At 49.1% G+C, this 67,849-nt stretch overlaps 5 protein-coding genes and 1 long non-coding RNA gene across 22 annotated transcripts in view; 5 read left to right on the top strand and 1 right to left on the bottom strand.

The window, feature by feature from the left end:
- Positions 1-8,354, top strand: part of PORCN (porcupine O-acyltransferase) — a 10,912-nt gene extending 2,558 nt beyond the window's left edge. The window contains exons 4-16 of one of the 6 annotated variants that reach the window (XR_013959807.1): positions 322-365; positions 755-936; positions 1,017-1,147; positions 1,261-1,278; positions 2,509-2,523; positions 2,621-2,746; positions 2,905-3,005; positions 4,353-4,429; positions 4,523-4,586; positions 4,696-4,781; positions 5,793-5,903; positions 7,903-8,201; positions 8,288-8,346. Coding sequence is in view for 4 of the 6 variants with exons in the window: in XM_080653630.1 (XP_080509756.1) it covers positions 322-365; positions 755-936; positions 1,017-1,147; positions 1,261-1,278; positions 2,509-2,523; positions 2,621-2,746; positions 2,905-3,005; positions 4,353-4,429; positions 4,523-4,586; positions 4,696-4,781; positions 5,793-5,903; positions 7,903-8,004 (1,057 nt within the window). In the remaining 2 variants the exon portion in view is untranslated. Of the gene's footprint in view, positions 1-321; positions 366-754; positions 937-1,016; positions 1,148-1,260; positions 1,279-2,508; positions 2,524-2,620; positions 2,747-2,904; positions 3,006-4,352; positions 4,430-4,522; positions 4,587-4,695; positions 4,782-5,792; positions 5,904-7,902 lie in introns of all 6 variants that reach the window. The other 5 variants (XM_080653630.1, XR_013959806.1, XM_080653631.1 and 2 more) reach the window with 5 other exon arrangements.
- The window catches only part of LOC308240524, a 14,424-nt gene extending 3,717 nt beyond the window's left edge, over positions 1-10,707 (bottom strand). The window contains exons 1-3 of the long non-coding RNA XR_013959808.1: positions 10,306-10,707; positions 4,497-4,604; positions 1-102 (exon numbers count right to left, since the gene is read on the bottom strand). The exon at positions 1-102 is cut by the window's left edge and continues 181 nt beyond it. This is a non-coding gene — a long non-coding RNA (uncharacterized lncRNA). The remainder of the gene's footprint in view (positions 103-4,496; positions 4,605-10,305) is intronic.
- Positions 10,024-15,928, top strand: EBP (EBP cholestenol delta-isomerase). 7 transcript variants are annotated; one of them, XM_080653635.1, is made up of 6 exons: positions 10,037-10,148; positions 10,457-10,516; positions 11,056-11,418; positions 14,315-14,351; positions 14,480-14,610; positions 15,429-15,928. In XM_080653635.1, the coding sequence occupies exons 3-6, from the start codon at positions 11,118-11,120 to the stop codon at positions 15,650-15,652; spliced, it is 693 nt and encodes a 230-aa protein (XP_080509761.1). In that variant the 5' UTR covers positions 10,037-10,148; positions 10,457-10,516; positions 11,056-11,117; the 3' UTR covers positions 15,653-15,928. The 7 variants fall into 7 exon arrangements, with proteins under 7 accessions (XP_080509760.1, XP_080509763.1, XP_080509761.1 ...); XM_080653640.1 differs by having other exon boundaries at positions 10,048-10,148; positions 11,100-11,418; XM_080653639.1 differs by having other exon boundaries at positions 10,048-10,148; positions 10,457-10,528.
- A 6,378-nt stretch (positions 15,929-22,306) lies between these two features.
- Positions 22,307-41,739, top strand: TBC1D25 (TBC1 domain family member 25). Of its 3 annotated transcripts, XM_080652569.1 has the most exons (7): positions 22,330-22,526; positions 24,965-25,074; positions 26,247-26,401; positions 39,419-39,546; positions 39,681-39,869; positions 40,153-40,773; positions 41,155-41,739. In XM_080652569.1, exons 1-7 carry the CDS (start codon positions 22,407-22,409, stop codon positions 41,512-41,514), a joined length of 1,683 nt encoding a protein of 560 aa, XP_080508695.1. In that variant the 5' UTR covers positions 22,330-22,406; the 3' UTR covers positions 41,515-41,739. The 3 variants fall into 3 exon arrangements, with proteins under 3 accessions (XP_080508694.1, XP_080508695.1, XP_080508696.1); XM_080652568.1 differs by having other exon boundaries at positions 22,307-22,508; positions 40,153-41,739; XM_080652570.1 differs by having other exon boundaries at positions 40,153-41,739.
- Positions 41,740-46,593: 4,854 nt separating this feature from the next.
- Positions 46,594-50,204, top strand: RBM3 (RNA binding motif protein 3). Of its 2 annotated transcripts, none has more exons than XM_080653682.1 (7): positions 46,594-46,911; positions 47,522-47,641; positions 47,863-47,969; positions 48,616-48,712; positions 48,811-48,904; positions 49,348-49,434; positions 49,601-50,204. In XM_080653682.1, the coding sequence occupies exons 2-6, from the start codon at positions 47,539-47,541 to the stop codon at positions 49,406-49,408; spliced, it is 462 nt and encodes a 153-aa protein (XP_080509808.1). In that variant the 5' UTR covers positions 46,594-46,911; positions 47,522-47,538; the 3' UTR covers positions 49,409-49,434; positions 49,601-50,204. The 2 variants fall into 2 exon arrangements, with proteins under 2 accessions (XP_080509808.1, XP_080509809.1); XM_080653683.1 differs by having other exon boundaries at positions 46,802-46,911; positions 49,351-49,434.
- Positions 50,205-66,185: 15,981 nt separating this feature from the next.
- The window catches only part of WDR13 (WD repeat domain 13), a 9,883-nt gene continuing 8,219 nt past the window's right edge, over positions 66,186-67,849 (top strand). Inside the window, exons 1-3 of one of the 3 annotated variants that reach the window (XM_080652056.1) lie at positions 66,186-66,370; positions 66,707-66,786; positions 67,485-67,725. In XM_080652056.1, coding sequence (XP_080508182.1) covers positions 66,746-66,786; positions 67,485-67,725 — 282 coding nt within the window. In that variant the 5' untranslated portion in view covers positions 66,186-66,370; positions 66,707-66,745. Of the gene's footprint in view, positions 66,597-66,706; positions 66,787-67,484; positions 67,726-67,849 lie in introns of all 3 variants that reach the window. The other 2 variants (XM_080652055.1, XM_080652054.1) reach the window with 2 other exon arrangements.

Here is a 67,849-nt window from a genome sequence, read left to right as displayed (position 1 = left end):
ATGGGTGTGAGCCCTCATCCCCACACTGTTGGCAGAAGGGTGGGTGGGTCCCCTGGCTGCTCCTCAGGAGGTTGTGCAGGACAGGAAGAGCACCGGGTGTTCCTGGAGGAGGGAATGTGGGAGACGAGTTATTTCTAAAGGCTGTACAGGACAAGGCTGGGCTTGGGCTCCCCCTGGAGGAGGGAGTCCTGGAGAATTATTCCTCCAGGAGGTTGTGCTGGACAGGGGTATAAGCCTCTCTGAACCTTGATCCCCACCTCCCTCTGTGGTCTCTGAGGCCATGGGAGTCATGGGCCCAAGACCACCACCTTCTTTCCTCAGTGAGATGCACATGGTGGACACTGTGACGTGGCATAAGATGCGAGGTAGGAAGCCCTGGCTCTCTCACCTGCCCCAGCCCCCTGCCCCACTCTACATATCCTAACTCCCCCAACCCTGTCCTTCCTTCCCCGCTTTTGTCCCTCATCTGTCCACCCCACTGGACATGCAGGCCTCAGATGCCCTTTACATGTGTCTCTCGCTACTAGGCCTCCCCCCGCCCCCATCTGCCTTTTCCATCTCATGTATGTGCCTGACTCTTGAGAAAGGGCATCTGCCAGTCCTGGGCCTCCCTGCTCATCGGCCTATCAGACTGTGTGCCCACTTGTCCACCCTTGAACTTCTCTTTTCCTACCACCCCTCACCTGGTGCTCCCCCTCCCCCCCATGCTGAGCTGCTCTGCACCCATTCACTTGATTATGGGTACCACACATAGGGGCCCAGATGATCGTGGCCATGAAGGCGGTGTCCCTGGGCTTCGACCTGGACCGGGGCGAGGTGGGTGCGGTGCCCTCACCCGTGGAGTTCATGGGCTACCTCTACTTCGTGGGCACCATCGTCTTTGGGCCCTGGATATCCTTCCAAAGCTACCTACAGGCTGTCCAAGGTCGTCCTCTGGTGAGGTCCTGGGTGGATAGGTGGGCAGGGACTGTGGGAGCCCCCACAGGGCAGTCTTCATGGAGCCTTGATCCCCACAGAGCCGCCGGTGGCTGCAGAAGGTGACCCGGAGTCTGGCGCTGGCCCTGCTGTGCCTTGTGCTGTCCACCTGTGTGGGCCCTTACCTCTTCCCGTACTTCATCCCCCTTGATGGTGACCGCCTCCTTCGAAAGTGAGCACGGCCTTCGAGGCCTCTGCCCTGCAGAGGGGGTTGGGTAGGGACCTGGGGTCTCCCCAGCTCTGAGCCTGTCTCTTAATGCTTCTGTCTATCTTCTGTTACTACAGCAAGAAACCCAAAGCCAGGTAAATGAGGGCAGGTGCTGAGGGCGAGTGGGCTAACTGGGGGGTGGGGGCATGGTCTGTGACCGCTTGGTTCTGTTACGTCTGAGACTATCTGACCATGTACCCCATGACTGGACCGAGATTGAATGTCTTTCTGTGGCCGTTGTTTGGCCAAGATCGGCTCTGTAACTCCATGCCTGACTGACACCCTGACACACACTCTGTCTGAATGTCCATCTGTTCCGCTGTTCCACCTTTAGAAGCCAATTACATGACTGTAACAGGGAGTGACAAGTATGGGTTGGCTGGTGATGCTGACCTGTCTGAGACTCTGGCTAGGCGTGTGTATGGGTTGTTTGTCTCTCAGCCGCTGACTCCCGATGTGGGACTGGAGTTCTGGCTGTGCCATTGTCAATGACGGGGTGTGTGGCTGTCGTTGGGTAAGTCTGGCTTGTCTGTAACTCTGGCTGGGAATGGGTCTGACTGTAGCATGTTATGTGCCTCTCTGATGGGCCTGCCTGTGGGTCTGCCTTCTCTGGCTGCATGGTGTTGTCTAGCTGAGGGGGTGTGACCGACTGACCATCTGCCTCCGGTATAACTAGGATTTCATCCAGCTCTTTGATTGTATGGCCCCTCCCTCCCCCCTACTCACTGGCAGCTGATTGTGTCTAATGCTGAATGAGGCTCTGGAAGGTGGAGTGACTTGCTCAATGTCACCCAGTTAAGCAGCCAGGCATCAATCCCAGGCCTGATTCCAGAACCAGCCTTTTCCAATGCAGGACTCTGCCTGTGTCTATTGTATGACTGACAGGATGACTGTTGGGGGTAGACTTGCGTATGTGTGCCTAGCAGGGAGCTTGATGATCTCTGTGCCTAACTACAGGACTTTTGTATGTCTTATGGTCACTGAGTCAGGGTAGAGAGCTGCGAGGCTGGGAGTCTGATACTATGTGTGTCTGGCCACGTGGCTGTGTCACGGTGTAGGGCTATTAGGATGGGCCTCTGACAGAAGCTGGGTCTGGATGTCTGGCCATGTGAGACTGCGGGACTATAGCATATTGTAGAGCAGCTCACACACCCATCTGAGCCCCATGAAACTGACAGTGTCTGCATGTGTGTGGCTATCACACTGCACCTATGTTTTTGCCACTATGTTTCTGTCTTGTCTAAGACCAACTCAGGCCAGCCTCCTGGGCCTCTGACTCTCTTTCCTTTCTTCTCTGCTGCCTTCCTGACCCCTGGGGGCCTTAGGGGCACCATGGTAAGGTGAGTCTACAGAGTGGGGCTGGGGATGATGGCACATGGCGGGGTGTCATGCCGGCCCCTGGGCATGATGCCTCTCCCTCTGCTCCTTTCTCCCCAGGTGGCTGCGAGCCTACGAGAGTGCTGTCTCCTTCCACTTCAGCAACTATTTTGTGGGCTTCCTGTCCGAGGCCACGACCACGTTGGCGGGAGCTGGCTTCACCGAGGAGAAGGATCACCTGAAATGGTGGGGAGGGCTGGGGGGCCATCCTCTCCCTCGGGGTGTTGCCTAGAGGAGCTGCAGGGAGGAAGGGGGTGCTCCCGTGGGAGGAAACAGCCAAGACAAAAGTGTGGCAGTCAGATGAGTGCAGATCCCAGATGAATTTGTATACCTTTTGCCCACAGGGACCTGACAGTGTCCAAGCCACTGAACGTGGAGCTGCCTCGGTCCATGGTGGAAGTTGTCACAAGCTGGAACCTGCCCATGTCTTATTGGCTAAATAACTGTGAGTCATCAAGCCACCAATCCAAGAGTGGGGAGTCCTGACCCCAGGCCCTTTTACATACTCATACAACATTCACTGAGAACCTATTGTATGCTAGGCTGAAGGTACTGCAGGGACCAAAAAAATGACAACAGCCCCAAATCCCTGCCCTTGTGGAGCTGGCATTTTTGTCGGGGGAGCACATAATAAGAGAAAAAATGGCCCAGCCGGTGTTGATCAGTGGTTGAGCAACGACCTATGAACCAGGAGGTCACAGTTCTATTCCAGGTCGGTCAGGGCACATGCCCGGGCCGCGGGCTTGATCCCCAGTAGAGGGTGTGCAGGAGGCAGCCGACCAATGATTCTCTCTCATCATTGGTGTTTCTATCTCTGTTTCCCTCGCCCTTCCTCTCTGAAATCAATAAAAAAGATTTTTTTTTAAAGAGAGGAAAATACAAAAGAATTCAGATGGTGATCAGTGCTATGGTGAAAAATAATAATAATAAAGCAGGAAAGGATGATCTGGAGTGTTGGCAGTGTGGGTGGGATGTCGCAATTTTAAATAAATTAACAGAGTAAGTCCCACGGAGGAGGTGACATTTGAGCGGAGATCTGAATAAGGCGAGAGAGCAAGCATTGTAAAATGTGGGGGGGGAGGGATGTGACAGATGGAGAGAACAGCCAGTGCAAAGGTCCTGAGACAGGAATGGGCCTGGCATGTTTGAGGAGACCAGTTTGGCAGAAGGAAAGAGAGCCAGAAGGCAGATGGCAGGAGGTGAGGTTGGAGAGGTGACAGGGGCCTGGTCCTGTGGGCCCTCACTGGCCACGGGGAGGACTTTGGCCTTTTCTCTGAGACAGCTGGAGCCACAACGGGTCTGAGCAGAGGAGGGCTTTGGGCTGACTTGGTTGGAACAGGACCCTCTGGCTGCTGTGAGGACAGATCGGGGGGAGGGAGCCAGGCGGAAGCAGTGAGGAGGCCAGGGCAGTAGTCCCAGGTGGTGGAGGCAGTGGACATGGCGAGGAGAGGTCATATTCCGGGTAAATTCTGATGGTGACACTGACAGGATTTGCTGAGTTTGGCTGTGGGAGTGAGGGCAGGGCAGATTAAGGGTGATTCTCAGGTTTTTGCCCTGAGGAACTGGAACGGTGGAGCTGATTGACATTGGCTGGGCTTGGACAGACTGTGGGAGAAACAGATTGGGAGGAAAGTTCAGGAGCTAAGTTTTGGACAGCGCAAGTGTGAGACCATTACACAGACTTTGTCCTGGAGCTTCCAACACATTGTGTGCATCCTCCCCCTGCTCAATGGCCACCCCCAGGGCAGGAGGGAATCTTGGGAGACTCTTGACCAGCATCTCCCTCTTCCAGATGTTTTCAAGAATGCTCTCCGCCTGGGCACCTTCTCAGCCGTGCTGGTCACCTATGCAGCCAGCGCCCTCCTGCACGTGAGCAGGGTGAAGGGGGATCAGGGTGGGAGCTGGGCGAGGGTGGCAGGGCCTCCTCTTCACTCACCTCATTGCCCCCTGGGGCCCCACCAGGGCTTCAGCTTCCATCTGGCTGCGGTGCTGCTGTCCCTGGCATTTATCACTTACGTGGAACACGGTGAGTTTGGAGCCCAGCCTAGGAGACAGGATGGGAGGTTGGTAGGGGGCTAGAACCACTGTCCCCGGAGGCTAACCTGACCCCCTTCCCTCCCACCAATCTACCCCAGTCCTCCGGAAGCGCCTGGCTCGGATCCTCAGTGCCTGCGTCTTGTCGAAACGGTGCCCACCAGACTGTTCACACCAGCATCGCTTGGTGAGGGTTCAGCCTGGGCACCCTCAAGCCCAATACTCCCCCTCAAAAATGTTGCTTCTGTCTCCATCTTATATGTCTCAGGGTGCCCAGCTTCCTGTTCTGGTGCCTGAGCCATCCCAGAACCTCACCTCTGTTCACTGCCATGCGTCTCTCTAACCAACATTTATCAAGCACCTGCTGTATGCACACCGGGCATTCATGTCCCCAGTGAACATTTATTGAACACCTGCTGGTATCAGGCACTATTTTAGATGCTGGAGACACAGTGGTGAACAACAGACTATAAAGTTCCAGCCCTCTGGGACAAACATTTTAACAGGGGCGTCAGTAAATAAAAAATCAGTCAGTGAGGTGGCGATTAGTGCCAAGGAGGAAATACACACGGGAAAGGAGGAGGGAATTATCGGGGGGGTGAATGGATTCCATTTTGAATAGGGAGGTGCCTTTTGAGTTCCTAAGCTGAGGGAGGGGAGGGACAGAAGCATTCCAGGCAAAGGGAAGAACCAGAGTAAAGTCCCCAAGACGGGAGAGGGCCTGGAGTATTTGAGGAACAGCAAGGAGGCCAGTGTGGCTTGAGCAAAGCGAGCGCGGGGGAGAACGATGGGTCCTGTAGGACATGCTAGGAATTTACTTTTGATTTTTGTTTTGTTTTTTTCCTTCCGTTTGCAATAAGAAGTATGGACAACCTCAGCTTTGTCTCCTATCAGACAACTGATGTTTCTTACCATAAATCCCCAAGTCAGAGCTCCACCATTCTGCCTCCTTTGCCTGAATACTCGCATCTCCCCCAACCTGGACGCCCTCAATGCGAACAGTACCCTGAGCCCTGGAGACCTTTTGGGCTCCCATAGGAGGATCTGAACCATCTCGTTCCTACCCGGGGGTACCATGGACATCCTCATTCCTGGAACCCACTGCACTTTGTGCATCTCCCTGGGCTCCCCTGCCCAGGTGGGACTGAGGGACAGTGAGTAGGTCCAGCTGCCAAGCAAATCCATCTGTCCCCCACAGGGCCTGGGGGTACGAGCCTTAAACCTGCTCTTTGGGGCCCTGGCCATCTTCCACCTGGCCTACCTGGGCTCCCTGTTTGATGTCGATGTGGATGATACCACAGAGGAGCAGGTGAGGTGGGGCCCTGGGCTGGGGGTACCCAGGGATGTGCCACCTGCTCATGGGAGCCATGAAGACAAAGGGGGGCGGGGAGGCTGAGACATGAGGACCTTGTGTGGTGTGTCTCTAGTTTGTGCAGCTCCTCGGTCCTTCCTTCCCGTTGTCCCTCTGGGCACTGCTGGGTCTTTTATTTGGGTGAAGTTTGCAAAATATATTTATTTTACTTATTTTATAGAGATGGAATGCAAAATCCAGGTTTTCCTTTTTTTCAATCAGTCATCTCATCATATTTTTGTTTAGGTCGAATCTGCAAGGTTTATTCTTACTTGATTTTTTTTAAAAAAAAATCTTCACTCAAGTTGATGATGCAAACTCTAGATTCAACTTTTAAAATGGATATTAAAATGGATAGGCTATTTTTATTCATGTGGAGTATGCACATTCCAGATTTTACTCCTTTTTAAATGAAAAACAATTTCTAAAATAATGTTTTCTCACATAGCTCTTGCAGGATCCAGGTTTTGCTTCTCTTTTACATTTTTGTTTTTACTTAAAAATAAAACTTTATATTCTTTTCATCATTAAAAACAGCTTTTAATTTTTAATCAGGTTGAGTGTGCAAAATCTGGGTTTTGCTTCTTTTTATTTTGGGGGTTCCTTTTTGTTGTTGCTTTTCAAAGAGAGTAGAAGGGAGGGAGGGAGGGATGGAGGGAGGGGGAGAGAGAGAGGGGGGAGAGAGAGAGAGAGAGAGAGAGAGAAACATTGATGTGAGAGAGACACATCAACTAGCTGCCTACCACACACACCCGGATCAGGGGGTGGGGAGTGAACCTGCAACTCAGGTATGTGCCCTTGACCAGGAATCAAACCCGAGACCCTTCGGTGTGTGGACCAATGTTCTAACCATTGTGCACACCGGCCAGGGCAGGGTTTTGCTTCTTTTTAAATAAAGTTTTTATCTTGTTTTAATCAAAACATTTAAAAATAGTTAATGTATATCACAAAGTTAAAAAAAAACAAACAGTAAGCTATTCAGGGGAAAGTCTTGCTCCTACGGTCTACTCACTGCCCTCTTACAGGTAACCCCTTTCCTTCATTTTATTAAAATATCTTTCAAAAATGTAAGCATAATAAGCGAATATAAAAGCATCTTTTCATTCCCTCCCCTGGTTTTTACCCTAAAGGTAACTCATGGATGACAGCGTGCACTACATGTTGCTTTTCTATATAATGATCCTTGAAAATCTTCCACTTCAGTACATAGAGTGTCCTCACTCACTTTTTCCCATTGTAAGGCGATGACACAGGGTAGCTGTCCCTTATCAGTGGACACCCAGGTGATTTCCAGTCCTTTCCTATTGCAAATCACATTGCAGCAAGTAATATCCTCATACCCGTGTAGATTTCACACAGCTGCAGACAGAACTGTAGGATCGATTTTTGGTAGTCGAAATGGAGAAGTTACCTTTTTGCTCTCCCACCAGCAGCGTGTGAACATGTCTGTCCCCCCCACCAACAGAGTGCCTCTCAGACTTTCTGGATGTGTTTGCCAGTTTGAGAGGAGGAAGATGATGAGTGAGGCCATACATTTAAGAGCTATTTGGTGTTTTTTCCTTTACTGAGAATGGTCTACTCACCTCCTTTGCCAATTTTTGTCTTTTTAAAATATTGATTTCTAGGAGCTCTTTACATATAAAGGAGAGTACAGGTCAGAGAGTGGGGTTATCTTGCCCTGCCTTTAAAATGATTTCTAAAGAAAGCATGAAAGAAAAAAAACCTAAATCTGCTTACCTTTTATATGCAGAGTACAGATCAGACAGTGGGGTTGAAGACGAAAACACAAAAGAAATAAAACTAAACCTGTTTATCTTTTATATCACCCAGTTTTTCCTCTGGGGCCTCACCTAAGGTCACCATGGAGTCACAGAAATGGCCTTGAGCAAAGGATGGGTTTTCCTGAGACCTTCTTTGTTCTTGCTGAGTGGGACCATCACCTCTTTCTCTCCCACAGGGTTATGGCATGGCATACACTGTCCACAAGTGGTCAGAGCTCAGCTGGGCCAGTCACTGGGTCACTTTTGGATGCTGGATCTTCTACCGTCTCATAGGCTGAGGCACATCTGTGGACCCTCCAACTTCCCTCAAGACTCAACCCCTCCTCAGGGTGCCAGCTCTGATGGAGGATGAGGGATGGCCCTCTAATTCTTGACCCCTCTCCATCATAGTCCCCCTAACACCCTTACACACACACACACACACACACACACACACACACACACACACACCATTTTCATGCCTGCTGATCTCCACGCCACCACAAGGCGGGAAGGGGGTGGTCCCTGCTGGGGCCATGGGATGGGGGATGCTTAGGGAAGCAGAGAGGGGGAGTTCCACAGCCTTCCCGCCTTCCCACTCCCTTTTTATATGCAGTTTGTTATTGTCAAATAAAAGTAGGAAATATACAAAAGACTCTTTCTTCACTGCTTAGTGGGGAATAGAAGTGAGTGAAGAAGGGGGCACAGCATGGATAAAGGTTTGGAAGCTGAAACCATGAAGAGGGAGCAGTTTGTGATTAGTTCATTGTTCATGATTGGATGATGAGACAGAAGATGGCACTGCCTGATATAAGTAGGGCTGGGACGAATTAGTTTCGTGTGTGGGAGGCCTGATACCAACTGGCAGGAAAACTGATTGGTTGCTCTAACTGGGACAGAGAAAAGAGAAAGCAAGACACAGTTGAGCCTGGCCAGCATGGCTCAGTGGTTGAGAATCAGCTTATGAACGAGGAGGTCACAGTTCGATTCTAGGTCAGGGCACATGCTCGGGTTGCAGCTCGATCCCCAGTGTGGGGCATGCAGGAGGCAGCTGATCAATGATTCTGTCTCATCATTGATGTTTCTAACTCTCCCTCTCTCTGATATATATCTACATATATAAAAGCCTAAGTGACCGGCCAACCGGCCAGTAGCTATGATGCACACTGACCACCAGGGGGCAGATGCTCAATGCAGGAGCTGCTGAGCTGCGGTCACTTGGCAGCAGCGGTTCTCAGGTAACACTTGGCAGCAGCGGTTCTCAGAGAGGAGGGAGCCCGGTTCTGGAGTGTGTCACCTGAGAACTGCCCTCTCGCAATCCAGGACCCCTCAGGGGATATCGTAGAGCTGGTTTCAGCCCGACCCCTACAGGCCAGGCCGAGGGACCCCATCGGAACACGAATCCGTGCACCGGGCCTCTAGTATATATATATTTATATACACAGTTGATGCTTACTTATTCTTAGGAGTGAGGGTTATGAGTTGTAATTGGACAGGAGGTTTGGGATGGGTCTGGATTCTGACTGTGCAGTCTGGGTGCTCACTGGCTTAGAATTGTGGAGTTCAATTTGGTTCTTTAGAGCTGGCACAGGGAGATTGAGTATCTCCATGCCAATTGGCTCTCAAGATGTTTTGATTGGTATTTCTGACCTGAAGTCGGGAGAAGTGAGGATGACCCCTAAGGAGTCCTGAGTACTGAGGTAGAGGATAGAGGTGTAGTTTACAGGATGTGATCGTAGTATTGTTTCCTTGTGCATTCGGGCAATAAGAATGAAGGCTTTTGGCCTTAGCCCGTTTCGCTCAGTGGATAGAGCCGTCAGCCTGTGGACTGAAGGGTCCCTGGTTCGATTCTGGTCAAGGGCACATGCCTGGGCTGCAGCTCAATCCCCAATAGGGGGCGTGCAGGAGGCAGCCAATGGATGATGTTTCTCATCGATGTTTCTATCTCTAACCCTCTCTCTCCCTCTCTAAAAATCAATAAGAACCTACTTTTTAAAAAAAAGAATGCAGGTTTTGTCTGGCAACGGATTAATTGGTCTGATTAGAAAACGAGAACAAAGAAGAGAGGACACAATGCAATGCTGATTCAACAGCAGACGATTGACTGATAAGAGGATAGGGAAACTGAAGCCAAGACTGCTTGCAAGTTGGTTTCAGTCGAAAACGCCCACCAACCGCGGCACTCCCTGCCTTCACCCACCTCCAGACTCTGGCTCAGCCAACAACGAAAGTGGCACCACGCCTGAGGGCGGGGCTGGTGGCGCATAGAGAGCTCTGATTGGTTGGGAGTGGCACTGGCCGCCTCCCAGCCCCTCCATTGGCCAACTCCATAAGACGAGGAACCTGTGAGGCAATGGTTCTGAACTAGGTTGTCACGGAGCCCGCAGGCCAGCTCAGCAGAGCCGGGACCCTGCTGGACAGGTCGTTGGGACAGCGCCGCTGGGTGAGTGCCCCCCCCCCCCGCGCCTGCCGCTCCATCCCGTCGCTCTCCGCTGCCAAACGGCCCGCCACAGGCGCGCCTGCGCGAGACCCTTTCCCCCCCCCATCCAACCCGCCACCACGCCACCCACGTCACGCGCCTGCGCGAGACCCCCTGGTACCGCGTGGTCGTCCGGGCTACAGAAGATCCTCCTTCTCATTGGGCAGCTGGACTAGAGGGTTCTAGTTCTGATTGGTGGTCTCTGCATTGAACCCTCCTTTTCCTCTAAGCGCCGCGGAGACCTGTGCCTTCCACTTTCCTATTTCTTGCAGGTTGCCGGCGGTGTACGCTGTTGCGGGAAGCGTTTGGCTTTCCACACGCTGAGCCTGAAGGTTGTCGTTCTCGTTAGTCTTCTCTCTTCTGTCCTGCAGTTTCCAGGACTACAGAGAGGGACTAGCTCTCCGCTGAACGATGCAAGACACTGACTCCAGCAATGGGACCCAACCTGTTGTCTGTTTCTCCCCCAGCAGCCTGTGACCCCTGAGGGCACGGACCGGGCTTGATTCCTGTGTCTAACCTTAGCAGGGCGTGACCAATGAGGGCTATGACCTAGTCAGATTCTTCTGTCTGCCCACCGGACTGTGACCAATGAGAGCAGGGACCAGTCCTGATTCCTGTCTTCCTCAGCTGACTCTGACCCTGAGGGCAGGGAGCTGGTCTGGTTTCTGTGTTTACCACATATGGGTCCCAGAGGGCTGGAACAGGTTTTCATTCTTTCTGTGGCCTTAAAGCAGCATATGATTAGATTTTGGTTTTGATCCCAGTTTTGTAAGTCCAGTAACTGATCAATTTAGTCCATTTGCATTTTTTGTGATAATAAAACGTTTGGATTTGATTTGATTATCTCATTCTGTGCTTTCTATTTGTTCAGGTTTTTCTCTTCCTTTTTTCTTCTTTCTACTTATCCACACACAGCCATCAGCCTACAAAGACATGGCCACCAATGCTAGCCCCTTGCACCCATACTGGCCTCGGCACCTGAGACTGGACAACTTTGTGCCTAATGACTACCCTGCCTGGCATATAATAGCTGGCCTCTTCTCCGTTACTGGGGTCGTAGTTGGGACCACATGGCTGTTGTCAGGACCTGTTGCCATCATCCCCCTGGGAACCTGGCGACGACTGTCACTGTGCTGGTTTGCAGTGTGTGGGTTCATTCACTTGGTGATTGAGGGCTGGTTCAGCCTCTACAGCAAGGAACTTCTTGGAGACCAAGCCTTCTTGTCCCAACTCTGTGAGTCCTGAGTTCTTTCATATGCTGTGGGAGGGAATTTTGGGGGCAGGGATTGGCTAACAACTTTTCTATTAATTTATTTTAAAATTGTATTTAACTGTTTGTCGCATATATATTCACATGGGTCAAAAAACAAACCATTTAAAGAGGTGTGCAGCCTGGCCAGTGTGGCTCAGTGGTTGAGCGCTGAGCTATGAATCAGGAGGTCACAGTTCGATTCCTGGTCAGGGCATGTGCCTGGGTTGTGGGCTCAATTCCCAGTGTGGGGCATGCAGGAGGCAGCCGATCAATGGTTCTCTCTCATCATTGATGTTTCTCTCTCTCTCTCCCTTCCTCTCTGAAATCAATAAAAATATATAACATAGCCGAAACCGGTTTGGCTCAGTGGGTGGAGCGTCAGCCTGAGGACTGAAGGGTCCCGGGTTCGATTCCGGTCAAGGGCATGTGCCTTGGTTGCGGGCACATCTCCATTGGGAGGTGTGCAGGAGGCAGCTGATCGATGTTTCTCTCTCATCGATGTTTCTAACTCTCTATCCCTCTCCCTTCCTCTCTGTAAAAAAAAATCAATAAAATATATTTAAAAAAAAAAAATATATATATATATAACATAAATAAATAAATAATAAAATAAAGAGGTATGCAGTGTGCCCTGACCAGCATGGTTCAGTGGTTAGAGCGTCGGCCTGTGCATCAAAGGGTTGAGGGTTCGGTTCCAGGTCAAGGGCACAAACCTGGGTTGCAGGTTCAATACCCCACCCTGGTTGGGGTGCGTGCAGGAGGCAACCAATTGATGTGTCTCTCTCACATTGATGTTTCTCTCTCTCTCTCTCTCCCATCTTCTTCCCTCCCTCCCATTCTCTCTGAAAAGCAATGGAAAATATATCCTCAGGTGACGTTTAACAAATAATAAAAAGAAGGATGCAGTGAAAATCTACCTTCTGCCCACCAAGTTTCCTCAATCATTAACTACTGTTAATAATTGCTTGTTTTCTTCCAGGGTTTATTTACACATAAATTATACACAGAAGTCTCAGTTTGCTTAATTTTAAAAGAGGGATAATAGTAATACCCAAATATATGTAAGGCATTTAGAACAATGTTTGGCAAGCCATATAACTGTTTATTATTATTATTTGGCAGACAACAGATGCTATATAACTGTTTATTATCATCATCATTTTTATTTTTCCCTTTTATATAAACAAATGGAAACATGCTATATATACTTCTGAACTTGGCTTTTTTTTTTTTAAATATATTTTATTGATATTTTTACAGAGAGGAAGGGAGAGGGATAGAGAGCTAGAAACATCGATGAGAGAGAAACATCGATCAGCTGCCTCCTGCACACCTCCCACTGGGGATGTGCCTGCAACCAAGGTACATGCCCTTGACCGGAATCGAACCCGGGACCCTTCAGTCTGCAGGCCGACGCTCTATCCACTGAGCCAAACCGGTTTTGGCTGAACTTGGCTTTTTTTAATCAGGTCACTCCTCATCAGCTCTTAAAGAGCTTTCAAAGCTTAAATGTTATATAATTATTTGACTTGTCTAGTATTTTTTAAATATATTTTTATTAATTTCAGAGAGGAAGGGAGAGAGAGAAAAACATCAATGATGTGAGCAAATCATGGATTGACTGCCTCCTGCACTGGGGATGGAGCCCACAACCCAGGCATGTGCCCTAACCAGGAATCGAACTGTGACCTTCTGGTTCATAGGTCCATGCTCAACCACTGAGCCACACAGGCCAGGCTTGACTTGTCTAGTATTAATGATCATTTCCCCCAGTATTTTGCTGTTATAAGTAATACTCCTTTTGGTCTCATGAATAAAACGCCTATGAACATGGTTATAAGAATCTTTGTGTGGGGCTCTGCTTTCATTTCCCTCGGGTAAAGATGGAGGAGTGGCTGGGTTGTATGGTAGATATGTGTCGAACTTTATGAAAAACTGCCAAACTGTTTTCAAAAACTGCTGCATCATTTATATTCCCACCAGCAGTATATGAGAGCTCTACATCCTCGCTGACACTTGGTATGGTCAGGTGTTTCTTAAATTGTAGACCTTCTAGTGGATGTGAGTGCTCTCTCATTGTGGGGTTTTAATTTGCTTTTACTTAATGATAAATGCAAGTTTGACCACCTTTCATTTGTGTATTGACCATTTGGAAATCCTCTTTAGTGAAGGACCTACTCCAGTCCCCTGCCTGTTTTTATGTCATGTGATCTGCCTTTTTCTTATTCTCTGCTTGCGTTTTCATTCATCCGTTCACTTTCTCTCTCTCAGTCCCTTCCTCCTTCCCTCCCTCCCTCTTTCCCTTTCTCTCTCTCTCTCTCTTTCTCTCTCTCTCTCTTCCTCTCCTCTCTTCTTCTTCTTCTTCCTCCTCCTCCTCCTCCTCCTCCTCCTCCTCCTTGTCCTCCTCCTCTTCTTCTTCTTCTTCTTCTCTCTCTCTGTCTCTCTTCCTCTCCTCTCCTCTCCTCCTGCTCCTCCTCTTCTTCTTCTTCTTCTTCCTCTCTCTCTCTCTCTCTCTCTCTCTCTCTCTCTCTCTCTCTCCCTCCCTCCCTCCCTCTCTCCCTCCCTCCCTCCCTCCCTCCCTCCCTCCCTCATTGGCTACATCATTCACTTCATCATCTATACCTGCCTCCATTATCCTATAGATATTTATTGAATGCCAGACAATCACAGCAGCACTTACTGTTCTCTGTCAGGTTTGCACACATATCTTGCATACATATGTTAACTCTCAAATCCAAACAGCCACCTCATTGCAGATGAGGCGTTGGAGGCATGGAGCGGTTGTGAAGCCTGCCTTATTACATGGGCCCTCCGCTCGCACAAGTGTGAGTTTCTTTTCCTGCCTTTATTCTTCATGTGTGTCTCTTGTCTTCTTCAGGGAAAGAATATGCCAAGGGAGACAGCCGTTACATCCTGTAAGTGTTTGCCTCCGTCAAGGGAGACCTGAATCGGTTTGGGAGGGTGGTGAGTCAGGGAGCACTAACGGGGTCCCCTGAGCTTAGAGCACAGTGATACCAGTGTCGCCTCACCCTTTCTCCCGCAGGAATGACAACTTCATGATATGCATGGAGACTATCACGGCTTTCCTGTGGGGACCACTCAGCATTTGGGTGGTGGTTGCCTTTCTTCGCCAGCATCCTGTCCGCTTTATCCTACAGCTCGTGATCTCTGTGGGTGAGAAAAGGGCCCACACTGATGCTGGAGGGATTATCAGGGATGCGCGGATATGGGGGCGTCCGTGTGGGTAGGATCTCTCAATTGTGCCCACCCAGGGCTGAGTCAGATTGAATGATAAATTCCCTGAAGTTCTAGAACAGCTATGCCCCTCTCAGCCTGTGTTCTCAAGTGGGAAGTGTTCATTTCTCTTCCTCCTCCATCACAAAGTCTCCTGTGAAGGAGGTCATGGTTTGATTCCTGGTCAGGGCACATACCCGGGTTGCGGGCTCGATCCCTAGTGTGGGTCGTGCAGGAGGCAGCCGATCAATGATTCTCTCTCATCATTGGTGTTTCTGTCTCTCTCTCCCTCTCCCTTCCTCTCTGAAATCAATAAAAATATATTTTTTAAAATATTTTTTAAAAAACAGTCTCCTGTGAAGGTTACATGAGGTGGCCCATGCTGGCAGGAAGTCCTTGGGTCCTGCAGGCTTAGGATTTCCAGCCTCTTTCATCTAAGATTCAGTGTTCTTACATTGTTAGCTTCCTTTAGTTCTAGAAATGTGGGTTACCTTTAGTCCTGGAATCCTCAGCTGTCTTGAATGAAAGGATTTTGAGCTTCCTTAAATTCTGGAGATATGAGCTCTCCTAGGTTCTGAAATTCTCAACTTCCAATTTCTGGAATTCTCACTTTTCTGATTTTTCAACTGTTTAGCTATGATTTCAGAATTTTTAGCTCTCTGAATGTGGGAATCCTAAGGACTGAGACCTCGAATGATGACTTGGAAAATGCCTCGCAATAGCTCCTCCTCCTCACATTTCCCTTCCACCCCCTACAGGTCAGATGTACGGGGATGTGCTTTACTTCCTGACAGAGTACCGTGATGGATTCAAGCACAGCGAGCTGGGCCACCCACTCTACTTCTGGTTTTACTTTGTCTTCCTGAATGCCCTGTGGATGGTGCTGCCTGGAATCCTTGTGCTCGATTCTGTGAAGCAGCTCATGCACGCCCAGAGCCTGCTGGATGTCAAAACCACAAAAATGAAGAGCAAGCAGAAATAATGAGTGATGGACTGGGCTTTAACACGGGCTGATGACGAACTCTCCATCTGCCAGAGGAGTCTGTTCCTTGCTCCCACAGGTTGAAAGGACAAAGTGAATTGATCTGTCAAATTCAGGCTGATGGGCGGATACCAAAAGGGCCAGCAATGGGGAAGAAAGGAGCTGTGTGGAGCTATTGCAAGGAGCTGTTGGGACAAAAGTCCAAGAGAACCTACAAGGTCCGCAGTGGTGGTAATTTTTAAAATAAGGAAATAAAAGGTCATGACCCTAACATTGAAAGATCTTTAATTACTGACCCCAAAGACACCTCTATCACTCACTCATTCCACAGACCACCATTATCTCAGCCATAGATTCCCATCCCCATCACATAGACCTTCAATCATGTAGACTTCACAAACCCTCATCACTAACTCCAGAAAGTCCCATAATGGCTGATTAGATTCATGAGTCACACACCTGCAATCTCTTTTAAGGAGAGAACACCACATCCTTGGTGTTCTCTCCAGAACACACTTGCTCATTTTTTGCAATAGGGATAAGCTGAGAATTTTCCAAATCTTCAAGTTCTTCAATTTACTCAGCCTCTTGTCTCCTGATTAAGCACCCCACAGATACCCCATCACTCAACTCACAGACCCCCCAGGTACTCCAAAAACCCCAACACTGACCCCACAGACTCAGCCATCACTACTCTAAAGATCCCCATCATTTACCCGTGACCCCACAAAACTCACCCCCACAGACCCTCCCATCACTTACCCTATATACCCCATGATTAACCCTTAAGACACCTATCACCCTCCCAACAGCCTTTCTTTTTTTTTAATATATTTCATTGATTTTTTACGGAGAGGAAGGGAGAAGGGTAGAAAGTTAGAAACCGATTAGAGAGAAACATCGATCAGCTGCCTCCTGCACACCCCCCCTACTGGGGATGTGCCCACAACCAAGGTACATGCCCTTGACCAGAATCGAACCTGGGACCCTTCAGTCCACAGGCCAACGCTCTATCCACTGAACCAAACCAGTCAGGGCCCCACAACAGCCTTTCATTTGCCCTATAGGCTGATCTCTATCACTCACAGACCTCTATCACACCATGGACCTATCACGTGCCCCAACAGACCTCCCACCATGTACCAAATAACCCCATGACTCACCCTATAGACCCCCCCCTATCATGTATCACACAGACCCCTATAATTTACCCTATCGGCCTTTCATCACTCACCCTACAGATGCCCCATCACCCACTCTTTAGAATCCCCATAACTGCCCTAGCTGGTTTGGCTCAGTGGAGAGAGCGTCGGCCTGCGGACTGAAGAGTCCTGGGTTCAATTCTGGCCAAGGACATATGCCTGGGTTGTGGGCTTGATCCCCAGTGTGGGGTGTGTAGGACGCTGCCAATCAATGATTCTCATCACTGATGTTTCTATCTCTCCCTCTCCCTTCTTCTCTGAAATCAATAAACATATATTAAATAACTAGAGGCCCAGTGCATGAAATTCATGAACTGGGGGTGGGGTGTCCCTCAGCCCAGCCTGCACCCTCTCTAATCTGGGATCCCTCTCACAATCCAGGACTGCTGGCTCCCAACCGCTCACCTGCCTGCCAGCCTGATTGCCCCCTAACCACTCCCCTGCCAGCCCGGTCACCCCCAACTGCCCTCCCCTGCCAACCCAGTCACCCCCAACTGCCCTCCTCTACCGGCCCAGTCACCCCCAACTGCCCTCCCCTGCAGGCCTGGTCACCCCTAACTGCCCTCCCTTGCAGGCCTGGTCCCTCCCAACTGCCCTCCCCTGCTGGCCTGATCGCTCACAGCTGCTGCCCTCCCCTGCTGGCCATCTTGTGGTGGCCATCTTATGTCCACATGGGAATGGCCATTTTTGACCACATGGGGGTGGCCATCTTGTGTGTTGGAGTGATAGTCAATTTGCATATTACCTCCTTATTAAATAGGATTTTAAAAATCCCCATAACTCACCTTGAAGAATTCATCATCATTCATCTCACAGTCTCTGTCATTAACCTCATAGACCTTCAATCAAAAAACAATGGGTACTTGCCCAAGCCAGTTTGGGTCAGTGGTAGAGCATCAGACTGCAGACTAAAGGATCTCTGGTTCAATTCTGGTCAAGGGCACATGCCCAGGTTGCAGGCTCAATCCCCAGTAGGGGGAATGCAGTTGGCAGCCAATCAATGATTCTCTCTCATCATTGATGTTTCTATATTTCCCTCTCCCTCTCTGAAATCAATATATATATATTTTTTAATTTAATAAATCTTTATTGTTCAGATTATTACAATTGTTCCTCTTTTCCCCCCATAGCTCCCCTCCACCCGGTTCCCACCCCACCCTCTGCCCTTACCCCCCCACACACTGTCCTCATCCATAGGTGTACAATTTTTGTTCAGTCTCTTCCCACACCCCCACACCCCTTTCCCCCCGAGAATTGTCAGTCCACTCCCTTTCTATGCCCCTGATTCTATTATATTCACCAGTTTATTCTGTTCATCAGATTTTTTTATTCACTTGATTTTTAGGTTCACTTGTTGATAGATATGTATTTGTTGTTCATAATTTTTATCTTTACCTTTTTCTTCTTCTTCCTCTTCTTAAAGAATACCTTTCAGCATTTCATATAATACTGGTTTGGTGGTGATGAATTCCTTTAGCTTTTTCATATCTGTGGAGCTCTTTATCTGCTCTTCAATTCTGAATGATAGCTTTGCTGGGTAGAATAATCTTGGTTGTAGGTTCTTGCTATTCATCACTTTGAATACTTCTTGCCACTCCCGTCTGGCCTGCCTAGTTTCTGTTGAGAAATCAGCTGACAGTCGTATGGGTGCTCCCTTGTAGGTAACTAACTGTTTTTCTCTTGCTGCTTTTAATATTCTCTCTTTGTCTTTTGCTCTTGGCATTTTAATTATGATGTGTCTTGGTGTGGTCCTCTTTGGATTCCTTGTGTTTGGGGTTTCCTGCGCTTCCTGGACTTGTAAGTCTATTTCTTTCACCAGGTGGGGGAAATTTTCGGTCACTATTTCTTCAAATAGGTTTCCAGTATCTTGCTCTCTCTCTTCTTCTGGCACCACCATAATTCTGATGTTGGTACGCTTGAAGTTGTCCCAGAGGCTCCTTACACTACCTTCATATTTTTGGATTCTTTTTGCTTTTTGCTTTTCTGGTTGGGTGTTTTTTGCTTCTTTGTATTTCAAATCTTTGACTTGATTCTTGCGATCCTCTAGTCTGCTGTTAGATTTCTGTATAATATTTTTTATTTCAGTCAGTGTATGCTTAATTTCTAGTTGGTCCTTTTTCATATCCTCGAGGGTCTCGCTAAATTTATTGGCCTTTTCTAGGAAATTCTTGAAAAACCTTATAACCGTGGTTTTGAACTCTATATCCAGTCCTTTGCTTTCCTCCATTTCTTTCATTTGTGATCTGTTTCTTTGTCTCTGCATTTTGGCTGCTTCCCTGAGTTGATAGAGTGGCTTTGTGTGCTAGGTGTCCTATAGGGCCCAGAGGCTCAGCCTCCCCAGTTACTTGAGGTGGACACTCTTGGTGCAACCCTTTGTGGGCTGTGTGCACAGTCTTTTGTAGTTAAATCTTGATTGTTGTTGGTATCACTGGGAGGAATTGTCCTCCAGGCTAATTGGCTGTGAGGATCAACTGTGTCTACGCTGGGAGAACTTCTGTGCTGGAGACACCCTTATGGGAGAAGACTTGCAAAAGCCTCTGTGCTCAGCTTGAATGGGGTGGAGTCTCAGGGTGGAGTAAACAGCATTGGCTTACCGGCAGCCCTGCCCTAATAGGCCCCTGTGTCTCAGTGTCCCGTGGTAATCACTGCAAGCACCTCTGAGAGAGAGCCGCCCTTGAGTTCCGCCCGCTGCCAGACAGTCCAGTTTCTCGCCGAATGAGTCTGGGTCCCCAGAGTCTCACCCGGAACTGGAGTTCAGAGCCGTTGGGAGCTTTTGTCTCCCTCCTGCTTGAGAAAGCCAGCCGTGTACTCAGTTGCCAGTCCTCTCCGCGCGTGCGCGCGTCTCAGTACCTCTGCCTTCTGCAGCTCCTCTGAGTCTCAGTGTGCTTTTCTCTTGCCTTCTAGTTGTAGAATTTCCACTCAGCCAGCCTTCCTGTGGTTCTGGATGATGTCCGTTTTGTCTTTTAGTTGTAGTTTTGAAATTGTGCGAGGCAGCAGTTTAGGTGTTTACCTATGCTGCCATCTTGGTTTTTCATATATATATATATATATATATATATATATATATATATATATGTGTGTATATATGTGTATATATGTGTATATATATACATATATGTATATATATGCACACACACATATATATATATGTTTTAATGGGAACTTGACAAATTTAGAGGGGGTGACATGAATAAAATTACAGATACCTGTAGACTGGTTCCAGGTGACCTGTGCAGAGCAGGACTTCAGTTCCAATCTTGGTTCTGCTTGAGCTTACAGTATAACTTTTGAGAAATGCCTCATTTTTAAGGTCAAAGCTGTGAGTTACTTCCTCACCTCATATTCATCACTTACCTCATTACTTAAGGCATCCTGGCCTTCTTGCTCTTCCTCAAACACGCCAGGCATAGCTCCACCTTCCATCCATTGCACTGTCTACTCTCCGTGTCACTATCCCTTTGACCTTGAGCATGTTTCTTCCTGACCTTCAATGCTCTCATCTGTAAAATGCTCGTAATAATAGTGACTAACTCATAGGGTTTTATGCAGATTAAATGAATCAATATATGTAGACTCTCTGGCATACAATTTCTGTTTGTTGAATGGAAGAATAAATCAATTAAAGAAAGAGTTCTCCCCAGGACCATGGTGAAGACCTCCTTTTGTATCTTGTTTCCATTATCTTTCCATCCAAGGCTCTCTCCACAACCAAGAGAGAGGCTTCTGACCACATCATACCCACATCTAAAACCTGTGCTCCAGTGCAGTGGTCGCCAACCTTTCAGACCTCACAGACCACCGGTGGTCCACGGACCGTCGGTTGGCAACTGCTGCTCCAAAGGTTTCCTTAAACCAGCGATCACCAACCTTTCGGACCTCACGGACCACTGGTTAGTGACCGCTGCTCTAGTGCACTCAGGATAAACTTCAGGCTCCAGGCTACTGTTTTGCTCATCCCATTCTGTGGTAATTTTAATGAAAAGCAGACTCTCAAGTTCCTTGTTTCCATAAAAAATCCAGCAGTGCCATAAGTATTTTGGACTCCAGCACCTGAGATAAGAGAAGTGTGCCAATAACCCTCTTCTGGCTTTCAAAAAAAATCATTATTTATACACTAAAGGCCCGGTGCACGGATTTGTGCACTGGTGGGGTCCTCGGCATAGCCTGCGGGGATCGGGCCAAAACCAGCAGTCCAACATCACCTGCCCTCCTGCCTGCCATCCTGCTCATCCCGGCCCCACTGCACCTGCTGCTGCACCGCTCAGTAGGCTCGCTGCTGCTCTGCTGCAGTCTCTGGGCAGTGGTGGCCAGCCATGAGCCCTGCATCTGGCGCCCGACGGTCAGCTGAGTGGTGCTCCCGCTGTGGGAGCACACTGATCACCAGGGGGCAGCCCCTGGTGGTCAGTGCACATCATAGCGACCGGTCGACCCATCGTTCAGTCGCTTAGGCTTTTATATAGATAGATTCCAGAAAACAGATGTCAATTTAATAGTAGTATCAAAGCAACAAATTATTTCAAAAGATACCAAAACAGAATTGCAGTCTTCTTTAAAAAGTTGATGTTAAGGGTAGCATCCATATAACACTGCAACAATAGCTGAAGTCCAGGCATCTTACAGGACTCCTTTGTTAGAAATTACATTTGAAGCAAAAGAAAAAAATACAAAATACCCCAAAAAATTACATTTGCAAGAGCAGTCTGTATTTTGTCCAAACCATATGGATATTGTGCAGTAAAGTACCAGTAAGGAGAATGTGTTTGTGCATTTTTCCATACATAAAGTTTCTCAGAGGAATCTAAGATATGTTCAATCATTCAGCCAATATTTAGTGGGCACACCATTTAATAACAGGACTGACCTCAACACATTGTCCTCAAGGATTAAATAAAACGAAGGCAAACTTTAAAAAGCTAGGATCTATGCGTGAAAATGGCTTTTCTTGTAAATTATTTAAGTATAACGTGAACAAAATCACAAACACTTAAAATGTATGGCTCCATTAACTTTCACAATGTGTAAACTATTTTTTTACAAGGTTCGAGAAAAGGGTTATTTTTCTGTTCAGCGGAATCATTTGAAGAGGGCCACAGCATCTGAAATAGATGACATCACCTGTAAGCTGAGGCACAAGGCCACTTGCAGCAGGCTGTGGGGGGCCCTGACGTCATCGCGCAGCAGCTTCCTTTCCCCGCCCACTCCCCTCGCTGGAATAGGTCAACACTTTAACACTAACTAGGTGAATCCGGAAGTAAACTATCCAAACAACCAAACCACGGACAAGAGGAGGTGGGACCTCAGTAGGCGCCTGCGCACTGGCTGAAGTGAAGCAAAACACCCGGCGTTGTGGGGCGGGGCTCCTGGCAATAGCACTCTGTGCGCACGCGCAGAAGCGACCTCCACTCTATCAGGTGTGGGGGTGCTAGGGTCGCGCAGCGCCCTCTGCGCCTGCGCCCGGGCGCAAGGTGGGGCTGCGGGCGCCCGCAATCTGGAGTGCGCGCCGGGGTAGGGGGGTAACCGTCACCCGTCACCCTCAGGCGGGTGGCGGCGGGATGGCGACGGCCACTGGGTCCTCGGATTTGGCCGGCTCTGGGGCGCCCCCGCCTGGTGGGGGAGTCCAAGCGGCGGCGGCTGAGGAGGAGGAGCGAGAAGTGGTACGGGTCCGAGTCAAGGTGAGGTCGGCTGCCGCTCAACCAGCCGGCCCGGGGTTCCCAGGGGAGGAGAAGGCGGTGACTGTCATAGGATGGAGGGCGGGACCTGAGATTTGGGGTGTCACCTGAGGGGCGAGGCTGGAGGGCCTGCCTGGTGATAGTGACAGGGGTGGAGTAGGCAGGACGTGGGAATGCGAGGCCAGGGCTGGAAGGCGGGGAGACGGAAAATGGCAGGGTGGGGATTATGGTGGAGAAGAGGGGCAGTAGGGATGGAGGAGGGGCCTTACTTGAGGAGTGGGTCCCTGAGGATGGGGGGGGGGTTGTTGTCTGAAAAGGAGGCGCCTAGGTCAGTTAACATATGTGTTGAGAGCGCACTTTTGTGCAGGTCCCCACCTGGTGAGGGAGACAAACAGCTAAACAAATGAGATGCTTCGGACACTGGTGAATGTCATGAGGAAATACTGAAAAAGGTTCTCAACTAGGGCGTTACTTTAGCCAAGGTTGTACAGGGAAATCCCCAGGAAGGTGTTGAAGGAGCAGAGAACCGAATTGAAAGGAGTCAGCCTGTGCCTTGTGGGGGTGGGGGGTGGGGATGAGTATTCTAGGCAGAGGGAACAGCAAGGGCAAAGGCTGGGAGGTGGGGATGAGCTTGGCCTGTGCCCTTAGGTTCCCATATTCCTGGAGCCCTGGAGAGAGGGAGGGGAAGAGTGGATGAAGGTGAATCAGAGGGGTGAGAGGGGCAGATGGTGAAGGGCTTTTGAAGTGTGCTCTGAGTAAGAAAGCTGTTGCACTAGTCCCAGCAAGCAGTGATGGTGGCTCAGACTAAGGTGGTGGCGCTGGTGGTGCTGAGAAGAGGGTAGGTTCTGGAGAGAAGTAAACTTACAGCAGTTTGGCAGTACGAGTGTAAAGTTCAAAAAAGCTGATGGGCCCTAGCCGGTTTGGCTCGATGGATAGCGTGTTGGCCTGCAGACCTGACCGAAGGGTCCCGGGTTCGATTCTGGTCTAGGACATGTTCCTCTGTTGGGTTGCAAGCTCCTCCCCAGCCCAGGCCCTGATCAAGGCACATGCAGGAGGCAACCAATCGAAGTGTTTCTCTCATAGTGATATTTCTCTCTTTCTTTCCCTCTCTCTTCCACTCCCTAAAAATCAATGGAAAATATCCTTGCGTGAGGATTGAAAAAAAAACACACAAAATAGCTGATGGGCCCTAACTGGTTTAGCTCAGTGGCTAGAGCGTCGGCCTGCGGACTCAAGGGTCCCAGGTTCGATTCTGGTCAAGGGCATGTACCTTGATTGCGGGCACATCCCCAGTGGGAGGTGTGCAGGAGGCAGCTGATTAATGTGTCTCTCTCATCGATGTTTCTAACTCTCTATCCCTCTCCCTTCCTCTCTGTAAAAAAATCAATAAAATATATTTTAAAAAATCAATAAAATGTATTTTAAAAAATAGCTGATGGGAGAGAGGCTGGCTGGGGTCCTATAGGCCCACCTGTTGGGACCCTTTATTTTTATTTATTTATATATATATATATATATATATATATATATATATATATATATATTATTGATTTTTTACAGAGAGGAAGGGAGAGGGATAGAGAGTTAGAAACATCAATGAGAGAGAAACATCAGTCAGCTGCCTCCTGCACACCCCCCACTGGGGATGTGCCCACAACCAAGGTACATGCCCTTGACCGGGATTAAACCCGGGACCCTTGAGTCCGCAGGCCGACGCTCCATCCACTGAGCCAAACCGGTCAGGGCCTGTTGGGACCCTTTAAAGATATTTAAGCCCTAGCCAGTTTGAATCAGTGGATAGAGTGTTGGCCTGTGGACTGAAGGGTCCTGGGTTTGATTCTGGTCAAGGAAGGGCACATGCCGGGTTTGTGGGCTCGATCCCCAGTAGGGGGTGTGCAGGAGGCAACTGATCAAATGCTTCTCTCTCATTATTGATGTTTCTATCTCTCCTTCCCTCTCCTTTGCTCTCTGAAATCAATAAAAATATTTTTTTAAAAAAATATTTAAGCAGGGGAGTGTTGTCGCTTGATGTGCTACATTGGTCACAGCATGGAGGACGAATTTAGTAGCGGCCAGACTGGACATGGTGATCCTGACAACCATCGCTGAGGGAATATAGAAGAAAGATTGGGTGTCTGGACCATTGCAGTAGCCTCCTCTTCAGTCGACTGCTGCTTTCTCCTTTGCACCCCACAGTCTGTCCCAAGCAGAGAAGCCAGAAGGATCCTGTAAATCTTAAGTCAGACCACATTCTTCCTCTGCTCAGAACCCTCCCAATGCTACTGCCTCACTCAGAGCAAAACCCAAAGTCTTCACCATCGTCCAGAATGCCCACCTTGATCTGGCCCCCACCACTCCTCTGACCTTGCCTCCTACTGCTCCCTCTGCTTCAGCGTGGTGACATAACCCCTGATGGCCTCCCCTGGGTCTTCTCTCCCCAGAAATGTGAGAGCTTCTTGCCACCTGAGTTCCGCTCTTTTGCTGTTGACCCCCAGATCACCTCACTCGATGTGTTGCAGCACATCCTCATCCGAGCATTTGACTTGAATGGGTGAGTAAGGGGATGCTGGTGACTGACCAGTGAGCTACCCACCTCAACAGTGACTGATTGGCCTTTTCATTGTCGTTGTTTGATAGGTTATTTATTTGTTTTATTATAAATAACCCCACAGTGAACAGCCACCTAGCACTGGTGTTGCTGGATTAAAGGGTGTCTGCTTTTTAAATTTTCAATGGGTGGTTCCAAAATGCTCTCCGGACAGATTTTACCAATTTATAGTCTCACCAGCAGCATACACTGAGTAGCCAGATTATTATGATCTCTGAACTCTGAACGCATAATAATCTGGCCACTCAGGTTAGGTATATATATTAGAGGCCCGGTGCATGAATTCGTGCATGGGTGGGGTCCAGCCAGCCTGGCCAGGGGGAGGGGACATGGCCTGCCTGCTGGTTGAACTCCTGGTCGAGGGGACAATTTGCATATTAGCCTTTTATTCTATAGGATATACACTGCGTGGACAGATTATTAGGCATTCAGAGATCATAATCATCTGGCCACTCAGTGTATAAAATGCCTATTTCCCTCACACCCTCACAAACATGGGTTACTTTAAAATACTGGAAAATTTTCCAACCTGATAGATGAAAAGTGGGGTCTCTTGGGGGCAGGTGTGATGGTCCTTTTGTTTTGGTGGCTATTTTGGAGGAATACAAGCACATGGTAACAAACTCAAAGTACCAAAGTAATGGGTGTTTAGGATGTTGTCATGGTTACAGTAGTCGGCACACAACATACTTCTTTGCATAGTTACACAAATGTATCTGAGAACAAATTCCTAGTTGTTATTTGACTTTTTTTTCGTAAACATCTTTTGTTGTGAAAAATGACAATCATACAGATTGCTTTTTTTATGCAGTAAGAAGGCTGCTTTCTTTCCACTTCTACCCTTCAACTACCCTGTTACCCTCCCTAGAGGGTACCAACATTTTACCAGTTTCCAGTGTGTCCTCCAGATACAAGCAGGTGTGTGTGTGTGTGTGTTTCTGTGTTAGTGTAACAAAGTAGAGATGAGGGATCTGCCCTCAATCCTTAGCACAATATTTAGCACATAGTAGAAAGTTGTCGTCAACACCATTTACCTTCCCCTGGTTCTTTTGGAAACTGTCCCTGAGCCTCCAGGGCACCGGGGCACTGAGAGCTGCCGCACCTCCCATGTCCAGGAAGAAGAACTTTGGCATCAGCTACCTGGGCCGGGATCGGCTGGGGCAGGAAGCTTACCTCTCACTCCTGTCTGACTGGGACCTCAGCACAGCCTTCGCCACTGCCTCCAAACCTTACCTGCAGCTGCGTGTAGATATTCGGCCCACTGAGGACAGTGAGTACCCAGTGTCCTGGGGGGCACTGCTCTGGAACCTACCCTGTCCCTGTAGGATAATGCCACCCTTGCAATACACTCCCTCACAGTGGGCTAGGGAGCAAGGTACCCTCATTCCAAGTTCTGGGTTGGCCACTGGGCCTCAATTTCTTTACCTGTCGAAATAATGGTATCTTAGGGCTATTGAGAGGATTAAACAGGGAAATTCATGTAAAATGCCTGTAACGGTGCATTGCTACATAGTAAATGCTCAAAAAGTACTAGCTCTAGTAACAATAATTATATTTATTATTGTAGCATATAATCTAGTAATATATAATTATACAATGCAATATAACAATAGAGCTATAGATAGGTTTCAATTATAATGATATGTAAATGTAGCAATGTGATTATAATAATGGCAGTTGTATTTTTTTTTTATTTTTTTTTATTGATTTCAGAGAGGAAGGGAGAGGGAGAGATAGAAGCATTAGTGATGAGAGAGAATCGTTGATCGACTGTCTCCTGCATACCCCCTACTGAGGATCAAGCCCACAACCTCGAATTGGCCTGACCAGGAATTGAACCATGACCTCCTGGTTCATTTGTCTGTAGATTCTCTCTCATCATTGATATTTCTATCTCTCTCTCCCTATCTTTCCTCTCTTAAATCAATAAAAATATATTTTAAAAGAAAAATCTTCTTTCAATTAGATGAATTGCAAATGTTTTTCCCCAGCTTACCTTTTGTTTAATGGTTTTGTTTATGGTATCTTTTTGTCCTATCAAAAATTAAGCCCGGCTGGTATGGCTTAGTGGTTGAGCATCCACCTATGAACCAGGAGGTCACAGTTCGATTCCCAGTCAGGGCACATGCTCGGGTTTTGGGCTTGATCCCCAGTAGGGGGCATGCAGGAGGTGAACAATCAATGATTCTGTCTCATCATTGATGTTTCTATCTTTCCCTTTTCCTTCCTCTCTGAAATCAATAAAAATATGTTTTTAAGAAAATTAAAATGTAGATGCAATCTTTTACATATACTAGTGACCCGGTGCACGAAATTCATGCACATTAAAAGGGGATTAATTAGAGGAAATAATTTAATATTGCTATTTGCCCTTTCTCTATAATAGAAGTGTCAAAGATGAAAGAAAATTAGTAAAATGTATATGAAAACCTTCCTGCTGTCAGAGTCTGGGGCACACCACGGGACCCAGAGTCAAGTCCCCACCCACCCACATGCACCTCAAAATTGCGTGAGACCCAGACCCGGCCGGCCCCCCCGCATTGGGCTAGATCCAGACCTGGCCAGTCCCACCCTTGTCAAGCCCTGCTGGGCAGGGGGCATAGATTCAGGTCCCCTGGCCCAGCTCCAGGATGGGGGGCATGGCCTGAGGTCCCCCAGCCCAGACTGGGGTGGGGGCATGCCTTGAGGTGCTCATCAAGCCCCGCCAGGTGGGGAACACGGCCTGGGATCTGTCAAGCCCCGCTGGGTGGGGGGCATGGCCTGAGGTCCCCCGTCAAGCCCCACTAGGCGAGGGGGGGGTGCAGCCTCAGGTCCCCTGGCCCAGCACCAGGAGGGGGGCACAGCCTCAGGTCCCCCATCAAGCCCCACTGGGCGGGGACACGGCCTGAGTTCCCCCGACCCAGCACTGGGGGTACACCTTAAGGTCCCCTGTCAAGCCCAGCCAGGCAGGGGGGTGCAGCCTCAGGTCCCCTGGCCCAGTGCTGGGGCAGGGGGTGCGCCGGAGGTCTCCTGTCAAGCCCCACCTGGTGGGGGCTGTGGCCTGAGTCCCCCAGCCTGGCGCTGGGACGGGGGGAGCAGCCTGAGGTCCCCTAGCCCAGCACCAGGATGGAAAGCGCACCTTGAGGTCCCCTGTCAAGCCCCGCCGGGGTGGGGGGTATGGCCTCAGGTCCCCTGGCCTGGCACTGGGGCGCGGGGTGCAGTCTGAGGTCCCCCAGCCTGATGCCAGGGTGGGGGGCGTGGCCTGAGGTCCCCTATCAAGCCCCACGGGAGCAGGGGAGGGCATAGCCTCAGGTCCCTGCTGATTGCTCATTAAGGCTCCTTATGGGAACTTGGCCTCAGCTGTGGGTGCAGCCATCTTTGTGATGGAGTGATGGTCAATTAGCATATTCCCTCTTTATTAGATAGGACTAGAGGACCAGTGCCCGAAATTCGTGCATGGGGGGCGGCGGTGGCAGTCCCTCAGCCTGACCTGCACCATCTCGCAGTCCGGGACCCCTTGCTCCTTACCACCCACCTGCTCGCTGCTCCTTAGAGCTGCCACAGAGATGGGAGGGGCTCCCACCACCACCACCGCTTCGCTTGCCAGCCGTGAGCCCGGCTTCTGGCTGAGCAGTGCTTCCCCTGTGGGAGCGCACTGATCACCAGGGGGCAGCTCCGGTATTGAGTGTCTGCCCTCTGGTGGTCAGTGTGCATCATAGGGTCTTTCCACCATTTGGTCAATTTGCATATTAGGGTTTTATTATATAGGATACCTATTTCTTTATGATTTCTGAGATTCTCCTCTTAATTTGGAACACCTTCCCCTATATCTCCTAATATGCTTATTATTTTCTTTACTAGAGGCCCGTTGCACAAAATTCTTGCATGGGGCGGGGGGTGTCCCTCAGCCCAGCCTGCACCCTCTCCAATCTGGGACCCCTTGAGGGATGTCCAACAGCCCTCTCACAATCCAGGACTGCTGGCTCCCAACTGCCCTCCCCTGCAGGCCTGGTCCCCCCAAACTGCCCTCCCCTGTAGGCCTTGTCCCACCCCCCAACCGCCCTCCCCTGCAGGCCTGGTCTCCCCCCAACTGCTCTCCCCTGCAGGCCTGGTCTCCCCCCAACTGCTCTCCCCTGCTGGCCTGGTCCCCCCCAACTGCCCTCCCCTGCAGGCCTGGTCCCCCCCAACTGCCCTCCCCTGCAGGCCTGGTCTCTCCCAACTGCCCTCCTCTGCTGGCCCAGTCACCCCTAACTGCCCTCCCCTGCAGGCCTGGTCCCTCCCAACTACTCTCCCCTGCAGGCCTGCCCCCCCAACTGCCCTCCCCTGCAGTCCTGGTCCCCCCCCAACTGCCCTCCCCTGCTGACCTGGTCTCCCCAACTGCCCTCCCCTGCAGGCCTGGTCTCTCCCAACTGCCCTCCTCTGCTGGCCCGGTCACCCCTAACTGCCCTCCCCTGCAGGCCTGGTTCCCCCCAACTACTCTCCCCTGCAGGCCTGCCCCCCCAACTGCCCTCCCCTGCAGTCCTGGTCCCCCCCCCAACTGCCCTCCCCTGCTGACCTGGTCTCCCCCAACTGCCCTCCTCTGCTAGCCCGGTCACCCCTAACTGCCCTCCCTGCTGGCCTGATTACCCACAACTGCCCTTCCCTGCAGGCCTGGTCTCCCCCAACTGCCCTCCTCTGCCAGCCCGGTCACCCCTAACTGCCCTCCTGCTTGCCTGATTGCCCACTACTGCCCTCCCCTGCAGGCCTGGGTCCCCCCCAACTGCCCTCCTCTGCTGGCCTGGTCACCCCTAACTGCCCACAACTGCCTTCCCCTGCAGGCCATCTTGTGGCAGCCATCTTGCGGCGGCCATCTTGCGGTGGCCATCTTGCGGCAGCCATCTTGTGTCCACATGGGGGCAGCCATCTTTGACCACATGGGGGCGGCCATCTTGTGACTTGGTGTGACGGTCAATTTGCATATTATTCTTTTATTAGATAGGATTTGTAAATCTCTACTCTGTCAACATTCTGATAACTAGACATAGATTTTTTTAAAATTCCAAATAGTCAATTATGCCAGCATCATTTATACATGTTATTTATTTATTAAGAGAGAGAGAGTGAGAGATGAGAAACACCAATCAGTTGCTTCCTGCACGCCCCCTGACCAGGGATTGAACCTGCAACCTGGGTATGTGCCCTGACCAGGAGTGGAACCTGCCACCTTTTGTTGTACAGGATGACGGTCCAATGAACTGAGCCACACCGGCCAGAGCACCAGCATTTTTTAAATAACCACCTTTTCTACACTGATTTGAAATGCCATTTTTGTCAATACTGAGTTCCCATGTGTACTTGGAATTATTTCTGGGCTTTCTATTGCATTCCACCAATTGGCTCTCTTTCTCTACTGCTATGCTAACATCATATTTTTATCATAGTACTTTTGTGGTAAATGTTAATAAGTCAAGCATTGCCATCCTCCCACTATTCTTTTTCATGACTCTTCTTTTCCTTAACTATCCTTAACTGTGAATTCTTTCATAAAAACCTTAAAAATAATTTTATCCAGTTCCAGGAAAAACCCCACTGCATTTCCGCTTGGCATTACACAGCATTTATGTATTAATTTGGGGTTTGGGAAGTTTGACAATTTTATGATGAGGAAATGTAGTCTGTACAGCATATATTATGTAATACCACATGCAGGGCCTGAGGCAACACCCTGTAATAAAATACTTGGGCGTTTCTTCAGGGAAATGTATGCATATTCACACTCAGTGGGTTACATAAAGACTAGATATAGTCTCATGTCAGTTAAGATCAGGTTTTGCCACTAGATGAGTTTGTGCTTGTAGAAATCCTTTACCCAATGGGTTCTTTCCTTTTAAAATCAATATAAGACTGTCTCTTTTTTCCTGTAATGTTTTTGGCCTTGAGTGGTGTGTACTTTTTTTCTGACATTGCCATTGCTGCTCTTGTTCTGTTTTGTGTTTGCCAGGTATTCCTTCAGGTTTCTTCAATTTTCATCTTTTTTTTTTTTTCCAGTCTCTGAGAGTTTTTTTTTTTAATATATTTTTATTGGTTTCAAAGAGGAAGGGAGAGGGAGAGAGAGATAGAAACATCAATGATGAGAGAGGATCATTGATTGGCTGCCTCCCGCAAACCCTCCACTGGGGATCAAGCCTGCAACCCAGGCATGTGCCCCTGACCGGGGATCGAATCTAGGACCCTTCAGTCCACAGGCTGACGCTCTACCCACTGAGCCAAGCCAGCCAGGGCCAATTTTCATCTTTTCTTTGTCACCTAGTTTTAGGTATATCTCTCATTAAAATCCCATAGCCGGATTTATGCTTTTTTACACAATTGACAGTGAAATCTTTTTTTTTAACTTAATAAATCTTTATTATTCAGATTATTACAATTGTTTCTCCTTTTTCCCCCCATAGCTCCCCTCCACCCGGTTCCCACCCCACCCTCTGCCCTTACCTCCCTCCCACTGTCCTCATCCATAGGTGTATGATTTTTGTCCAGTCTCTTCCTGAACCCCCCCATACTACTTTCCCCCCGAGAATTATCAGTCCACTCCCTTTCTATGCCCCTGATTCTATTATATTCACCAGTTTATTCTGTTCATCAGATTTTTTTATTCACTTGATTTTTAGGTTCACTTGTTGATAGATATGTATTTGTTGTTCATAATTTTTATCTTTACTTTTTTCTTCTTCTTCCTCTTCTTAAAGAATACCTTTCAGCATTTCATATAATCCTGGTTTGGTGGTGATGAGCTCCTTTAGCTTTTTCTTGTCTGTGAAGCTCTTTATCGGACCTTCAATTCTGAATGATAGCTTTGCTGGGTAGAGTAATCTTGGTTGTAGGTTCTTGCTATTCATCACTTTGAATACTTCTTGCCACTCCCTTCTGGCCTGCATAGATTCTGTTGAGAAATCAGCTGACAGTCGTATGGGTGCTCCCTTGTAGGTAACTAACTGTTTTTCTCTTGCTGCTTTTAATATTCTCTCTTTGTCTTTTGCCCTTGGCATTTTAATTATGATGTGTCTTGGTGTGGTCCTCTTTGGATGCCTCTTGTTTGGGGTTCTGTGCGCTTCCTGGACTTGTAAGTCTATTTCTTTCACCAGGTGGGGGAAGTTTTCAGTCATTATTTCTTCAAATAGGTTTTCAGTATCTTGCTCTCTCTCTTCTTCTGGCACCACCATAATTCTGATGTTGGTATGCTTGAAGTTGTCCCAGAGGCTTCTTACACTAGCTTCAAATTTTTGGATTCTTTTTTCTTTTTGCTTTCCTGGTTGTTTTTTGCTTCTTTGTATTTCAAATCTTTGACTTGATTCTTGTGTTCCTCTAGTCTGCTGTTGGGTCTCTGTATAATATTTTTTATTTCAGTCAGTGTACGTTTAATTTCTAGTTGGTCCTTTTTCATATCCTCAAGGGTCTCGTTGAATTTATCGGCCTTTTCTAGGAAATTCTTGAAAAACCTTATAACTGTGGTTTTGAACTCTATATCCAGTTGTTTGTTTTCCTCCATTTCTTTCGTTTGTGATCTGTTTCTTTGTCTCTGCATTTTGGCTGCTTCCCTGAATTGATAGAGTGGCTTTGTGTGCTATGTGTCCTATAGGGCCCAGTGGCTCAGCCTCCCCAGTTACCTGAGGTGGACACTCTTGGTGCACCCCTTTGTGGACTGTGTGCACAGCCTTGTAGTTAAGCCTTGATTGCTGTTGGTACACTGGGAGGAATTGACCTCCAGGCCAATTGGCTGTGAGGACCCGCTGTGTCTATAATGGAAGAACTGCTGCGCTGGAGACACGCTTATGGTGCAGGACTTGCTTCAGTGGGGCTTTGGTGCTCACTGAGTCTGCCTCTTGAATGTGTTTCTTATAGATATGAGGAGATGAAATCTGGTGTCGTCTCACACTGACCACTAGGTACACTGGCTTCTGGATCTCCCATGGGGTACAGGTCAGCCACTGTCTGAGGCCACCCAGCAGGAGCTACAGTGAGAACTACAGTTTTCTCCTCTTTGCTTGGGGTTTGGAGGTTTTGGAGCTGTCTGACCCTCTGGAGCTGCAGTTTGTTAGGTTAAGCTGCGATAGGGCAGGCTATTTATATGCAAAAGCTGCTGCTTGGAGCTTGGGTGGGTTTGTAGATTGTGCAGGGTGGGGTCTCAGGGAGTCACTAGGCTAGGGCGTGGCAAACAGTGATGGCTGCCAGTCAGCCGTCTCTGCGTCTCCATGTTTCCAAGTCCCTGCATCCCGCACCCCAGCGCAGTAAACAATGATTGCTGGGCACACCTCTGTAAGAAAGCCACCCTCACTTTCTGACCCGATGGCAGACAGTCCAGCTTCTCCCCGTAGGAGTTTGGGTCCCCAGCGTCTCCCCAGAAACTGGAGTTCAGAGTAATCGGGAGCTTGTCTCCCTTTGGGTTGAAAGAAGCAGCGCACCCGGACACCCGCTGCCAGCCCGATTCGAGCGCCTCCGTACCTCAGCTTTTCAGCGCTTGTACGCATCTCAATGCTCTTTTCTCTTTCCTTCTAGTTGTAGAACTTCCACTCAGCCAGCTTTCCCATGGTTCTGGGTGATAGACGTTTTGTCTTTTAGTTGTAGTTTTGAAATTGTGCAATGCAGCAGTTTAGGTGTTTATGCCGCCATCTTGGTTTCTCCGACAGTGAAATCTTTTTTTTAAATATATTTTTATTGATTTCAGATAGGAAAGGAGAGGGAAAGAGAGATAGAAACATCAATGAAAAGGGAGAATCATTTGTTGGCTGCCTCCTGCACACCCCCTACTGGGGATTGAGCCTGCAACCCAGCATATGCCCTTGACCGGAATTGAACCCAGGACCCTTCAGTCTGCAGGCCAATGCACTATCCACTGAGCCAAACCAGCTAGGGCGACAGTGAAATCTTTAGGCCACTTACTTTTCTTGTCCAGTGTTTCCCACCCTCCCTGGCCCTTGAAAAGAAAGCTTTGGAACACTTTTTCTTTTAATTGATTTTTGGAGAGGAAGAGGGAGGGGGGAGGGAGAGAGAGAGAAAGAGAGATTGATTGATTGAGAGATTTGTTGTTTCACCTGTTTATACATTCATTGGTTGATTTTTGTATGTGCCCTGATTGGGAATGGAACCCGCAACCTTGGCATATCGGGATGATGCTCTAACTGAGATACCAGGCCAGGGCTGGAACACTTTTAATTCTAATTCTTCTTCTGATCCCTAACCCTTAACTTGTGGGTTTTGCTGAGATGGTAATTTTTGTTTCTTTTTAAATTCTAGGCTATCATTATCTTTTCTTTATAGTAGGTTGCTTAAGTTTCAGGAATGCTAAAGTAACACTTAAGATTACAAACTCCCAATCACAGTGTCTCTGTCATTTCATGTTTAACTATATATGTTACAAACTGTGGCTCATCACCATTTACACTTCCTTTGCCTTCCCTCCCTTGAGCCGTTGTAGTCATTTCCTTTGAGAACTTCTTTGTCCTCTTCCAATAAGGTATGTGAGTTAGATGTACTCCAGTGACCAAAAATGTCTTTTTTAGGCCACCATAGACAGGTACTGTTTGGCTGGGCATGGAGCCCTTGGGTCTTGGGCCTTTCTTCTCAGCGCTCCATTTGTGCCACAAGGCACTGTCTTCTTGCTTCTGGAGTTCTGATGACCTTCTTTCTGTTGTAAGCAGTCTATTCCTCGACTTTGGAAGCTGGCAAGAGTTTTTCTTCCTTCCTGGAATTTGGGCATTTCACTAGCATCTGGATAGAGCTGGGAAGGCCTATTATATGTGTGGTTTGTTAAATAATCCTATCTAACACTTGGCGAGCCATTTCTTCATCTCAAGGGCATTCTCCTTCATGTCTGTGTGACTACAATGTCTTCACCTGATCCCCCTTCTCCCCCTGCATTTCCTAGTATTTGCTTATTAGGTGTTTTGGACCTGCCCTCCAGGTCTCTCTACTTTTTCACTCGAATCAAGCTTAGGCCTGTGCCTTGAAGGGGTTCTCCTTGGTCTTCTCCTCCTTCATTTTACCCGTCCAGTAGTGTGACCTCCATTTTACCTGTTGTGTTTTAATGCTCTGATTAATGTTTTAGAAAGACCACTCTGGCAGCTGTTCGGAGAGGTGTGGGGGGGGGGCAAAAAGGAAGCAGGGACTGGTTAGGCGGCAGTTTCAGGTAGGAGATGTGGTGGCTCAGACAGGCTGACAAGGTGGAAACGAGAGAAGAGGTGGAATTAAAGTATGCTCTGCATGCAGGAACCATGGGACTTAGCAACGGTTTGGCACCGGAAGTTGAGAGAGTGGGAGGCAGCAAGGACGTCTCTCAGGTTTCTGGCTTAGCAACTGAACAGATAGAGACACTGTTCACTCATACAAGGAGCAGCGGAGGCCATATGTAGAGTGGCTCTCAGGCTTCCCTTTTGTTTTTGTTTGTTTTAATATGGAGGCCAGGGGACCTCAGGCCATATCCCCCTGCCCCAGCACCAGGCCAGGGGACCTGAGGCTGCGCCCTCCTGCCTGGCGGGGCCTGACAGGGGACCTCAGGCCGTGCTCCCCACCCAGTGGGGCTTGACAAGGGACCTGAGGCTGCACCCTCCTGCTGGTGGGGCTTGACAGGGGACCTGAGGCTGTGCCCCCCTCCCGGTGCTGGGCCGGGGGACCTGAGGCTGCGCACCCCCTCCTGGCGGGGCTTGACAGGGGACCTCAGGCCATGCCCCCCACCCAGCGGGGCTTGACAGGGGATCTCAGGCCATGTCCCACACCTGGCAGGGCTTGACGGGGGACCTCAAGGCATGATCCCCCACCCTGGTCTGGGCTGGGGGACCTCAGGCCATGCCCCCCATCCGTCACCAGGCCAGGGGACCTGAGGCTATGTCCCCTGCCCGGCGGGGCTTGACAAGGGTGGGAATGGCCGGGTCTGGATCTAGCCCAATGGGGGGGTGGGCGGCCGGGTCTGGATCTCACACGATTTTGAGGCGTATGTGGGTGGGCGGGGACTTGACTCTGGGTCCCGTGGTGAGCCCCAGACTCTGACAGGAGGAAGGTTTTCATATACATTTTACTAATTTTCTTTCATCTCTGACACTTCTATTATAGAGAATGGGCAAATAGCAATATTAAATTATTTCCTCTAATTAATCCCCTTTTAATGTGCACGAATTTCATGCACCGGGCCACTAATATATATATATTAGAGGCCTGGTGCATGAATACGTGCATGGGTTGGGTCCGGCCAGCCTGGCCAGGGGGAGGGGACATGGACGGTTGGCCGGTCTGCCTGATGGTCAAACTCCTGGTCGAGGGGACAATTTGCATATTAACCTTTTTTTTTTTTTAAATATATTTCTTTATTGATTTCAGAGAGGAAGGGAGAGGGATAGAGAGATAGAAACATCAATGATGAGAGAGAATCATTGATCGGCTGCCTCCTGCACACCCCCTACTGGGGATTGAGCACACAACCTGGGCATGTGCCCTTGGCTGGAATCGAACCTGGGACCCCTCAGTCCACAGGCCGACGCTCTATCCACTGAGCCAAACCGGCCAGGGCGCATATTAACCTTTTATTATATAGGATATACACTGAGTGGCCAGATTATTATGCGTTCAGAGATCATAATAATCTGGCCACTCAGTGTATATTTATATACTGTATAGGAGGCCCCTAGAACCATAAGAAATGCAAAAAAATCACTGTTAATGACTCATCCCCAAATTACCCCCCTTAAAAATCAAATTTCTGCCCTAACCGGTTTGGCTCAGTGAATAGAGCGTCAGCCTGCAGACTCAAGGGTCCCAGGTTCGATTCCGGTCAGGGGCATGTACCTTGGTTGCGGGCACATTCCCAGTGGGGGGTGTGCAGGAGGCAGCTGATCGATGTTTCTCTCTCATTGATGTTTCTAACTCTCTATCCCTCTCCCTTCCTCTCTGTAAAAAATCAATAAAATATATTTTTTAAAAAATCAAATTTCCCCCCTGTGGGGCATGTGCCCCATGTTGAGGACCACTGGTCTAGAGTCTGCTTCCTCCTCAGCTTTGAGGGAGAAAGTACAGTGAACTCCATGGAAATGCTGCTTAGGGCTGGCAATTACCTACAGATGACAATGGATTAAGCAAATCCAAGTTGATTTGTTTCATATATAGAGTTTGAAAGCCACTAGATGTTGCTGTTGTCAGCTTAGCAGCTCTGTAGTGCCAAGGCTGACATCTCCTAAATCTCTCCAACTTAACCTTCAGGTGGCCACTGTTGCTTCAGCCACCACATCACATTTGAGGTGGGAAGAAAGGATTCTAGGGGTGTAAAGAACTGAGAGAAGGGACAGACTTCTGCTAATGTTCCAAGGGCCAGAACTGGATAAAGTCCAGCATAGCCTTGTTTCCTCTATCTAACATCCAGAACATACATATTCCACTAATATTTTTTTCTGAAATCTATCTGGGCTCTGGAGTAAGGCCAATGAGGTTCAGATCCTGGCCCTACCATTTCCTAGCTGTGGAATCTTAGCCACTTACTAATTATTCCAACCCTTTTCCATCTTCAGTAATGACCATGGTAATCTATACTGATTGTGGGAGGAGCTGTGGCATGAATCCTATATAATAAAGAGGTGATATGCAAATTGACCATCACTCCAACACACAAGATGGCCACCCCCATGTGGACACAAGGTGGCCTGCAGGGGAGAGCAGTTGTGGGAGATCAGGCCAGAGGGGAGGGCAGTTGGGGGCGACCAGGCTGGCAAGGGAGGGCAGTTAGGGGTGACCGGGCCAGCAGGGGAGGGCAGTTAGGGGCTACCAGGCTGGCAGGGGAGGGCAGTTAGGGGTGACCAGGCCTGCAGGGGAGACCTTTAGGGGCAATTGGGCCAGCAGGGGAGCAGTTAGGCGTCAATCAGGCTGGCAGGGCAGTGGTTAGGGGGTGATCAGGCTGGCAGGCAGAAGCGGTTAGGGGCAATCAGGCAGGCAGGCGAGCAGTTGGGATCCAGCAGTCCTGGATTGTGAGAGGGATCCTAGATTGGAGAAGGTGCAGGCTGGGCTGAGGGGACACCCCCCCCCCCCCCGTGCAAGAATTTCGTGCATCTGGCCTCTAGTATAAGATAACTAGTATAGCCGAAACCGGTTTGGCTCAGTGGATAGAGCGTCGGCCTGCGGACTGAAAGGTCCCGGGTTCGATTCCGGTCAAGGGCATGTACATTGGTTGCGGGCACATCCCCAGTGGGGGGTGTGCAGGAGGCAGCTGATCGATGTTTCTCTCTCATAGATGTTTCTGGCTCTCTATCCCTCTCCCTTCCTCTCTGTAAAAAATCAATAAAATATATTTTAAAAAAAAGATAACTAGTATAAGATAAAGAGTTTAGGCACTCCACATTTTGGTTCTTTCACTCACTAGCTGTGGGGCCTTGCACAACTATCTTATCCTGACTGCGCCTGTTTCCTCATGAAAGAGTGGTATAATAATGGTGCCTAACTTACAGGATGGATGGGACTAGTAAATAAGCTAAGCCTTGGCCAATGTGGTTCAGTTGGTTGGAGCGTCATCCCACGCACCAAAAGGTTGTGGGTTCAATCCCCGGTCAGGGTGCGTGCGTGAGACAACTGATAGATGTTTCTCTCTCACATCCATGTCTCTCTCTCTCTCTCTCCTTTTCTCTCCCTCTATGTCTTCCTCTCCCTCTCTCCCTCCTTCCTTTCTTCCCTCCCTCCCTTCCTCACTCTCTCCCCAAAAACAATCAATTTTAAAAATTCAACTCTGCCCAGCCAGTGTGGCTCAGTGGTTGAGCATCGACCTATGAACCAGGAGGTCACAGTTTGATTCCCACTCAGGGCACATGCCCAGGTTTCAGGCTCAATCCCCAGTGTGGGGCGTGCAGGAGGCAGCCGATCAGTGATTCTCTCATCATTGATGTTTCTATCTCTCTCTCTCCCCTCCCTTCCTCTCGGAAATCAATAAAAAAAATATTTAAAAATTCAACTCTTAAAAAAAAGGCTAAGGGCTCAGCACACTTCCTGGCAGTTAGCACTATGGAAACAGTGTCTCGTGTTACTATTTATATTAAAGCTAAGCCCTTGTCACATACTACCTGGCACATGGTAAATATTACTAAGAGTCTGCCCAGGCATTTTGTGAGAGAGTTACCTAATATAAAAGACAGTCTATAGAAAAGAATAACTTATGGCTCTATTTTTTGCATGATTTAGATGACATGGAAAGAGAGAGTGGGAGTCGCTCATTGCCCTGTGGTTGCCTGGCTTCGGCAGGAGAGGAACCCAGCCCTGAGGTGTGGGGTTCTTATCCCCATTATCATGTTGCTTCACTCTGTGTGTCCAGGCCCGCTGCTGGAAGACTGGGACATAATCAGCCCCAAGGATGTCATCGGCTCCGACGTGCTGCTGGCTGAGAAACGGTCATCGCTGACAGCGGCTGCCCTGCCCTTCACGCAGTCCATCCTCTCTCAGGTGGTTTCAGGGACCCCCAGGACTCTCAGGTGGTTGTAGGGCAGGGCCTGCCTGGCTCCCCTGATTCTAAGTGTGCTGGTTGGCACCTGCCCCTAGCCTGCCAGCTGACCAGTGGCCTCCCCCCTCCTTCACAGGTGGGCCGCACCTTGTCGAAGGTCCAGCAGGTGCTGAGCTGGTCCTACGGGGAGGATGTCAAGCCTTTCAAGCCACCCCTGAGTGATGCTGAGTTCCACACATACATGAACCACGAGGGCCAGCTCTCCCGCCCTGAGGAGTTGCGCCTGCGGATCTATCACGGTGGTGTTGAGCCCTCCCTGCGCAAGGTGAGCCCCCTCGACCACTCACTGGATCCATTCCTCCCACAGTCATGAGTAGCTCATGAGACACATGCAGTGCACCCACACTGTCATGGGATGGCGTGGTGACGTTCCCAGGCAGCAAGCTCTCCTTCCCGAGGGGCTAGGAGTCAAAGGTGGGAAGGCAAACTTTTCTGAAGGAGGACAGAGGTCCAGGGTGGGGGGAGGGGTGGTGGTGGTGACAGATATACCCTGGGATGTGGCGGCTCATCTGTAGGTCCTCAGCCTCATCCTTTTTGTCCCTGGCCAGGTGGTGTGGCGTTATCTGCTGAATGTGTACCCAGACGGGCTGACAGGCCGCGAAAGGATGGACTACATGAAACGAAAGAGTCGGGAATATGAGCAGCTTAAGAGTGAGTGGGCACAGCGAGCAAGCCCCGAGGACCTGGAGTTCATCCGCAGCACGGTCCTCAAGGATGTGCTGCGTACCGACCGGGCCCACCCCTACTACGCGGGGCCCGAGGATGGCCCACACCTGCGGGCACTGCACGACCTGCTCACCACTTACGCCGTTACCCACCCACAGGTGTCCTACTGCCAGGGCATGAGCGATCTCGCCTCACCCATCCTTGCCGTCATGGACCATGAAGGCCATGCCTTCGTCTGCTTTTGTGGCATCATGAAGCGCCTGGCTGGGAACTTCCACCCTGATGGCCGCGCCATGGCCACCAAGTTCGCGCACCTCAAGTTGCTGCTGCGACACGCCGACCCCGACTTCTACCAATACTTGCAGGAAGCTGGTGCTGATGATCTCTTCTTCTGCTACCGCTGGCTGCTGCTGGAGCTCAAGCGCGAGTTCGCCTTTGACGACGCCCTCCGCATGCTCGAGGTCACCTGGAGCTCGCTGCCTCCCGATCCTCCTGAACACGAGGTAGAGCTCATCGGACCCCCCAGCCAAGTGGCAGACACTGGCTTCGGCAGCCACAGGGGGCGGCCCGTGCGGCAGAGGCACATGTTGAGGCCTGCCGGTGGGGGAGGCGGTGCTTTTGAAGATGCGGTTGACCACTTGGCTATGACCAGTCAGGGGCCCGGTGGCGGGGGACGTCTCCTGAGACAAGCCAGTCTGGATGACTTCCAGCAACTCAGGGATAACACCAGCCCCAGGAGGGACCCTCGGGTCCAGCTGCCCCACCCAGTTGCCCTCATCAGCTCCAAGTCCCTCTCAGAGCCCTTGCTGAACTCCTCAGACCCACTACTCTCCTCCTCTTCCCACCCCGATTCACCATCCTCCTCATCTCCACCATCCTCCCAGGAGGCCTCTCCTGCTGGTGATGTGGCTGCAGGATCCCCCCTGATGCCTGAGGTGGGCTCCCCACAAGACCCTGGGAAGTCTCTGCCACCCCCACACCCATTGGGCCTGCCCCCACCCCAGGAGTTTGGCCAGGGGAACCCATTCATGCTCTTCCTCTGTCTCGCCATACTGCTGGAGCACCGTGACCACATCATGCGCAATGGGCTGGATTACAACGAGCTGGCCATGCACTTTGACCGCCTCGTGCGAAAACACCACCTGGGGCGCGTCCTACGCCGGGCCAAGGCTCTCTTTGCTGATTACCTGCAGTCTGAGGTGTGGGACTCAGAGGAGGGAGCTGAGGCCACAGCCCCATTGTAATCAGGCTCCCTCCAGCCCACCGTCAGCCCCACCAGATCTCCATTATTTGCCACGAGGGCCTCCACATGAGACCCTACCTCCCTGCCTGCCAGCCCTAGACCTGTTGGGGTGCAGGACCCTCTCTCCACAGGTCTGGGAATATGGGGCTCTGCTTCAGCACTGTCCCATTGAGGCTACAGCCTCTTTTCTGTTGTTGCTTTGTTTTTAACAACTGTACTTTGCACACATGAAGGTCACTGTGGTCTGTTGATTTCTCTGCCCTCTTTCTGGGTTTTGTTATACATGGAGACTCCAGGGGCTCTTTACCTGATGGAGCCGAAATGCTTCACTTGGTGGAGGGTGGGTCATGCAGTGCCTTCTTCCCCGGTGGTTGGAGAGTGGATGCTGAGAATTGGTTCTAAAAGATGAGCCCAGGTTGAGGACAGCTGGAGGAAGCCTTGTGGCTGTTGTGTGGTACATCTGTCTGCCTGTAAGGCTCGATTATAGCTGTGAGTGTATGATTTCAGGACAGGCTCCTGAATGAAGAATGAGAGAGTTCCTGACTCAGAAAGGGCAAGATTCATCACAAAGGCTGGGAAGTGTGGGCTACTTAGAGAGAAGCATTGGGCAGCCACCTCTAGCCTTCCACATGTCACCAGTTCTAGGATCCAGACCCTTCCTTGGGAGTCCTAGGCAGGGATCTACGGCTCCTATTCTTGGTACTTGCTTTGGGGCTAGCTCCAGGGACTGTGGCCTTGCCATGCCTAGGACTCTAAGCCCTAAACTGGGTTTCCAGCTTATGGGTACCTGTCTTAACTGTTTCACCAACAGACACCTTTTAGTTGCCTTCTCCAACCCACTACTGTGGACAAACAAATCAAGCACTGATAAAGCTCAGGCCCTAAAAGAAGTCACTTGCTTTTTTGGAGGTTAATAATCAAACGAAAGTCCTTTTTCCTACGTACGTTCTCAGAAGGCAGATGTGTCCCAGGTCAGGTGCTATCCTCCACAAGGAGTGGCAGACAATGGGTGGGGTAACTGGGGTCCCACAGGTTGTGACCTTGCTGTGCCAGGTTCTGGCTAGAAATTGCTCCACAAGGGGCATCAGGGTAGCTATGCTCTCATCTCTCAGCCCAAGCATGCCATATAAAGCTGGAGATAACTCTTAAAAGGCTCCCAGCACACCCCAGTATTAGAAGGGAAGCTGACCATTCCTCAGATGAGGGCTCAGTCACTGGGAGAGCAGGACCAGACCATTCTCTTATCTGGGGTGCTGCAAGACTGTGGGTCTAACAGGTACACATAAGGGTCTCAGGCAACCCCACACACTGAGGACCATCCAAGATATTGGGGTGTCTGACCAACCCTAGTACAACATAGGAAGGAACTACACAGGATGTGAATACCAGGAGATGGGGATCATTGGGGGCTATATTGGAGGCTGGTTGCCACACTAGGTGACATAATATCCAAAACAGAAGTACTGGGACAGACGAATAATTTTATTTTTTATTTTTTTAATATATTTTATTGATTTACAGAGAGGAAGGGAGAGGGATAGAGAGTTAGAAACATCGATGAGAGAGAAACATCAATCAGCTGCCTCCTGCACACCCCCTACTGGGGATGTGCCCCCAACCAAGGTACATGCCCTTGACCGGAATCGAACCCGGGACCCTTGAGTCCCCAGGTCGACGCTCTATCCACTGAGCCAAACCGGTTAGGGCGACAGACGAATAATTTTAAATAAGTATAATAGATAATATAAAAAAGATAAAACAAGAACAAGAGATATAAAAGACCCCCAAAATACTATGAGAATGATAGTAGAAAAAAAAGGAACAGAAAAACACTGTAAATAGAAAATATGAAATGAGATGTCAGAAGTTTTAAATAGTAAGTACAAAAGTAGAACACAAGAGACCCCTCATTGGATTTTTTAAAAAGGTCCAGCAGTGTACACACACATAAAAAGATGTAGAAATGTTGGAAAGGAAAGGATGAAGAAAGGTTATAGGAAGGGATTCATAATTGGACTAAGTGACGGGCCTCTGAAAATCAACAAGAGAACTATGGGAATGTGGGAAATGTCCTAATAGGAAAATAGATATGAATAAGCAATTTACATGAGGAAACCCAAAATCAAACAAGCGTGTGAAAAGTACTCAAAATCATTATCTCTTTTTTGTTGTTAATCTTCACCTGAAGATATTTTTCCATTTATTTTTAGAGAGAGTGGAAGGAAGGGGGAGAGACAGAAAAACATCGATGTGAGAAAGACACATCAATTGGTTGCCTCCCACAGACACCCCACCAGAGCCAATGATGGAACCTGCAACCGAGATCCATGCCCTTGACTGGAATCAAACCCGGGACCCTTCAGTCCTTGGGCCGACACTCTATCCACCGAGCCAAACCAGCTAGGGCTCAAAATCATTATCAATCACTTTAAAATACAAGTAAAAAAAAACTAATGAGTAGAGCACCTTTCTATTTACTAGATGGGATGCTGCCCAATTCATGAATCGTTCAATAAAGCCAATTAGATTTTTAAGGTAAAAACTAATAAAATAGCCGAAACCAGTTTGGCTCAGTGGGTAGAGCGTCGGCCTGCGGACTGAAGGGTCCCAGGTTCGATTCTGGTCAAGGGCACGTACCTTGGTTGTGGGCACATCCCCAGTAGGAGGTGTGCAGGAGGCAGCTGATAGATGTTTCTCATCGATGTTTCTAACTCTCTATCCCTCTCCCTTCCTCTCTGTAAAATATCAATAAAATATATTAAAAAAAAAAACTAATAAAATATGCCTGTACTTGTTAGACTAGAAAATTTTAGTAAGCTGGATAATGCTAAGTGTTGATGGAGACAGGGGAATGTAGGGCCCATCATACTTTGCTCCACCTATTCCAGATCACAATCTGGCACTGCTTACAGAAATTATGTACATCCCTATGGCCCAGCTACTTTCTGAGTATACATCCTAAAGAAATTTTCACACTGGCCCATAGGGAGCATTTACAAGGCATCATTTATTGAAATGGGGTATTGGAGGCAGCCCAGTGTACCTCATTAGGAGCACCTAGGGGTAAAATGATGCAGTGGATGTACACATTGGGGTTTATTGGAACCATTAGAAGCAACAGATAGATTATCTGCACCCATAACAACACACATGAATCCTATATAATAAAACCCTAGCCCTAACCAGTTTGGCTCAGTGGATAGAGCGTCAGCCTGCGGAGTCAAGAGTCCCAGGTTCGATTCCGGTCGAGGGCATGTACCTTGGTTGCAGGCACATCCCCAGTAGGGGGTGTGCAGGAGGCAGCTGATGGATGTTTCTCTCTCTCTCATCGATGTTTCTAACTCTCTGTCCCTCTCCCTTCCTCTCTGTAAAAAATCAATAAAATATAAAAAAAAACCTAATATGCAAATCAACTGAACGGTGGAAAGACTGGTCACTATGAACTGACCACCAGAGGGCAGATGCTCAACATAGGAGCTGTCCCCTGGTGGTCAGAGCGCTCCCACAGGAGCCTCCACTGCAGCACTAAGGAGCAGCAAGCAGGTTGGTGGTAAGGAGCAAGGGGTCCCAGGCTGTGAGAGGGCACAGGCCGGGCTGAGGGACCCCACTCCCACCCCCAGTGCATGAATTTCGTGCACCGGGCCTCTAGTCTTAACATAATGCCGGTTGGGTGGGGGTGGGGGCGAGAACACACAGAATGACACTACCACTTACTTTAATTAAAAGCATAGGTAAAATGTAGATTTTACATGTAATCACGCAAAAAGATATACATTGAACCCAATAAAATGGTAAACTGTGGGAAGAAGAGAAAGACTGTTGGGTGCAGGAATAAAAGAGAATTAATGAAATTAGGGGCTTTGCATGAAACAACGAGGATGCGTAATGAACTGTGGCATATGACCAGAGATCAGACACTTTGAAGGGCAAACAAGTACCTCTTTTTTTAGCATGGGGCTCAGATTCTCTGAGGTCTATCTAATACCAGTATGAATGTGGACAGTGTGAAAACTGTTCACATAAAACCTGGGCATAGGAGGTCTGAATATGGCAAAAGTCAGACAAGTTCATTTTGTAGATGCATATGATACTGTACTCTGAAAGTTAACAAATCTAGACTGTGTTTGAGGGGCTGACCCTTAGAAAGTAGATTTCCATTATATGGATGAGAAATTTAGTCTTTGAGGGAAACGAACCCATTTCTTCTTGGATGGGGATCGCAGAAATTGAGTCTGTCACATCCATTCATTGCAAAGGTAGTTCAGACACTGAAGGCTTCACAAGACCAAATTGTGGGTAATGGGTCAGACACTTTGCTTTGCATAAGTCCACTGTGTATTGTCAAAGTCCTTTCTGTGGATCAAGGGCTCAGCAACCCTGAGTGACAGCAAAAATTGTTGTGTGGACTGGGATTTACTTCCTCTGGAGATTGGAGCATACTGTGTGTTTTTTTTAAGAAGGACCCTCAGGCAGTCTATTGGGGGGCGGGGGAGATCCAGAATGGCTTCAGGAGGCTGTCAGATAAAGATGAGGGCTGAAGTCAGAAATGAGAAGGAATGCCTAGCCGGTGTGGCTCAGTGATAGAGCGTCGACCTGTGAACCAGGAGGCCACGGTTCGATTGTCAGTCAGGGCACACACCTGGGTTGCGGGCTGGATCCCCAGTGGGGCGTGCAGAAGGCAGCAGATCAATGATTCTCATCATTGATGTGTCTCTCTCCCTCTCCGTTCCTCTCTGAAATCAATAAAAAATATTTTTAAAAAAAGAAATGAGAAGGAATGATGCCAGGAAAAAGGGTCCCGTGACAGGCGGGACAGAGAAGAAAACCTAGAGGTCAGGATCAGACACTGAGAAAATGTACGATTTGATGTAAAGCGTGATGACATCAGAGAAACTGGAGGATTAGCATCAGGCCCTGGAGGGATAATAAGGTTAGAGGACTAGAAAGTGAGTGGAGGTTATGCTAGTGGCTGCCAGGTACGTCGTCGGGGACCTAGAAAAAGACTTAATATAGGTGAGAAAATCGTGGGAACCAATGGGGAAATGACGTCAAGGAAGTAAGGGCAGGGAAGGAAAGGGATGTGAGAGCCAAAAAGGTTCGTGCGCAAAAGAGACGAAAATGGCTGGGGCCAATGGAGGTATACTTACGTCATAGTGCCCCGACCACACAAACCTCCGCCTCCGTTCCCGGAAGCATGCAGAGAACTTGGCTTCCTTTGCTCGGCAGACCACTCCTCCCACCGCCCTCGCTGGCCTCAGCCAATGAGGGCGTGTGGGGCGACGTTCAGTGACGTAAGCGCTACGTACGCTTTATTAAGCGTCTTCCCGCGCGATCTCCTCCTCAGTCGCTCTGCTCTTTGGCGGTAACTGTCCTTACGGCCCTTTTGCTGAACTTCTAGGTAAGTGGTGTCTGACTTAACGGAGCGGCCTCTCCTCGCCTCACTGGTGTGCGCCGCGCCGACCTAGAGCCAGGCGTGCAAGTGGGAAGAGTAGCGGCTTCGGACACGTAGGCTCGGGCTTCTTCGAGGCGGGCGGGTCCCGTGCTTCGAGGTTAAACTTTGTTGGCTTGGTGGGATGCTGGCGCACTGTATCCTGGCACGAGGAGTGGCCGGAGGGGCTAGCGGAGTGACTTGGGCTGAGGTTAGTCTCGGGAGTGACCACGCGGCGGCCGAGAACTGCGGGGGAGGGGGGGGGGTGCTTTTTTCCCACGTGACCGCCGCCATCTTGTTCTGTGGGCGCACAGTGAACGCATGGACGTTCTGGGCCTGCGCTGTGGCACAAAATGACGGGCGTGGCGGTGGGGATGTTGTGGGCATGCGCAAAGGCGGCCCCCAAATGGCTGCCCCGCCGTTTTCCGTCTTTTCGGTCTGCCTTCTTGGTTTCTCCTTGGCTACACCTTATTTTGTTGTTCCTGTCTGTGTTCTGTTCTCAACATTTTTTTCTCTACGTCCTTTTTCCTCCAACCTTTCTCCCACTTGCACCCCACGCTCTTCCGTGTTCTCCCCACAGGACTCGAATTCATTGCCATGTCCTCTGAAGAAGGGAAGCTCTTCGTTGGAGGGCTCAACTTCAACACCGACGAGCAGGCTCTGGAAGATCATTTCAGCAGCTTCGGGCCAATTTCTGAGGGTGAGCGGTGGGCCAGACCCACAAGGGGGTGGACAGTTACCAGAAATCTGGGACCCTTGGTTTCAGCAAACATTGAGAGCGAGACCAGGGCTCCAGGCCTTCTTGTGCTACTTTTCCTTGCCGGGTTCTTAGGACTAAGGAGGTAGTTCAGGCTTTGGAGAACCTGATAACTTTCAATTGAAGATTGGTCACTTTTTGCTTCCTCATCTCCTCTTTCCCAGTGGTCGTTGTCAAGGACCGGGAGACTCAGCGATCCCGGGGTTTTGGCTTCATTACCTTCACCAATCCAGAGCATGCTTCAGATGCCATGAGAGCCATGAACGGAGAGGTGAGGCCTTTTACCTGCATTAGGGGTCCTGCCCCCGTCTCTACCACTTCCACCATTCTTTCTGTTTTTCCCTCTGTGTCTGCTAGGGGCAGCGCGGCCACCAAACCCCACAGTGCCCACTCACAGGAGCGTGACTGCCTTCTGTTCTAGGGGGTGGAGGGCAGCGGCAGACAGAGCCGGGCTGCCTGGGAGGCGACGACTGGTCCTGCATGAGGCCGAGAAGCCACCTGTGGATGGTTGACCTGCCCTGGGCTTAGGTAGTAGAGTCTGCAGATCTGCGGGCCTGGCCCGGAGAGGACCTCGTGAGTCTTCCGGGATGGACTCTGAAGCCTCAAACCAAGAGAGGTGTCTATCTAGCCCTAATAGTTGGGCAGCTTAGAGGAGTGGGGAGGAGAACTCACCTGAGTTCAGTCAAGATGTAAGTAGTAGCAGGGGAGCACGGTGGATTCAGGTCCTTTTGTGTGGGGTTCTACAGCTCCTGATAAGGCCATTCTGGTCAGAGGAGCTTGTTATGGAACATAGCACCCAAAACTTGGTGCTCAGCAGGAGTTTCTGGGCTCTTTTGCCCACCTGCCCTGCCCACTCTTGACTCGCCACTTCCCTGTGTGACCACCAACTTATCCTCTTTATGTCTCCTCGCACCTAGTCTCTGGATGGTCGCCAGATCCGTGTGGACCATGCTGGCAAGTCGGCCCGGGGCAGAGGTGGTGGCTTTGGAGGGCGCGGTCGCAGCTACTCTAGAGGTAATGACAATGGTAAATTTGGTTATGCGGTGTGGGGAAGAGCCACCTGTTAGTGGCCTCTGTCTGGGACAATTGAAGTATTTTTTTGTCTACTGTAGGTGGTGGAGACCAGGGTTATGGGAGTGGCAGGTATGACAGTCGGCCTGGAGGATATGGCTATGGATATGGAAGATCCAGAGACTATGGTGGCAGGTGGGTAGCCAAGGGGTTGGGGTGCTCGGGTGGTGCTGCCTTTCTCTCCTTAAGAGCTGGGCTGCCTGGGTATGTATACCTATCTCACCTTGGTGTTAACTAGTGTTTGTTTCACAAACCATAATGAAACTGTAAAACAAATATGAGGGATATTTTGAGTTATGTGTAATGCGCTAATAAATTATAATTGCAGTATATGATAGGTAACATGTATGTTTTGTGCTGTGGTTAATTTTGTCCATTGCATTAATGTTTGATATGATTCAATGTGTTGTGTGAGTTATATACCGTATAATTGTGACTTCTATATGATGTTCACATGCTTTAACATACCCTGTTTTGCACATTAACATAAGATGTGATGGAATATGTAAAAAAAATAGAGTTTCTATATTATCTGGGGGTGTCTGATACATTTCCTGTAACACTGTGTTTTTTCCCAGAAGCCAGGGTGGTTATGACCGCTACTCAGGAGGAAATTACAGAGACAATTATGACAACTGAGATGAGGCATGCCACACCTAATGTAGGTGAGACTTGTATGGGAAAACCTGTCTCCCCTGTAATCTGCTGGCCATGGAGATGAGGGGGTGTCCTTGTTGTGAAGCCCTCTGTATCTTTATCAACCCCAGAAGGTAAGCATGTCAGCCTATTTCTTCCTAAAATCACAGTTCTTCCCCTTCTTACTGTTCTCAGATACACAAACACAAGGAATAAAACTTCTGATCCAGGATCGTCCTTCCAAATGGCTGTATTTATAAAGAGTTTTGGAGCTGCACTGAAACATCTGTTTTAGTATGTCAACTTCTATTTTTGAATTGAGCTCCCAAGGTAGCTTGCTAAAGACCTTTTAGAAAGCTCCATGTGTTTTTATTTTTTCCTCTCCCATTTAAAGACAAATTCTGGAACATTTATAGAGTCTGGAATTTTTCCTTTTACCCATTTTTTTTTTAAGTTTGGGCTCTCAGGAGTGGTCTTGGCCAAAAAATGTTTGGCCAGACTGTTTTCCCCCCACCCAGAAATAATGTGCATCTAAGAGACGTTTTTTAAAACTTGTATACAGTGTTTATCATGGTTAAAAAGCAATTTCCAAATATAATTGCAATAAATCAAGAACCTGATTACTTGGAGTTTTTTTTTTTTTAACTGAAGATCACTGCCCTGATTATATAGAAGTTTCTTAAAATAATTATGAATGTCATTTTTTTAATACTGGAAGAAAAATATTCTGTTGTGTTTCATGTAGTGTTTAGGATGTCTTTCATGGAGCTGATTAAAAAAATGATACCTAAAGAATTGATATTGCTGCTGCTTTTTCCTTACTCCAGCTTGTAATTTAAAAATAAAGATTGGGACAGGAGACTTTGAATAAAGAATTTACGGGGGTGAGCAGGGACTGCCCAAAGGGCAAATACCTCTAGCGTTTGGGGCTGGTTTGGGGGGGGTGTGTATATATAAGCACACCTCAGATACATGAGAAAAAGAATACTAAACTCACTTTAGTGTGAGGGTCCCAGGAGAATCCTGGTGTAAGAACAGAATTCTAAGCTCAAACTGGATTCTGCTGCTTCCCAGCTATTTGACTTTGAGGGTCATTTAACCTGTGTGCCTCAGCCCCCTGGGCATTTTACCTTTTCTGTTGAAGGTAAAGTACATTTAATAGACACATACAGCCATTGACAACCATTGGCCAACCCTTCAGTCACAGATTCAGTGCTAAGGTGGTGGCAATGGCTTGGTCCAGTTTTGTACCTTGGACTAGTCTGGAGTTCCTGGACAACCTGAACTGCTGCCTTATTCCTTCATTCCAGACATGACTGTCATGGACTGATCATGTCCCCTCAAAATACATAACATTGCAATCCTCCCCAATATGATAGTATTAGAAAGTGAGGCCTTTCTAATGAGGGTGAGACCTTCATGATATTAGAAATAGTTTGCCTCCCTGCTCAGCTCTGCCATGTGAGGATACAAGAAGGCATTTATTGATTTCAGAGGGAGAAAGAAACATCAGTGATGAGAATCATGGATTGGCTGCCTCCTACATGCCCCCAACTGAGGATCAAGCCTGCAACCCAGGCATGTGCCCTTGACCCTTCAGTCCACAGTATGACGCTCTATCCACTGAGCCAAACCAGCTAGGGCTACAAGAAGGCATTCTGAAAGGGCCCCACCATAGCTGAACCATGCTGGTACCCTGATCTTGAGTTTCCAACGTCCAGAATTGAGAAATTTCAATTTTAAGCCACCCAGTGTATGGTACTGTTAAAGCAGCCCAAACCAACAGCATGGGTCCCTATATTGGGAGTGTCAGTATTGGCAGCCTGCTTCCCAGGCCTGGACCCTTCTTCCTCCCATAAAGGTGGTCCTACCTAGCCCCCTGAGCAAGGCCTGGGTAAAGGCATTGTCCTACCCGCACTGTTTGGTTACTTGGTCTGAGTAGGCATTCTGTGCTGGACCTGCAAGGAGCTAAGGTACTGGACCATTATTACAGCCTTGAGGAGTGAGGAGGGGGTTCCCTGCACCTCCGGGAGTAACGTGTCCTCGCCCTCAGTGCAGCCTGAGAATCCCATCAACTGGAAGTTCTGCAACAGAATGATCCCCTAAAATTACATCAATAAATAGCCTCCTAGACCTGAATGACAACTTGATCAACTTGCTCTTCTCTCCTGGTTTCGGAAGGGCCTAGAGAACTCACAGCTGGTTTTCTCTGGCACTAAAATTGCTAATCAATAAAATTTCCAGACAGAAGTGCCAATTATTCCTCCACATCAGTTTTAGCATCTCACTGACATGCATGTTTCCCAAGAACCCACCAAAACCAGAAATTCCCAAACATTTCAAGGTCCCTTGAGAACCTGTGTCCCAAGGCCTATGAAGAGCTATCTTACAACTACCCCATGACCATCCCCCACCACTGCAAGGTCCCGCATAAATCCTAAGCCCTGCCCCTCCTACCCCCTATGAACTGAATCCCTTCAGACCTTGCTTCCTAGCTTAATTTCTTTGCCTCAGGTTCAACGTGTGTAAAATGCAGATAGTGCCCCACCTGATGGAGTTAGGGTCCCTGATACTGCCCCCATTCTAGATGTAGAGGTGTAGAAAACTTCCAAATAGCCTTCCAATTTTTTTAAATCTATTTTGGTGGTTTCCGAGAGGGAGAAACATCAATGATGAAAGGGACTCATTGATCGGCTACCTCCTTCACGCCCCCTACTGGGGATCAAGCCCACAACCTGGCATGTGCCCTTGCCTGGAATCAAACCTGGGACCCTTCAGTCTACAGGCCAATGCTCGTCACTGAACCAAACCAGCTAGGGCCCGAATAGCCTTTTAAAATATGCTGTGAATGCTTCAGGCATGCTAACAAAAAAAAATTGGATAAGGATCACTGCCAGTGTTCCTACCACTCCTCTGCTTATCAAGACAAAACTTGCCGCGTCCCTGCCCAGCTGCATACCTCTCCCATCTCCCATCCCTTCCCGGGCTAACAAGGACCACGATCCCTTGGAATTCAGACTGCCCCAATATCTGGAAAACTAGAAGGGATTATTTTTCTTCAATATAACAATGAATGCCCAAAGACCATTAGGGCTTCTAAATGGTTTTTTAAAAAATCCATGGCAGCCTTGACCGGTTTGGCTCAGTGGATAGAGCGTTGGCCTGCGGACTGAAGGGTCCCAGGTTCGATTCTGGTCAAGGGCATGTACCTTGGTCGCGGGCACATCCCCAGTAGGGAGTGTGCAGGAGGCAGCTGATCGATGTTTCTCTCTCATCCATGTTTCTAACTCTATCCCTCTCCTTTCCTCTCTGTAAAAAATCAATAAAATATATATTTTTAAAAATCCGTGGCATTGTTCTACATAAACATTTCGAATAGGCCCGTGGTCGGCAAACTGCGGCTCCCAAGCCATATGCGGCTCTTTGGCCCCTTGAGTGTGGCTCTTCCACAAAATACCACGGCCTGGGGGAGTCTATTTTGAAGAAGTGGCGTTTTTTTAAGTTTAAAAAATTTGGCTCCCAAAAGAAATTTCAATTGTTGTACTGTTGATATTTGGCTCTGTTGACTAATGAGTTTGCCGACCACTGGAATAGGCCATCAAGTCAAAATTTTAAACTTTAAGACTCGTCTCTGAAAGTTTTCTTTAGTTTCACAAGCACAGAATTTGCAGTCTATTTTAAACTTCATTATTGTAATCCATAGTATGAAGTACATTTTTCCTCACTGGGGTCCAGTCCACGCATTTGTGTAAGGGGAAGGAGACTTTAATGGTGAAATACGCAAAATTCCCTGATGTCTCCTAGTTTATTGTATTTTAACGAAGTCAGCTGGCCCCAAATCACTCAAATGCTTATGGAGGCTGCAGTTTGAAAAATACTATGCTTAGCTCTGGCCAATGTGGCTTGTTTGGTTGGAGTGTCATGGGTTTGGTTACTAGTCAGGGCACGAATGCGGGAGGCAACTAACTGATCGGTTTCTTTCTCACAGTGATGTTTCCCTTCCTCTCTAAAGTCAATTAAAAAAAAAAACACTCGCCCTAGCCTGTATGGCTCAGTGGATAAAGGGTCCCAAGTTCGATTCCAGTCAAGGGCACATACCTTGGTTGCAGGCTCCTCCCTGGCCTGGGCCCTGGTTTCAGGAGGCAACCAATCGATGTGTTTCTCGCTCATCAATGTTTCTGTCTTTCCCTCTCCCACTCTCCCTAAAAATCAATGGAAAAATATCCTCCGGTCAGGATTAACAAAAACAAAAATTAAAAATAAACATTCTCGGATGATTTGTTAAAAGAAAAATACTATGTCTATAACTGTTGAAACTGGGGGATGGTACAAGAATGTTTATTCTATCAATACTAATGTAAGTTTGAGACTTTCCATAATAAAAAGTTAAAAAAGAAAACAGTTTTGCCACATTGGTGTGGGAAGTGGGTAGCTGTCATCTGTTTTCTGCAGATTTGCCCTGTCTCCCCAAGCCTCTCCATAGTTGCAGGCATTTCTACTACAAGGGCCTCAAGACACGCTGCTCTATAAATGCTAGCTTCTATTTCTTGACATCTGACATTCCTTAAGTTAATATCTTCCAGATAATGGCTTCCAGCTTCCCCTCCCCTCAGGATCCCTCTGGGTTCTCTAGACAGAGGGGCCATCCCTTTGCCCAGCACCAGAAGCCCTGCCTTCCCTCCTCCAAAACCCAGGACCTCTAAAAACCTGTCTCTCCCTTGAATGCATATATGCATAACCCATGGACACAGACAATAGAGTGGTGAAGGCCTGAAGTGGGGGCGGGGGGCGGGCTGGAGGTCAATGGGGGCGCGGGAAGGAGGCATATGTAATACTTTCAACAATAAAAGATTTTTAAAAATTGGAAAGGGGAAAAAATAAAAACCTGTCTCTGTAAGATGGGGGTAATGCCCATTAAATGAGTCAAGACATGGGAACCATCTAAAATAGTGTCTGGGCCGAAACCGGTTTGGCTCAGTGGATAGAGCGTTGGCCTGTGGACTGAAAGGTCCCAGGTTCGATTCCGGTCAACGGCACGTGCCTTGGTTGTGGGCACATCCCCAGTGGGAGGTGTGCAGGAGGCAGCTGATCGATGTTTCTCTCTCATCGATGTTTCTAGCTCTCTATCCCTCTCCCTTCCTCGCTGTAAAATATCAATAAAATATATTTTTAAAAATAATAAATAAATAAAATAGTGTCTGGTAGGTAGATGTAGACAGTAAGTGTTATGTGTGCCAGGTAATAGTAGGGACACAGCAAAGAATACACAAATTTCTTTCCCTCGGGAATCATGCTTGTATTTTTTTTTAAAATATATTTTATTGATATTTTACAGAGAGGAAGGAAGAGGGATAGATAGTCAGAAACATCGATGAGAGAAACATCGATCAGCTGCCTCCTGCACACCTCCCACTGGGGATGTGCCCGCAACCAAGTTACATGCCCTTGACCGGAATCGAACCCGGGACCCTTCAGTCCGCAGGCTGACGCTCTATCCACTGAGCCAAACCGGTTTTGGCGGGAATCATGCTTGTATTGATGGGGCCCACAGACAATAACGTAGTAAACCAGTGCGTAATGGAACGTTAGGACGCGGCAAGCATCAAGGAAAATGAAGCGGGATGGAGAGTGAGAGGGTGTGCTATTTACACAGGGTGGTCGGGGAAGGCAACTCGGGAGGAAACTTTACAATAGAGATGCAGCTAGAGGGAGAGCAAGCGAGGAGGAGGAGGAGATGGGGTAAGGCAATGGTTCCGCCATGGCGTTTTGGCTGCCTTGCACATCTCCGCATAAGCCAGGTAGGCAAGCTTATCCAAGAATTGGCAGAACACTCTGATCTTCGGAACACAGAGCTTGACAGGCTTGTGAGGAAATGCTTGGAGGCCAGCTCTCATTAACCTCCCTGTCTACCAAAGAGACTATCCTGAAACAGTTTTTCATCCCCTGAGGTTCTGATGAGGTAGGAGGCGTTCTGTCCTTCTCCCCGACTCAGGGGCTGTGGAATTGCTCAGCCCACGCAGTTTCTCTGCAGCAGGGTGTCCTACCACTTCTGCTGCAGTCATTGGCCCCCTTTGTTTCAGTGTCACCCACACAAGGAACATGAGCTGGCATCTGTGGCTATTGCTTTTTTTTAATGAACCTGTTTTATTTTTTTTTAATTAATCCTTGCCCAAGGATATTTTTTTCATTGATTTTTAGAGAGAGTAGAAGGGAGAGGGAGAGACAGAAACATCAATGTGAGAGAGACACATCAATTGGTTGCCTCCTGCACACACCCCAACTAGGGCCAGGGAACCTGCAACTAAGGTACATGCCCTTGACCGGAATTGAACCTGGGACCCTTCAGTCTGTGGGCCGATGCTCTATCCACTGAACCAAACCAACGAGGGCTATTCTTGCTTTTGCGATCTATGTAAAGTAGCAAACACCTGAATCAAGCAAGGGCTGGTCTCTTTACTGGCCAAATCTGTCAGCTTTGCCTCTGGGAAGGGAGAATTACAGGCAGAAGAAAAAGCAAGCAAGTACAAAGGCCCTGAGGTGGGAGCTTGCTTGGTGTGTGATTAACAAGGTCAATGCACAGGAGCAGATAGAGAGCCAGAAGGCAGATGGCAGGAGGTGAGGTTGGAGAGGTGACAGGGGCCTGGTCCTGTGGGCCCTCACTGGCCACGGGGAGGACTTTGGCCTTTTCTCTGAGACAGCTGGAGCCACAACGGGTCTGAGCAGAGGAGGGCTTTGGGCTGACTTGATTGGAACAGGACCCTCTGGCTGCTGTGAGGACAGATGCGGGGGAGGGAGCCAGGCGGAAGCAGTAAGGTGGCCAGGGCAGTAGTCCAGGTGGTGGAGGCAGTGGACATGGCAAGGAGAGGTTGGATTTTTTTTTTATTCTTTTTTTTATATACACACTGAGTGGCAGGATGATGATGATCTCTGAACGCATAATAATCTGGCCACTCAGTGTATATCCTATATAATAAAAGGCTAATATGCAAATTATCCCCTCGACCAGGAGTTCGACCAGCAGGCAGGCCAGCCAACTGCCCATGTCCCCTCCCCCTGGCCAGGCTGGCTGGACCCCACCCATGCACGAATTCATGCACCGGGCCTCATATATATATATATATATATATATATATATATATATATATATACACACACACACACACACACACACACACACACACATACACTGAGTGGCCAGATTATTATGCTTTCAGAGATCATAATAATCTGGCCACTCAATGTATATATATTATTGATTTCAGAGAGGAAGGGAGAGGGAGAGAGAGAGAGAAACATCAATGATGAGAGATTGATCAGCTGCCCCCCTCTCTCTTCCTTTCTTTTTTTTTTTTTTATAGAGAGGAAGGAAGAGGAATAGAGAGTTAGAAACATCGATGAGAGAGAAACATCGATCAGCTGCTTCCTGCACGCCCCCTACTGGGGATGTGCCCGCAACCAAGGTACATGCCCTTGACCGGCATTGAACCTGGGACCCTTCAGTCTGCAGGCCGACGCTCTATCCACTGAGCCAAACCAATTAGGGCTCCCTTCCTTTCTGAAATCAATAAAAAATATATTTTTAAAAACCTCAAATCCCATTACCAGAGTATAGAGCATTTTCTTCATCAATTAGAGAAAGAGAAACGTGGATTTGTTCTATCTGTTGATGCACTCATTGGTTGGTTCTTGTATGTGCCCTGACTGGGGATCACACCTGCAACCTTGGCGTATTGGGATGATGCTCTAACCCAGGGGTGGGCAAATTTTTTGACTCGAGGGCCACAATGGGTTCTTAAACTGGACTGGAGGGCCGGAACAAAAGCATGGATGGAGTGTTTGTGTGAACTAATATAAATTCAAAGTAAAGGAGCGGAGGGGAGAGCAAGAGAACCGGATAGAACAGCCGGATCTGGCCTGTGGGCCATAGTTTGCCCAAGGCTGCTCTAACTAGCTGAGTTACCTGCCCAGGGCTGGAGGTTGGATTCTTGATACATTCTGAGGATGGCAGAAGAAAAAGCAAGTGAGTACAAAGGACCTGACAGGATTTGCTGACAGATCAAGTGAGGAGGGTAGGAAGAGAGAAAGTACTTGTTAGGAATCTGCACTGGAGGAGCTCACACAGAGGGTTTGGCATTTGGTGTTAAATAGTGTAATGATTAAGAACAAGGATTCTGCAGCCAGGCGACCTGGGTGCAAGTTCAACTCCATTGCTTACTGTGTGATCTTGGGCAAGTAACTCTTTGCCTCCATTTCCCCATCTGTGACATGGGATAATAATTGTACCAACTTCACAGGGTTGTTGTGAAGACAAAGGAAGGCTTTCTGTGTCTGCATAGTGAGTATAGCAGTACCTGGCACAGCATGCTTGGTATTAATAATATTACTGTGGGATGTGTTGATGTGTTCTCTGCGTGAGTATACAGAAGAGAACGCTCCAGATCCCAGGAACAGTTTGTGCAGTTTTCAGAGGATGTGCAATTAAGTCAGTGTGGCTAGAACATACCCTGACTGAGGAAGAGCAACAAGGGACAAAGTTGGAGAGGAGGCCTAAGAGATCATGGGGAGGGGGGGTGGGCGCTACTGTGACTTTCAGTGCAGGAGGTTGGAAGAGAGAAGAAGAAATTGATTAGGGACTAGATTCAGGGGGATGTACAGAGGAGAGAGAGGAATGGGGCACTATTGTCAACACTGCTGGCTGGTTACCAAGTGGTCTCTGGTGTCCAGGATGAGAAACTGTCCAGTTCTACTTCCTGCCAGGGTCCAGATACTAGTTCTCAAATTTTCTACTTCTGTGACCATGGGAAGTAAATCCCTCGAAGGATCACTTTTCTCATCTTCAAAGTGGGGCTCAGTATTGCACCTACCTCATCAGGGTGGTTGTGACAATGACATGAGATGGATGTAGTAAGAGCTCATTAAATGCAGGCTGTCGCCAAAACCAGGTGGGGCCTATCCCAGGAAAGAAAGGGTGGATTAACATTCTAAAAGCAATGAGATGCAGGTAAAAGTTCTTTCACTGAGTAAAAGGAATTCCAAACTTTAAAAAAATACATTGCCCTGGCTGGTTTGGCTCAGTGGATGGAGCGTCAGCCTGCGGACTGAAGGGTCCCAGGTTTGATTCCAGTCAAGGGCACATGCCCAGGTTGCAGGCTCCATGCCCAGTAGGGGGCGTGCAGGAGGCAGCTGATGAATAATTCATTATTGATGTTTCTCTCTCCCTCTCTAAAATCAATAAAAATATATTTTTAAAAAACTACAAAATAGCCAAAACCGGTTTGGCTCAGTGGATAGAGCGTCGGCCTGTGGACTCAAGGGTCCCGGGTTCGATTCCGGTCAGGGGCATGTACCTTGGTTGCGGGCACATCCCCAGTGGGGGGCGTGCAGGAGGCAGCTGATCGATGTTTCTCTCTCATCGATGTTTCTAGCTCTCTATCCCTCCTCTCCCTTCCGCTCTGTAAAAAAATCAATAAAATATATTTTAAAAAAAACAACAAAAAAAACCCTACAAAATAGAAAAAATATATATACTAGGGGCCCAGTGCATGAATTCATGCACCTTGAAAGAAACTGTGGGCAGCAAGACTGTAGTGGGCAGAGCGGCACCGCTCCTGCCTGGCTCCTCCCGGTACAGCCCCGGTTCCCTGTCTGCCAGCAGCCCTGCTCCCACCACCACCGCCGCTCACACCTGCGGATGGCACCAAGCAATTGGGGCTGGTGCCGGGCAACAGCAATGAGTGCGAGTGGCAGCTCTGGCGCTGGCAGCGGGTGCAAGCGGGGCCAGCAGCAGGTGTGAGCACCAGGCAGGATCGCGGCACACAGGAGCAAAAAATTTTCAGTAACCACTAGAGGCTCGCCCTGATGACAGTGACTGGTGCCCTGCCTTGTTCTCACCCCCCTTACCCCCATTCACCTGCCCCACCATCCTACCACAGCTGTGTTCCATGCTCTGCCACCTGCTGCCAACTCCCACCATGTTTCCAACATGCACCCCCTGGTGGTCAGTGCACGTCATAGCAATCGGTTGTTTGGTTATTCCACCATCTGGTCTATTTGCATATGAGGGTTTTATATATAGACTAGTGGCCCAGTGCACGAAATTCATGCACATTAAAGGGGGATTAATTAGGGGACCCTTTCCCCCTCCCCACATGGGAGTCCATTCTGTGGGACTCTTTCCCTCTCCCCATGTGGGAGTCTGCACTTGTTCTTCAATAAATCTCCACCTTTGCTATACCAAAAAAAAGGGGGGATTAATTAGAGGAAATAATTTAATATTGCTATTTGCCCTTTCTCTATAATAGAAGTGTCAGAGATGAAAGAAAATTAGTAAAATGTATATGAAAACCTTCCTCCTGTCAGAGTCTGGGGCACACCATGGGACCCAAGTCAAGTCCCCACCCACCCACATGCACCTCAAAATCGCGTGAGACCCAGACCCGGCCGGCCACCCACCCCCCTTGGGCTAGATCCAGACCCGGCCAGTCCCACCCTTGTCAAGCCCCGCCGGGCAGGGGACATAGCCTCAGGTACCCTGGCCCTGTGCCAGGATGGGGGGCGTGGCCTGAGGTCCCCCAGCCCAGACCAGGGCAGGGGTCATGCCTTGAGGTCCCCCGTCAAGCCCCGCCAGGTGTGGGACACGGCCTGAGATCCCCTGTGAAGCCTTGCTGGGTGGGGGCATGGCCTGAGGTCCCCCGTCAAGCCCCACTAGGCGAGGGGGGGGCACAGCCTCAGGTCCCCTGGCTTGGCACCAGGACAGGGGCACAGCCTCAGGTCCCCTGTCAAGCCCCTCCAGCAGGGGGGTGTAGCCTCTGGTTCCCCGTCAAGCCCCACAGGGCAGGGGGTGTGGCCTGAGGTCCCCTGTCAAGCCCCACCAGGCAGGGGGGCACAGCCTCAGGTCCCCTGGCCCAGTGCTGGGGTGGGGGTTGGGGCCTGAGGTCCTCCAGCCTGGTGCCGGGGTGGGGAGCACGGCCTGAGGTCCCGGCCTGGCGCTGGGGTGGGAGGAGCAGTCTGAGGTCCCCTAGCCCAGTACCATGATGGGAAGTACACCTTGAGGTCCCCTGTCAAGTCCTGCCAGGTGGGGGGTGTGGCCTGAAGTCCCCTGTCAAGCCCCACCTGGTGGGGGGCGCAGCCTTAGGTCCCTGGCCTGGCACTGGGGCTGGGGGAGCAGCCTGAGGTCCCCTAGCCCAGCACTAGGACGGGAAGTGCACCTTGAGGTCCCCTGTCAAGCCCTGCTGGGTGGGGGACACGGCTGAGGTCCCCTGTCAAGCCCCATGGGGGTGGGGGAGGGCATAGCCTCAGGTCCCTGCTGATTGCTCATTAAGGCTCCTTATGGGAACTTGCCCTCAGCTGTGGGTGCAGCCATCTTTGTGATGGAGTGATGGTTAATTAGCATATTCCCTCTTTATTAGATAGGATTGCATATAATATATATATATATTTAATATATATATTAATTTTAGAGAGGAAGGGAGAAGGAGAGAGAGAGAGAGAAACATCAATGATGAGAGAGAATCATTGATTGGCTGCCTCCTGCATGTCCCACACTGGGGGATCGAGCCCAAAACTGGGCATGTGCCCTGACCAGGAATCAAACCATGACCTCCTGGTTCATAAGTCAATGCTCAACCACTGAGCCATGCTGGCCGGGTAGGAATTGTGATCTTAAGAGCAGAGCAGCCCCAGTTCTAGCCCTGCAAAGTGATTGTCCCCTTTTGGGAATCGGTCACTGACTGGCCTCACTGGCCTTGTCCACACATTCAGCAATCAGAGCTTTGTGTCTATTGCTCCTCTTTATTCAGGTTCCAGTTTAAATTTATTTATCATTCTTCCCCCTCCCTCCACAGCTTAGCAACACTAAGGGAACTATTTTCATGATAGTAAGTACCAATTTATAAAGGATTGTCATTATTGTTTATCTTTCCAGCTAAAATGGCAACTCCATGAGGCTAGAGACCATTTCTCTGAGTTGCTGCTGCTGCCCCAGTGCCTGATACCTAGCAGGGGCTTGATTGATACGTGTTGGAAGGCTGGCTCCCTGTTTGAACTTGCCCGGGGTGTTCAAGTGGTCTGGGAGGCTTTTCCCAACTGCAGGAATCTTATTTCTGACTCAGGCTGTGGAGAGTTATATCACCATTAAGACTTCAAGAATGGGCCCAGCTGGTGTGGCTCAGTGGTTGAGCCTCGACCTATGAACCAAGAGATCATGGTTCTCTCCCGGTCAGAGACATGCCCGGGTTGCAGGCTGGATCTCCAGTGTGGGGCTTACAGGAGGCAGCCAATCAATGATTCTCTCTCATCATTGATTTTTCTATCTCTCCCTCTCCCTCTCCCTCTCCCTCTCCCTCTCCCTCTCCCTCTCCCTCTCCCTCTCCCTCTCCCTCTCCCTCTCCCTGTCCCTGTCCCTGTCCCTCTCCCTCTCCCTGTCCCTGTCCCTGTCCCTGTCCCTGTCCCTCTCCCTCTCCCTCTCCCTCTCCCACTCCCACTCCCTTTCCCCCCCCCCTCTCTCTCTCCCTCTCCCTCTCCCTCTCTCTGAAATCAATAAAACACTTTTTTAAAAAGACTTTGAGCACTGTGAGAACTTTGGCTTCAGAGGCAAATGTTCCCCCAGGAGGAAACGATAAAATTTTAAGTTATGACTTTATCTTTCAACCCCCACTTGTCCCATTTAGGAAGAAACTTCAGGGATGAGATAAGTGAATTAAGGACTCAGTGTCTGCATTCCAGTTATACTTCAGCTCCATGTCTCCCCAAATTTCACTCTCTGGCCTTGATTCTTGGCACCCCAAACGACCCAGGCTTTCCTTTAAATCATACTCCTGTTTGTTCCTGAAGATTGGGCCCAACTTCAGGTTTCATTTTAGCCTCTGTTAGTAATGAAAAGTGGACACAGCCAGTGTGGTTCAATGCTCGCCTTTGCATTTCTAAACTCTGGGGGCCAGATAGGCAGAAGGTACATGAAGGAAGGAGGAATCCAGAACAGACATGGCCCCTGCCTGTTTCTGCCACCATTTAAGTTGCTATTGTGATGTGGTGTGATCTTCAAAAAGCTCTGGCTTACCTGTCTTTTCTGTCCAAATCTATTTTAGTTTGTTCATTTGGCTAGGACCCTCAACTGTCATTCTGACGGTGAAAGAACCCTGATCCTGTTGGAGTGAATAGGACTTGTGGTCCTCTGTGGGCTTGAGCTTCTTTTCTAGAGGTCATGATTATAACCAATGTCACTCACAACCTCCAGGAACAGATTCTCATGACTTGACACCTCCAGTCCTGAGACCCTCCTTTCCCCACCCACTGACCTGCCATTCATGCTGATAATCTCTGCCCCTTTCTCTCAAACAACTGAAAGTGCTTTCTATCATTAGCTTATTGTTCAAAACCTATTTTTAAGCCAATGAGAGTGTGTAAATGCTTAGAAAAGAACAAAAATTGAAAAAATGCAGAGTACATAATGGATGCAAGGGGCATCCATTCTAATGGTCATTCTAATTCACATTATTTCTGCACCAGATCTACCTCTGGCAGATGGATCTGCTATTGGGCAAAGTTTTTATTTATTTTTATTTGTGTGTGTGTGTGTGTGTGTGTGTGTGTGTGTGTGTGTGTGTGTTTTCCCTTGGGAAAAGTTTTTAAATCAACAGGCCCAGCCAGCGTGGCTCAGTGCTTGAGCATCAACCTATGGAACCATGAGGTCATGGTTTGATTCTGTAGGGTTGTGGGCTTGACCAAGCCCATCAGTGATTCTCATCATTGATATTTCTTTCTCTCATTCTCCCTTCCTCTCAAGTCAATAAAAATATTTTTTGAAAAAGAATCAATTCTGGCAGTGAGACATTCAATCTCCCTGGCATTGCTGACTTTCCTGTGATTTCTTCCCACCACGTTTCTTTCTTTCTTTCTTTTTTCTTTCTTTCTTTCTTTCTTTCTTTCTTTCTTTCTTTCTATATTTTGATTTTTTTTTACAGAGAGGAAGGGAGAGGGATGGAGAGTTAGAAACATCGATGAGAGAGGAACATCGATCAGCCACCTCCTGCACACCTCCCGCTGGGGATGTGCCCGAAACCAAGGTACCTGCCCTTGACCGGAATCGAACCTGGGACCTTTCAGTCCGCAGGCCGACGCTCTATCCACTGAGCCAAACTGGTTAGGGCTCTTTTTTCTTTTCTTTTTTTAATTATTTCTTGCCCAGCCGGTGTTGCTCAGTGGTTGAGCATCAACCTATGAACCAGAAGGTCACAGGTTCAATTCCCAGTCAGGGCATATGCCCGGGTTGCAGGCTCGATCCCCAGTATGGGGCAGGCAGGAGGCAGCCAAGCAATGATTTTCTCTCATCATTAATGTTTCTATCTCTCTCTCCCTCTCCCTTCCTCTCTGAAATCAACACAAATATATTTTTAAAAATTATTTATTCTTGCCGAAACCGGTTTGGCTCAGTGGATAGAGCGTCGGCCTGTGGACTGAGGGGTCCCGGGTTCGACTCCGGTCAAGGGCATGTGCCTTGGTTGCGGGCACATCCCCAGTGGGAGGTGTGCAGGAGGCAGCTGATCGATGTTTCTCTCTCATCGATGTTTCTAGCTCTCTATCCCTCTCCCTTCCTCTGTAAAAATATCAATAAAATATATTTTAAAAAAATTATTTATTCTTTTTCCATCAGGTTTCTTTAGAAGATGAGTGGTGGGATGAAGGGGCAAGGCTCTGTCCAGAGAGGGTCCAGGTGAATGGGAAAGGCATTGATCACAGCACCCTTTATGGTAAAATGGATGTGGAAAAAATCCAATGCTGTCACAAATAGGGTAACAGTTCAATAAAAATGTCACCCTTGAACTCCCTGGGCTTCAGATTTTGTCATCTGTAAAATGGGGATAGTAATAAGACCCATAACATTCAGTTATTAAGATTAAATGGATTAATACATATAAATCACCTTCAACAGTGTCCAGCATATTCTCCAATAAATGTTAGCGGTTACACATCTGTGCAGTGAAATAGTTTATTCTTCAGCAATCATGAAATAGAGGGGTATTTAATATCCTGGAAAGACACCGGTAGTTTAAGTACATGGCAAGGGATGTGCCAAATCAATACAATGCAGTATGGTCTATTTTTGTTAGGACACACAAAAAAAGGGCAATATGCTTTTTGAAAAATATTTTGTTGATTTTTTACAGAAAAGAAGGGAGAGGGAGAGAGAGTTAGAAACATTGATGAGAGAGAAACATCGGTCAGCTGCCTTCTGCACACTCCCTACTGGGGATGTGCCTGCAACCAAGGTACATGCCCTTGACTGGAATCGAACCCGGGACCCTTCAGTCCGCAGGCGGATGCTCTAGCCACTGAGCCAAACCAGTTAGGGCAGCAATATGCTTTTTAAAAAATGTTATTTTAATCCTCACCCAATGAATGAGAATATTTTTCCCATTGATATTTAGAGAGAATGGAAAGGATGGGTGAGGGGAAGAGAGAGACATCGATGTGTTAGAGCAGTGGTCAGCAAACTGCGGCTGGCGAGCCACATGCGGCTCTTTGGCCCCTTGAGTGTGGCTCTTCCACAAAATACCACGGCCTGGACGAGTCTATTTTGAAGAAGTGGTGTTAGAAGAAGTTTAAGTTTAAAAAATTTGGCTCTCGAAAGAAATTTCGATCGTTGTACTGTTGATATTTGGCTCTGTTGACTAATGAGTTTGCCGACCACTGTGTTAGAGAAACATCCCATTGGTTGCCTCCTGCTCGCGCTCCAACCGGGGGTGGAGGATTGAACCTGCAACCAAAGTACTTGCCCTTGACCAGGAATCGAACCCGAGACCCTTTGGTTCACGGGTCAGTGCTCTAACTGCTGAGCCAAACTGTCCAGGGCGGCAATATGCTTTTGGATGTGTCTCCTCGTTTCAGGTGGCTTTAGGACATTTTCCAGATTATGGTATTTGTGATAAAAATCGTGTAAAAAAATCACAATTTTGAGAATTGTAGCAGTTGATGTTAAAATCCAATAGGAAGCTACTAAACCTTGTATTTCAACTTTGTAAATTGTATCCTGACCACTTTAAGATGAATAGAGATGCAGCTTCCGGTAGAAGTTGAAATAAGGATGATTCGGATAGGCTCCTGAGATTGTTGTGCCTAATTATTTGCAGAATCATGCCCAAACCGTTGCCTAGGAGCATCAAGCCCAGAACACACACACACACACACACACACACACACACACACACACACACACACACTCCCATCCTTCCCACAGAACAGACTTCCCATCCTGGGTTGTCCAGAGGCCCATCAATCGCTCTAAGAACTGTAGAACTTTGTAGGGGCCTGTGCATGTGTGATGGTTTTATTCTACGCTTCACATCTTGCTTGGCTAAGATTGTGCTGCTAAAAAGCAGCTTATACACCACTCCTTTAAAAGAAAATAGGCCTGGCCTGGGTGGCTCAGTGGTTGAACATCAACCTATGAACCAGGAGGTCGCAGCTGGATTCCGGGCATGTGTCGGAGTTCCGGGCTCAATCCCCAGTGTGGGGCGTGCAGGAGGCAGCCCATCCATGATTCTCTCCCATTGATGTTTCTGTCTCCCTCTCCCTTACTCTCTGAAATCAATAAAGATATATTTAAAACAGAAAATCCTGTTTCTGTTTCTGAAAGTCATATTTCTGATTTTTAGTGAGTGATTCGCATCCTTGCCCCTGGACATTATTCCTGTGTATATAAAAGGGCCCGTAGGGACTGGGAATGGGTTGAATTTAAGGGGCGGAGCCCCCGCCCTTGTGCCGGAAGCCACCGTCCCTTAGTGCGCCTGCGTGGTTCTCCCACACTCCGAGGAGGATTCCTATCCGTTCGTTCTACGCTTGGCAGCTCTTCCTGGCAGCAGGCAGCCATCTTGCCTGGAGCTTGAGAGAGGGAGGAGGCAGTAGGGAAGGGTGACGCCGGCCTCAGGGCCGCCCCGGGGGCCTTGAGAGCCGGAGGCAGCCCCGGAGGTGGTTCCTGATCCAGGGCCCTGTTCTTGGACCCGAAAAGGGAAGGCGGGGCGGTGGGGGCAAGGTGGGTGGGGAAGGCCGGGCAGGGTTGCTAGGCTGGGGGAGGGGCGTTGCTATGGCGACCGGGGGGGCGGAGTGAGGTCTGAATCGCTGCTGTGAGTCTTCCCGGAGCTGCCAGGACAGGGCTGGAGTGCTGACCATGCTAACAGCTCGATGTGATTTCACGGTATCTCGGCGCGGAGGGACGTACTGTCTATGGCCACGATCGCCTGGCAGAAGGGGCGGAACTAGACCCCTTCACTTGAGACGCTGACATTCCAGGCCCTTGTCCTGCAGGCGCCCGCGGGCGGACGCGGCGGAAGAGGAGGCCGGGTAATGGCCGCGGTGTGGCAGCAGGTCTTAGCAGTAGACGCGAGGTGAGGCGTGGGCTCGGATCCCATGGGAGCGGAAGTGACTGTGGTGCACGGGCAATGGCCTAAGTGAGGCTGGGCGGAGAACTGGCTCTACGCGGCTGCGTGGGCATGCCGGAGGTGAACATGCGCAGTGTCAGGGTGTGCGAGCTTGCCCTCAGCGAGGGCTGGCCAGAGAGGGTCTTAAAGAGCATGCTGGGAAAAGGCGGTCAGATGTGGGCATGCGCAAAGAGGCTGTGTTCTCAGACCCTTTGCGGGAGTGGGGAGTCGGGGGGTGGGAGGAAGGTGATGGAGCTCAGGCTGGTGACATCCTATTTCCCACCATTGTTCGCCAGACTTCTCTTACCACCATCATTTCCCCAGTCTCATCCCATCGCCATCCCATACTGACCCCCGCCACTGCCCCACATTAACCCCCATCGCCATGTCAGACTGACCCCTCCCGTTGTCTACACTGACTCAGTCACCCCATACCAACTTCAACAGAGCTGCAGACTGCACTTGTCCCCACGTGACCTCTTCCCCATGTTCATTATTACTGTAGACGCACCCTTGCACATTGCCAGAGGAACCCCCATCAGCACTGCTGATCACTTGCCATCCCGACCCCTCCCTGCCACACACTCACGCTCCGTCCCTACCCTCTGAGTTGATTGATTCCATCTGTCTTGTGCCTGCTGCTCGCCTGCCTCCTGCCATCACAGGTACAACGCGTACCGCACACCAACGTTTCCACAGTTTCGGACACAGTATATCCGGCGGCGCAGCCAGCTACTGCGGGAGAATGCCAAGGCTGGGCACCCCCCAGCACTGCGGCGGCAGTACCTGAGGCTGCGTGGGCAGCTATTGGGCCAGCGCTACGGGCCCCTCTCTGAGCCAGGCAGTGCCCGTGCCTATAGCAACAGCATCGTCCGCAGCAGCCGCACTACCCTTGACCGCATGGAGGTGAGCTTCCTCCATGCCGCCTGCCCTGCATACCACCTGCCTCCATGTGTATTTATTCAACAGACCCGTCAAGCACGTGCTATGTGCAAGGCACTGCTCTAAGCTCTAAGGATGAGTAGAGGGC

This window comes from Plecotus auritus (assembly GCF_963455305.1).
Source record: "Plecotus auritus genome assembly, chromosome: X".
Taxonomy (NCBI): domain Eukaryota; kingdom Metazoa; phylum Chordata; class Mammalia; order Chiroptera; family Vespertilionidae; genus Plecotus; species Plecotus auritus.
This window is presented reverse-complemented; position numbering and strand designations above follow the sequence as displayed.

What these genes read in the sequence shown, in the direction of transcription:
- EBP (XM_080653634.1), top strand. Translation starts at nt 11,118, where the DNA reads ATGGCCACCAATGCTAGCCCCTTGCACCCATACTGGCCTCGGCACCTG. An exon ending in AGCCTTCTTGTCCCAACTCT is followed by an intron (nt 11,419 to 14,314) that starts GTGAGTCCTGAG and finishes TGTCTTCTTCAG; the next exon opens with GGAAAGAATATGCCAAGGGA. An exon ending in ACAGCTCGTGATCTCTGTGG is followed by an intron (nt 14,611 to 15,428) that starts GTGAGAAAAGGG and finishes CACCCCCTACAG; the next exon opens with GTCAGATGTACGGGGATGTG.
- TBC1D25 (XM_080652570.1), top strand. Translation starts at nt 22,407, where the DNA reads ATGGCGACGGCCACTGGGTCCTCGGATTTGGCCGGCTCTGGGGCGCCC. An exon ending in TATTCGGCCCACTGAGGACA is followed by an intron (nt 26,402 to 39,418) that starts GTGAGTACCCAG and finishes CTGTGTGTCCAG; the next exon opens with GCCCGCTGCTGGAAGACTGG. An exon ending in CGCAGTCCATCCTCTCTCAG is followed by an intron (nt 39,547 to 39,680) that starts GTGGTTTCAGGG and finishes CCTCCTTCACAG; the next exon opens with GTGGGCCGCACCTTGTCGAA.
- RBM3 (XM_080653682.1), top strand. Translation starts at nt 47,539, where the DNA reads ATGTCCTCTGAAGAAGGGAAGCTCTTCGTTGGAGGGCTCAACTTCAAC. An exon ending in CGGTCGCAGCTACTCTAGAG is followed by an intron (nt 48,713 to 48,810) that starts GTAATGACAATG and finishes TGTCTACTGTAG; the next exon opens with GTGGTGGAGACCAGGGTTAT. An exon ending in TCCAGAGACTATGGTGGCAG is followed by an intron (nt 48,905 to 49,347) that starts GTGGGTAGCCAA and finishes GTTTTTTCCCAG; the next exon opens with AAGCCAGGGTGGTTATGACC.